The sequence below is a fragment of the Giraffa tippelskirchi genome, chromosome 13 (genome assembly GCF_054371585.1).
Source record: "Giraffa tippelskirchi isolate mGirTip1 chromosome 13, T2T-mGirTip1v1.2.pri, whole genome shotgun sequence".
NCBI lineage: Eukaryota > Metazoa > Chordata > Mammalia > Artiodactyla > Giraffidae > Giraffa > Giraffa tippelskirchi.
In genome coordinates, this window is record NC_137287.1 from 45,555,339 (window position 1) to 45,627,427 (window position 72,089).

A 72,089-nucleotide genomic window follows, 5' to 3' on the forward strand; every position below is an offset into this window, starting at 1 on the left:
CAAAAACAAGACCCATATATATGCTGTCTACAAGAGACCCACCTCAAAATTAGGGACACACACAGGCTGAAAGTGAAAGGATGGAAAAACATATTCCATGCAAACGGAGACCAAAAGAAAGCAGGAGTCGCAATACTCATTTCAGATAAAATAGACTTTAAAATAAAGGATGTGAAAAGGGACAAAGAAGGGCACTACATAAAGATCAAAGGATCAATTCAAGAAGAAGACGTAACAATCATAAATATATATGCACCCAACATAGGAGCACCACAATATATAAGGCAAATACTAACAAGTATGAAAGGGGAAATTAACAATAACACAATAATAGTGGGAGACTTTAATACTCCACTCACGCATATGGATAGATCAACTAAACAGAAAATTAACAAGGAAACACAAACTTTAAATGATACAATAGACAAATTAGATTTAATTGATATTTACAGGAGTTTCCACCCCAAAACAATCAATTTTACCTTTTTCTCAAGTGCACATGGAACTTTCTGCAGGATAGATCACATCCTGGGCCATAAATCTAGCCTTGGTAAATTCAAAAAAATTGAAATCATCCCAGCCATCTTCTCTGACCACAATGCAGTAAGATTAGACCTCAATTACAGGAAAAAAACTATTAAAAGTTCCAACATATGGAGGCTAAACAACACGCTTCTGAATAACCAACAAATCACAGAAGAAATCAAAAAAGAAATAAAATTATGCATAGAAACGAATGAAAATGAAAGCACAACAACCCAAAACCTATGGGACACTGTAAAAGCAATACTAAGGGGAAGGTTCATAGCAATACAGGCGTACCTCAAGAAACAAGAAAAAAATCAAATAAATCAACTAACTCTACACCTAAAGCAACTAGAGAAGGAAGAAATGAAAAACCCCAGGGTCAGTAGAAGGAAAGAAATCTTAAAAATTAGGGCAGAAATAAATGCAAAAGAAACAAAAGAGACCATAGCAAAAATCAACAAAACTAAAAGCTGGTTTTTCGAGAAGATAAACAAAATTGACAAGCCATTAGCCAGACTCATCAAGAAACAAAGGGAGAAGAATCAGATCAACAAAATTAGAAATGAAAATGGAGAGATCACAACAGACTCCACAGAAATACAAAGGATCATAAGAGACTACTACCAACAGCTATATGCCAATAAAATGGACAACTTGGAAGAAACGGACAAATTCTTAGAAAAGTATAACTTTCCAAAACTGAACCAGGAAGAAATAGAAGATCTTAACAGACCCATCACAAGCACGGAAATCGAAACTGTAATCAGAAATCTTCCAGCAAACAAAAGCCCAGGACCAGACGGCTTCACAGCGGAATTCTACCAAAAATTTAGAGAAGAGCTAACACCTATCCTACTCAAACTCTTCCAGAAAATTGCAGAAGATGGTAAACTTCCAAACTCATTCTATGAGGCCACCATCACCCTGATTCCAAAACCAGACAAAGATGTCACAAAAAAGGAAAACTACAGGCCAATATCACTGATGAACATGGATGGAAAAATCCTTAATAAAATTCTAGCAAACAGAATCCAACATCATATTAAAAAGATCATACATCATGACCAAGTGGGCTTTATCCCAGGAATGCAAGGTTTTTTTAACATCCGCAAATCAATCAATGTAATACACCACATTAACAAATTGAAAGAAAAAAACCATATGGTTATCTCAATAGATGCAGAAAAAGCCTTTGACAAAATTCAGCATCCATTTATGATAAAAACCCTCAAGAAAGCAGGAATAGAAGGAACATATTTCAACATAATAAAAGCTATATATGACAAACCCACAGCAAACATTATCCTCAATGGTGAAAAATTGAAAGCATTTCCCCTAAAGTCAGGAACAAGGCAAGGATGCCCACTTTCACCACTACTATTCAACATAGTTTTGGGAGTTTTGGCCACAGCAATCAGAGCTGAAAAAGAAATAAAAGGAATACAGATAGGAAAAGAAGAAGTAAAACTCTCACTGTTTGCAGATGACATGATCCTCTACATAGAAAACCCTAAAGACTCTACTAGAAAATTACTAGAGTTGATCAATGAATATAGTAAAGTTGCAGGATATAAAATTAACGCACAGAAATCCCTTGCATTCCTATACTCCAATATTGAGAAAACAGAAAGAGAAATTAAGGAAACAATACCATTCACCATTGCATCAAAAAGAATAAAATACTTAGGAATATATCTACCGAAAGAAACAAAAGACTTATATATAGAAAACTATAAAACACTGATGAAAGAAATCAAAGAGGACACAAACAGATGGAGAAATATACCGTGTTCATGGATTGGAAGAATTAATATAGTGAAAATGAGTATACTACCCAAAGCAATCTATAGATTCAATGCAATCCCTATCAAGCTACCAATGGTATTTTTCACAGAACTAGAACAAATCATCTCACAATTTGTATGGAAATATAAGAAACCTCGAATAGCCAAAGCAATCTTGAGGAAGAAGAATGGAACTGGAGGAATCAACCTGCCTGACTTTAGGCTCTACTACAAAGCCACAGTCATCAAGACAGTATGGTACTGGCACAAAGATAGAAATATAGATCAATGGAACAAAATAGAAAGCCCAGAGATAAACCCACGCACGTATGGACACCTTATCTTCGACAAAGGAGGCAAGAATATACAATGGAGAAAAGACAATCTCTTTAACAAGTGGTGCTGGGAAAACTGGTCAACCACTTGTAAAAGAATGAAACTAGAACACTTCCTAACACCGTACACAAAAATAAACTCAAAATGGATTAAAGATCTAAACGTAAGACCAGAAACAATAAAACTCCTAGAGGAAAACATAGGCAAAACACTCTCCGACATAAATCACAGCAGGATCCTCCATGACCCACCTCCCAGAATATTGGAAATAAAAGCAAAAATAAACAAATGGGGCCTAATTAAAATTAAAAGCTTTTGCACAACAAAGGAAACTATAAACAAGGTGAAAAGACAGCCTTCAGAATGGGAGAAAATAATAGCAAATGAAGCAACAGACAAACAATTAATCTCAAAAATATACAAGCAACTTCTGCAGCTAAATTCCAGAAAAATAAACGACCCAATCAAAAAATGGGCCAAAGAACTAAACAGACATTTCTCCAAAGAAGACATACAGATGGCTAACAAACACATGAAAAGATGCTCAACATCACTCATTATTAGAGAAATGCAAATCAAAACCACAATGAGGTATCATTTCACACCAGTCAGAATGGCTGCTATCCAAAAGTCTACAAGCAATAAATGCTGGAGAGGGTGTGGAGAAAAGGGAACCCTCTTACACTGTTGGTGGGAATGCAAACTAGTACAGCCACTATGGAGAACAGTGTGGAGATTCCTTAAAAAACTGGGAATAGAACTGCCATATGACCCAGCAATCCCACTGCTGGGCATATACACCGAGGAAACCAGAATTGAAAGAGACGCGTGTACCCCAATGTTCATCGCAGCACTGTTTACAATAGCCAGGACATGGAAGCAACCTAGATGTCCATCAGCAGACGAATGGATAAGGAAGCTGTGGTACATATACACAATGGAATATTACTCAGCCATTAAAAAAAAATACATTTGAATCGGTTCTACTGAGATGGATGAAACTGGAGCCCATTATACAGAGTGAAGTAAGCCAGAAAGAAAAACAACAATACAGTATACTAATGCATATATATGGAATTTGAAAGATGGTAACGATAACCCTATATGCGAGACAGAATAAGAGACACAGATGCATGGAACAATTTTATGGACTCTTGAGGGAGAAGGTGAGGGTGGGACGTTCAGGGAGAATAGCATTGAAACATGTATATTATCATATGTGAAACAGAACACCATTCCATGTTCGATGCATGTGACAAGGGCTCAGGGCCGGGGCAATGGGATGATCCAGAAGGATGGGATGGGGAGGGAGGTGGGTGGGGGGTCCAGGAAGGGGAACACATGTAAACCCATGGCTGATTCATGTCAATGTATGGCAAAAACTATTACAATATTGTAAAGTAAAAAAATAAAAATAAAAAAAAAATAAAGATGGCTAACCTAGTTTTGATTAAAAAGAAAAAAAAAATTGGTGAGTCCATTTAAAGAAACTGTTAAATTGGTGGTTTGATCACAATGATACAATCATTTTTGTAAATTGCCAAAGTTTGAGTAACACTAACCTAATGTGAAGCAGGTAGACACCTGCTCAATTGCCACGGTTAAGCAAGAAAGGGTGAGGTTAAGATGCCCTCCTTCCACGTTTTTGGAAAGTGCATGTGCGCTGCGGGCACCCCTCATCCTTCCCCTTATCGGGCTGGTGCACCCATTCTTCAACTGCTGCTCAGAGCTCACTGCTGCTCCTTCCCCTGCAAATTGCCACCCTTGCCCTTCTCCCATGCCAGGCCTACAAGATGAAATGATGTAAGAGCTCACATACGCATCCCTCTTGCTTCTGGTTAGGGCAGCCCCGGGGCTGATGCCCAATCCAGAGCTCCCTTGGGATCAGACAGAGGCTTATCCCAACTCTACAGGACCCAGACCTATGCCTGACTTCTCTCTCTGCTTCCTTTTGTCTCTTACAGATTCCACTGGAGACAACTCCCTCAAGAAATCTCAAGCAAACGAATCCCTGTTTCAAGTTCTCCTTCTAGGGAATTTGTTCTGAAACACAAAGCTTAAATAATTGCTTCTGGGAATACAGAGATACAAACCAGATACCTTCCTGGGTTTTTGTAAACTTCCTGATGTATTCCATTTTTATCCTTCCCTATCTGGTCATATGTGAGAGTCAGTGGATCCTTTAAAGCAGGGGTCCTCAACCCCTGCCTGAACCATGGCTCAGATTACCACCTGTACTATCCCCCCTCCCAGTCCATGGAAAAATTGTCTTTCATGAAACTGATCCCTGGTGCCAAAAGTTTGGGGACCATCACTTTAAACAGTAACTGTCCAGAATGAAGGACTGACTGTACCCTTTGTATCATACCTAACGTGTGTTCCTTTGCCTCCATTTCATCTTCCTCTAGTCCAGATTTTTTTCCTTTTGGTCATATCCTACAGCACTTAGGATTTTGGTTCCCTGACCAAGGATTGTACCTGTGCCCCCTCCTTGGGAGCACAGACTCAACCCCTGGATTGCCAGGGAAGTCTCTCTAGCCCAGTTCTGACAGGGTAAATGCTACTTGGTCTTTTATGGCATAAGCCACCCCCCTTAATTTTTCTGCTTCCTTCCTACCCTATAGACAGCACACTAGATTGCTATTCATGAATACTATTCCTGGATCATTAAATAATACGGAAAGAGGTTTCCCCCATGCAGGATGCTTTTAAAGTTAAATGAAAAGCTCCATTAAATACCCTCTTATCTTTGCAAGCTTGAGGCAGAAAGGTTTCTTTTTCACTCATTATAGCAATTATTTTCTTCCTTCCCTTAAATATATCTGGAGATTTCAAATCATGGAAGCAATTTAGCTATCAAAATTGCCATAATATAAAGATAATTTAAATTCAAACCAAATTGACTAAAAAACGATGGATAAAACAGCTTAGAAAGGTCTGTATCATGCTCTAGTCCAAGCAATCTTTATTTCCTTGAAAAGACTTATCTTCTACATCGTTAAATTTTTATTCCTATCACTCCTGAGTTGTTTGACCTACAGGAATCTTTCATTGCCTCATATTATACTTTTTAAGTTTTCAAAAATTGTATTGAAGTATAACGTGCATGCAATAAAATGCACAAATCTTAGATGTATCAGCTGATAAAATTCTCCATATGCGTACCCCAGTGCAATTATCACACATTTAAGATAAAGAATATTTCCAGCAATGTGAAAGCCTCTCTTATCCCCTCTCACTCAGTACCCTCAACAAAATACCCATTATTCTGGTAGCAATTACCCCAGATTCACCTGCTTTTCCTTCTGATTTATATAAATGGGTTGATAACATAGGTACATTTACACATCTGTCTTGTTTTCCTGAATGTTGTATCTGTGAGTGCTATACATATTGTGTGTTCTTTTCCATTGGTGTTTAATATAGTCTATTGGTGAATATATCATTATATAATTGTCCATGGTATTGTTGATGAGTGTTGGGGGTTTTGTCATTTGGGGCAGCTATAAATTGTTCTTAAATAAGCATTTTTTAACATATATTTTGTTGGATATATGTACTCATTTTTGTTTGGCATATACTTAAAAGTGCCATAAAGGAACAAATGCTAAGTGTTAAAGGACACTGTTAAACAGTTTTTCCATAGTGGTCGTACAGATATACACTCCCTACAAGCAAAGTATGAATTCCAGCAGTTTTAAAATTGTCTTAGTATTGTCATTTTTCCCCATTCTAGTAGTTGGATAGTGGTGTTTTCTTGCATTATAATTATCATTTCCATGATAACTAAATTACATACAGCAAAACTTCATATAGTTTTGTGAAATCCTCAATCAAAACTTTGACTCTTTAACAAGACAATAGAGTCATCTGTTTAAATATTTTGGATATGAGCCCTTGGTTGAATGTACATGCTGAATTATCTTCTCAATCTATAATGGGCTTGATTAATCATTCACTTAAGAGTGTATTTGAACAGAAATACTTTATTTTATTGGTTAACTTTATAATTTGTTTCATTTATGATTAGTGCTCGATTTTTCACTATTTTAAAAACATCACCACCTACCACAAGGTTATGAAAATATGCTCCTATGTTTTCTCCTAGAGAAGTGCTGATATGGTAGCCACTAGCCACATATGGTGATCGAGAACTAGAAATGTGGAAGTCTGAACTGTGCTATACATATAGAACATGGAATTTAAAGGTTAATTTAAAAAATAATATAGGGACTTCTATGGCTGTCCAGTGGTTAAGACTTAACCTTCCAGCCTTGCAGGGGGTGCAGGTTCCATCTTTGGTCTAGGAGCTAAGATCCTGCATGCCTCATGGCCAAAAAACATAAAAAAGAAATAGTATTCCAACAAATTAAACAAAGACTTTAAAAATGGACCATACCAAAAATACTTAAAAACATAAAATATCTCATTAAGAATTTATATTGGCTACATGCTAAAATGATAATATTTTAGATATGTTGGGTTAAAAATACATAGTTGAAATTAATTTCACTTGTTTCTTTTTAATATCTGTGCTATGCACAAATCTACAGTAATCAAGACAGTGTGGTACCATCATATGGATAGACATATAGATCAATTGTATAATACTGAGAGTCCAGAAATAAGCACTCAGTTTGTTTCCAACAGGATGCCATAGCAATTCAAAGGAGAAAATATAATTTTCTCAACAAATAGTGTTGGACAACTGCATATCAACATGCAAAATGATGAAATTGGACCCTTTGCTCATATTACATATAGAAATTAACTGAAAGTGAATCATAGACATAAATAGAAGAGCTAAAACCATAAAACCCTTAGCAGACTAGGTTTTCCTGAGGGCAGGTCATGCCAAGATCAGAGGGCTCTGGTATATTTTAAAATAACTCCTTTTTCTCTGCCCCTGCCAGAAGCACAAGGGCATTTTTCTCCAGTATTTACTTTGAGATCCTGGCAGAGCTCCCAGAGGTAAATCTCACAAAATTGCACTGCACCCCCTACCCACAAAACTCGGGCTTCCCTGGTGGCTCAGCTGGTAAAGAATCCTCCTGCAATGCGGGAGACCTGGGTTCAATCCCTGGGTTGGGAAGATGCCCTGGAGAAGGGAAAGGCAACCCACTCTAGTATTCTGGCCTGGAGAATTCTATGGACTGTATAGTCCACAGGGTCACAAAGAGTCCGACATGACTGAGTGAATTTCACTTTCACTTTTTCACCCCCAAGACTGGGTCACCCTGGAATGTTTAACTCTTGAAATTGCCCACACGGAGCCTCCAGTAATTACTGACTGACCATTCAGGTTTCCCCATCCAGACGCTCAATGCTATGGAGGTTTCTACTCAAGGATCATTGCTCAGTTTAGCCATGACTCCCTGTATTGGTCTGTCTCTTCAGTCTTAGGGACAGCAACCTGCCCAGAGTCTTCCCTTCTCTTATGGATCCAAAAAGAGCTGTTGATTATTCAATCTGTCCAACTTTTTACATGTTGTTAGGACAGAGTAGCAACTTCTATGCTCCTAATATGAGGAACTGGAAACCTCAAGCTGGCATTTGTTTTTTCATGTCTTTAGATATGGATAACCAAACTTGATGAAATAACATTTACACTGGACCAGCATCATTTCTAAGCCAATTCAGTGATGATTCAACATAATGAACATCTCATTTAAAACAGATACACAGTATTACTATAGAGGAAAGAAGTATGCAATATTGAAAAACATTCACTTTTCAGTAATATGAATACAAACCTTACCTCACAAACTTGTGAATTAGGTCATCTCTACTATGTTCCTAATCTCTCTAAGAGCAGCCATGTAAAATGTGAAGAGTCTCTACTTCCCTGTGTCATTATCAAGATAAAATGAGATCACATCTGTGAAGCCCTTAATGAAATTGGACATATAACATACAACGAAAGCTCAATAAATAGAAACAATTAATTATTGTAGACTCTAATATTACTTCTATGGTTAGATTTTTAGATTATTTCCTATATTTTCTAGAAATAACAGTGAACATACATCTATTTTCATAAGTGTGTGTTTACATTTTTTACCATGTTTACCAGCTCAATTGAGGTTCAGTACAGGCTCCTGAAGTCATAATAGATGATAAAGATTTTTAAAACCCAGACATATGTTGACAAATTGCATTCTAGATAAGTTATATTAAATTATACTTTTGAAAGTGTTGGTCACTCAATCGTGTCTGACTCTTTGTGACTCCATGGATGGTAGCCCTCCAGGCTCCTCTGTCCAAGGAATCCTCCAGTCAAGAATACTGGAGTGGGTTGCTATTTCCTTCTCCAGTGGATCTTCCAGACCCCTGGATTGAAACCCAGTCTCCTGCATTGCAGGCAAATTCTTTACCATCTGAGCTACTAACCAGGATATGAAAAGGCCTATCTCAATAATTCTTTTTTTTTTAATTTTTATTTATTTTTTAAATTAATTAATTTTTTTACTTTACAATATTGTATTGGTTTTGCCATACACTGACATGAATCTGCCATAGGTGTACATGTGTTCCCCATCCAGAACCTCCCTCCCACCTCCCTCTCCACCCCATCCCTCTGGGTCATCCCAGTGCACCAGCCCCAAGCACCCTGATGCATTGAACCTGGACTGGCGATTCGTTTCACATATGATAATATACACATTTCAATACCATTCTCCCAAACCATCCCACCCTCGCCCTCTCCCACAGAGTCCAAAAGACTGTTCTATACATCTGTGTCTCCTTTGCTGTCTCACATACAGGGTTATCATCATCAATAATTCTTTAAAAATGGATTTTTTTTAAAAAAAGCTGATTTGAATTTTAACTTAAATTTCTTTGATTACTAGATAATCTGCATTATTTATTTTTACTGTATTGGTCGATGACATTTCAGCTTTTGTTTTGGTCCTTTTTTCCCCCAGGTTTTTTAATTTATCTTTAATTGGAGGATAATTGCTTTATATTATTGGATTGGTTTCTGCCATATATCAACATGAATCAGTCATAGTTAGAAATATGTCCCCTCTCTCTTGAACCTCCCTCCCATCTTCCACCCCACCCCACCCCTCTAGGTTGTCACAGACACCAGATTTGAACTCCCTGCATCATACAGCAAATTTCCACTGGCCATTTAGTTTTACATATGGTAATGTATATGTTTCAATGCTACTCGCTCAATTCATCCCATCCTCTCCTTCCTCCTCTTGTCCACAAGTCTGTTCTCTATGTCTGCATCTTCCTTGCTGCCCTGCAGATAGGTTCATCAGTACCATCTTTCTAGATTCCATATATATGCATCAATATATGATATATGTTTTTCTCTCTCTGACTTACTTCACTCTGTGTAATGGAGTCTAGGTTCATCCACCTTAATAGAACTGAGTCAAATGTGTTCCTTTTTATGGCTTAATAATATTCCATTGTGTATACATAGTAAAACTTTGTCCATTCACCTGTCAAAGGACATTTAGGTTGCTTCTGTGTCCTAGCTATTGTATAGTACTGTGATAAACATTAGGATAAATGTGAATTTTTCAGTTATGGTTTCTTCAGGGTATATGTACAGTAGTGAAATTGTTGGGTCATCAGTTCAGTTCAGTCGCTCAGTCGTGTCCGACTCTTTGCGACCCCATGAACCGCAGCACGCCAGGCCTCCCTGTCAATCACCAACTCCCGGAGTCCACCCAAACCCATGTCCATTGTGTCGGTGATGCCATCCAACCATCTCATCCTCTGTCGTCCCCTTCTCCTCCTGCCCTCAATCTTTCCCAGCATCAGGGTCTTTTCAAATGAGTCAGCTCTCCGCATCAGGTGGCCAAATTATTGGAGTTTCAGCTTCAACATCAGTCCCTCCAATGAATATATTGGGTCATATGGAAGTTTTATTCTTAGTCTTTTAAGGAATCTCCATAGTGGCTGAATCAGTTTACTTTCCCACCAATAATGCAAGAGGGTTCCCTTTACTCCACATTCTCTTCAGATTTTTTGATGATGACCATTTGGACTCTTTGTGATCCCATGGACTATACAGTCCATAGAATTCTCCAGGCCAGAATACTAGAGTGGGTAGACTTTCCCTTCTCCAGGGGATCTTCCCAACCCAGGGATCAAACCCAGGTCTCCCGCATTGCAGGAGGATTCTTTACCAGCTGAGCCACCAGGGAAGCCCGAGTTTTGTGGGTAGGGGGTGCAGTGCAATTTTGTGAGATTTACCTCTGGGAGCTCTGCCAGAATCTCAACGTAAATATGGGAGAAAAATGCCCTTGTGCTTCTGGCAGGGGCAGAGAAAAAGGAGTTATTTTAAAATATACCAGAGCCCTCTGATCTTGGCAAGTGTGACATATTCTTAAATGTCCGTGACCATTGTGGTTTTCAGTTTGTATGTGCTAATCAAATGTCTTTTACTTTAATTCCATAAGTAATTTTTAGAAAGATGGTTTTATATATAATAAGTAAGGGATTATAATGGCATTGCTAAAAATTTAGATAATTAAAAAACACATAAATAAAATATTTTCAAAATTACTCCATATCATCCCACTCAGACATAATCATTGTCAGCATTTAGAAGCTATTATTTCATGCATGTCTATATAACAAAAATCTATCTAAATGACAAACAGTAAGCAGGTAAATAGATACAAATTATTTTAGAAAGATGACTATCACATAAGCTACAGTTACTTGGACTTTTAAATTAAATTAATAACATTTAAACAGAGTGTAGTATAAAAACTGCCCTGAAATTAAGGTCAGTGAGTCACCTCTTCACATCAAGTGGCCAAAGTACTGGAATTTCAGCTTCAGCATCAGTCCTTACGATGAATAGTTAGGGCTGATTTCCTTTAGGATTGACTGGTTTGATCTCCTTGCAGTCCAAAGGACTCTGAAGAGTCTTCTCCAGGACCACACTTTGAAAGCATCAATTCTTCGACACTCAGTCTTCTTTATGTTTCAACTCTCACATCTGTACATGACTACAGGAAAAATTATATTTTTGACTATATGGACATTTGTTGGCAAAATGATGTCTCTGTTTTTTAATATGCTGTCTAGGATGTCACAGCTTTCCTTCCAAGGAGCAAGAGTCTTCTAGTTTCATGACTGCTGCTGCTGCTGCTGCTGCTGCTGCTGCGTCGCTTCAGTCATGTCCGACTCTGTGCGACCCCATAGACGGAAGCCCACCAGGCTCCGCTGTCCCTGGGATTCTCCAGGCAAGAACACTGGAGTGGGTTGCCATTTCCTTCTCCAATGAGTTTATGACTACAGTCACCATATGAAGTGATTTTGGAGGCCAAGAAAATAAAGTCTATCACTGTTTCCATTTTTTCCCCATCTATTTGCCCTGAAGTCATGGGACCAGATGCCATGATCTTAGTTTTTTGAATGTTGAGATTTAAGCTAGCTCTTTCACTCTCCTCTTTTAACCTCATCAAGAGGCCCTTTAGTTCCTCTTTGCTTTCTGCTATTAGAGTGGTATCCTCTGTATATCTGAAGCTGTTGATTATTTCTCCTGGAAATCTTGATTCCTGGTTGTAAGTCATCCAGCCCAGCATTTTGTGTGATGTACTCTGCATAGAATTTAAATAAGTAGGTGACAATATACAGCCTTAATACACTCCTTTCCCAATTTTGAGCCAGTCTGTTGTTCCATGTCTGGTTCTACCTGTTGCTTCTTGATCTGCATACAGATTTCTCAGTAGACAGCTAAGGAGTTCTGGTATTCCCATCTCCTTAAGAACTTTCCATAGTTTGTTGTGATCCACACAGTTGAAGGGTTTAGTGTAGTCAATGAAGCAGAAGTTTTTCTGCAAGTCCCTTGCTTTCTCTATGACCCAAAGAATGTTGGCAATTTGATCTCTTGTTCCTCTGCCTTTTCAAAACCCAGCCTATACATCTGGAAGTTCTTGGTTCACATACTGCTGAAGCCTAGTTTGAAGGATTTTGAGTATTACCTTGCTAGCATGTGAAATAAGTGTAATTGTGTGGTAGTTTGAACATTCTTTGGCATTGCTCTTGTTTGGGATTGAAACGATAACTGATCTTTTTCAGTCGTGTGGCACTGTTGAGTTTCCAAATTTGCTGACATGTTGAGTGCCTCACTTTAACAGCATCATCTTTTAGGATTTGAAATAGCTCAGCTGGAATTACATCACTTCCAATAGCTTTGTTTCTAATACTGATTCCTAAGGTCCATTTGACTTCACACTCCAGAATGTCTGGCTCTAGGAGAGTGACAACACCATTTTGGTTATTTGGGTCATTAATATCTTTTTTGTAAAGTTCTTCTGTGTATTCTTGCCACCTCTTCTTAATATCTTCTGCTTCTGTTAAGTTCTTACTGTTTCTGTCCTATATCATGCCCATCCTTTCATTAAATATTCCATAGATATCTCCAATTTTCTTTAAAAGATCTCTAGTCTTTCCCATTCTATTGTTTTCTTCTATTTCTTTTCAGTGTTCACCTCCTTGCTATTTTCTGGAAGTCTGTATTCTGTTGGGTATATCTTTCTCTTTCTCCCTTGCCTTTTGCTTCTCTTCTTTTCTCACACCTATTTGTAAAGCTTTGTCAGACAAGATCCACTGGAGATGGAAGTGGCAGCCCACTCCAGTATTCTTTCCGAGAAAATCCCCTGGACAGAGGAGCCTGGCAGGCTTCAGCCTGTGGGTTTGCAAAGAGTCAGACATGACTGAGCACACACACACACACACACACACACACACACACACAAGGATATATTTAACATTTTTATATTTACTTTGTCAAAAAGTTTTATGATCAATATAACTGTTACTGTTTGATCTTGGTTTTAAAGTTTAGTGGATTCAATGCCTATAACTCTTTTTCGACAATTATTTTCCCTCCACTCCTGATTTTAAATTTAGTAGGGTAGAACTCTTGTTAAATGTTCATACGACAAGAAATAAAATTTTAAAAAAGTTTCATCCAAGTTTTTTTCTTGGCAAATCAATGCAATATTAAAATGAGTTTGTAATATTTATATTCATTCTACAAAATGAAATATAAATTGCCCACTAATTTATGGAAAGCTGTACAACTTCATTTACTTTTAAAAAAATGCAAATTAGGTAACCATGTTCTAAAATTAGTAATAGTTGAGGAGTGATAAAATTTAAATATTTGCTAATACATACTGTCTATGATCATGTGGAAAAACTCCATTTTTATGCACTACAGGATTCCAAAAGTGTTAAATTTGGCACTTAGTTAATTTGGCACGTAGTTAATCTTATCAATAGCTTTCAAAATTAGAAGCCATTTTTTAACCTAAAAATTCTACTTCTTAAATTTTTTCAAGATACTCTCTCATAAATGAAACCAAAGCAATTTGCAGAAGAATTTAATCCCCAGCACTGTCTGTGTGCTCAGTCGTGTCCAACTCTGTGACTCCACAGACAATAGCCCGCCAGGCTCCTCTGTCCATGAGATTCTCTGGGCAAGAATACTGGAATGGGTTGTCATTTCCTTCTCCAGGGGATCTTCCCAACCCAGGAATCAAACCTAGGTCTCCCGCATTGCAGGTGGGTTCTTTACCAGCTGAGCCACAAGGAAAGCACTATCTGTGGGAGCAGAAAATTTGGAAGTAGTAAAACTTAAGCATCTACAAGAGAAAAGATATAATAAATTATCTATCTAAATTATCCTCCTGTCTTCAGAGGGACTACTATGCCTTTTTTTTAATGAGCTAAAACTATTTGTGCTAATAGGGAAATATCTTCAAGATTCAGTTCTAGGTTAAAAAAAGCAAAGTGGAAGACAGTATATATAGTACATGTCCACTCAGAGAAATGATGTCTGGAAATATCTATACATATAGGCATATTTGGCACTCCTGTTTGGAGTAATAAGGATGAGGATGGTTGGATGGGAGACTCAAATTTCATTGTATAATGTTTTAATCTACTTTAACCTTGGTTCAAATAGAGTTTTGTTATAGGATTATACAGCTGCTAATGAGATGTTTTGGAGGGGGGGTAGGGGAAGTGGCATTAAGAAGCAAGCTTCTTGTTTCAGATGTTTACATCCATTTTTAAAACCAATTAATAGCACTGATTTGGCCTCTAAGTATCTATTATTACTTCTTTTGATTCATTTGGGTCATTTTGGTTCATTTAGCCAACATAAAATAGGGACCTCTAATATGTCAAGCATTGGGTAAGTTCTTACGGTGCCGCGTCTACCATCAAAGTGTTGATAATCTGGTAGATATCTCATAACCAAGTGGCTACAAACAAGGAATCTGGAGTCACACTACCTAGACTCTTAGCTAGCTACCTACACAATCTAGCTTCTGTTGTGTACTTCGGCCAAATTTCCTATGCTTTGAGTTCAGCAGTTTTTTCATCAATAAAAAAATAAATAACAATAGCACTTACATTCCTGAGTTGTCATTAGGATTAAATGAGCTAAAAATTATTTTGTATGTGAAACAGCAAATGATAATTAAAGAGGTTAGTATCTAAAATTGGAAGACTTTCTTTCTTTTCCTTAGAATAACAGGGTGTCCCAGGTGGCTCTCACCATAAAGAACCTGCCTGTCAATGCAAGAGACATAAAGCACCCAGTTTAACCCCTGAGTCAGGAAGAGCCCCTGGAGAAGAGCATGGCAACCACCTCCAGTTGCCTGTAGATTCCCATGGACAGAGGAGACTGGCAGGATCCAGTCCACAGTATCTCACAGAGTCAGACACAACTGAAGCAACTTAGCACAGAATAAAACCAGCCAGATTTCCAATCTAGATAAAGCAACTATGCCTCAGAAGGTGTCTATGAATGACTAATTAATAAATACTAGAAGTTGATTTTTACCTATGATAAGCCCACCCATCCCCCAGCTGCAGTGAGTGTTGATTGCTTACAGCTCACTACTGTCCTTGTTATCCTGAGAACTGCTCATAGTTGCCTCTCTGTGAAATGTGTGGGAGGTTGCACACAATTTCTGGGGACACTTGCAGCTGATGGATAAGAAGGCAGTAGTGGCTAGCTTCTTTGCCTCAAGGTGAAGGCTAGTCTCTGGTCCCCTGCATCTCACACAGTTCCCTGTGGCATCAGCTTCAGCTGAACCCACATCTTTGCATAGCTCCTTCCTCAGCCCACCCTGCTTTCCTCGCTCCCCTCCTCCTTAGAGCCCTCCTCAATTAATTAGATGCATTCAAATCCTCATCTCAGGCTTTGCTGCTAGGAAAACTAGCCTAATATAAGTATGAAATGTCATTTTTTGACCTTGCATCACCACCTTTTCAGGGAAGTTCAGAAGGCTTTAGCAAACCAAATTTGAATAATGGCAAGATAATAATACACTAATTATGGCAGTTACCAGGAGGGGAGATGATCTTTGCAAGACAACTTGTGAGAGGAACAGGGTACAATGTAAAAGCAAGGATACGACTCCCTTCTGCCCATCTGAACGTCAAGCTCTATTGCATAGGCACCTGTCTTCTCTATCACTCCAGTGGGATGGCTGAGCCTGTGGCTCTTGTTTTGTCTTAAACTGGCAGCCAGCTTCTTGTCAGGGGACCGTGATCTTGTGGGTGATACTTTTGCCCTTGCAGACTCTCCTGGGCAGGGTCTTTCCCATGTCAAAAATTGAATGACAGCAGGGTACCTGATCTTAGTTTCTGTGATGCAAGTCACTTCTCTCATTTATCAGCCATTTATAAGTAGCAGCTCTGGAAGGCAGATGATACTGAAAGACTCTCGGTGCCAGTTGCCTAGTTAGCTGTGATCTTGTCCAAACAGGACAGAGTGTCTCATTGAGGAAAGAGAGAGGTACATTTGGGGCTCCTCACACTGCTTTTCACTCCATTGTGCATTCATTAATCTGGAATCCTGTTAGCATTCAGATCTCTGAGCCTTACCCATTTCAATATTATAATGCAAACCTTGTTCAGGGTACAGAGAAGATAAACACAGTCTTACTGATACCCATAAATGGAGCCAATAACATCACTAAGGTCTGGAAAAATTAAAATGATCTTTTGCTTTGAATTAACTAACTTAACTAAAAAGTCTGTTCTCATAGGCTTGAATGTGTGTGTGTGTGTGTGTGTGTGTGTGTGTGTGTGTGTGTGTGTGTGTGTGTTAAGTTGCTTCAGTCGTGTCCAACTGCTTGCAACCCTATAGACTGTAGCCCACCAGGATCCTCTGTCCATGGGGATTCTCCAGGCAAGAATATTGGAGGGGGTTATCATGTGCTTCTTCAGGGGATCTTCTTGACGCAGGGATTGAATTCGCATCACTTATGTCTCCTGCATTGGCAGGCAGGTTCTTTACTACTAGCGCCACCTGGGAAGCCCAATAGGCTTGAGAAGAGCCCCAAACCCTGTCTTTCTAACAAGCTAAGCTCCCAAGTGAGGCTCAAAGTCTCAAATTAAAAAATCTCTTTGTCCAAGTTTGGTATTATGATTTCCTTGTGATTTCCTTTCTCATGGACTTTTCTTTATTATCAGTGAGAATACTGTGACTGATACACATAAAAAGTAGGAATGGGCCAATTTATTCATTTACTGATTAACTACTATGAACTAGGCACTGCTATAGACACTGATGATTTACTGAAGAATTAACACTCCAAGTGTCTTTTCTCAGGGATCTGACACCTTAATGGGGGATAAATAAAGAATCCGCCTGCAATGCAGGAGACCTGGGTTTGATCCCTGGGTTGGAAAGATCCCCTGGAGGAGGGCATGGCAATCCACTGCAGTATTCTTGGCTGGAGAATCTCTATGGACAGAGGAGCTTGGCAGGCTATATTCCATGGGGTCGCTAAGAGTCGGACATGGCTGAGCGACTAAGCACAAACAATAAACAGGTAAATAGGAAATGTATGAAAAGTGTGAAAGTGTTAGTTGCTCAGTTGTATCTGACTCTTTGTGATACTATGGACTGCAGCCCGCCAGGGTTCTCTGTCCATGGGATTCTCCAGGCAAGAATACTGGAGTGAGTATCCATTCTCTTCTCCAGGGGACCTTCCCAACCCAGGGATCGAAACTGGGTCTGCTGCATGGCAGGCAGATTCTTTACCACTGAGTCACTAGGGAAGGAAATGTATACCAGGTGGAAATAAGGCTACTGCAGTAAAATGAGACAGGGAAGGGGTGGAGATGTTGGGGTAGGGATTCAAATTTAGACAGGTTAATTGGAGAAGCTGGCTCTGATAAAGGAACATTTGAGCAGTGACTTATGTGACCTGAAGGGACAAAGCATGTTCCTGGAGGAAGAAATTTCAGGGAGTACAATCAATAAGTGCAACAGCCCTGAGGCAGGACCATGGTAAAGGAACAATTGGGAGATGAGCTGGGCTGCACTGGAATAAGTGATGAGGAAGGTGATAGGGGTTGAACCCGGGAAGATAACATGTGATGAGTTTCACAGGACCATAAGATTCTTTTCAAATTTTCTTTTTTCTTTTTTTTTTTTTTTTATAAATTTATTTATTTTAGTTGGGGGCTAATTACTTTACAATATTGTAATAGTTTTTGCCATACATTGAAATGAATCAGCCATGGGTTTACATGTGTTCCCCTTCCCGGACCCCCCACCCACCTCCCTCCCCATCCCATCCTTCTGGATCATCCCATTGCCCCGGCCCTGAGCCCTTGTCACATGCATCGAACATGGAATGGTGCTCTGTTTCACATATGACAATACACATGTCTCAATGCCATTCTCCCAGAACGTCCCACCCTCACCTTCTCCCTCAGAGTCCATAAAATTGTTCCATGCATCTGTGTCTCTTATTCTGTCTCGCTTATAGGGTTATCGTTACCATCTTTCAAATTCCATATATATGCATTAGTATACTGTATTGTTGTTTTTCTTTCTGGCTTACTTCACTCTGTATAATGGGCTCCAGTTTCATCCATCTCAGTAGAACCGATTCAAATGTATTTTTTTTAATGGCTGAGTAATATTCCATTGTGTATATGTACCACAGCTTCCTTATCCATTCGTCTGCTGATGGACATCTAGGTTGCTTCCATGTCCTGGCTATTGTAAACAGTGCTGCGATGAACATTGGGGTACACGCGTCTCTTTCAATTCTGGTTTCCTCGGTGTATATGCCCAGCAGTGGGATTGCTGGGTCATATGGCAGTTCTATTCCCAGTTTTTTAAGGAATCTCCACACTGTTCTCCATAGTGGCTGTACTAGTTTGCATTCCCACCAACAGTGTAAGAGGGTTCCCTTTTCTCCACACCCTCTCCAGCATTTACTGCTTGTAGACTTTTGGATAGCAGCCATTCTGACTGGTGTGAAATGATACCTCATTGTGGTTTTGATTTGCATTTCTCTAATAATGAGTGATGTTGAGCATCTTTTCATGTGTTTGTTAGCCATCTGTATGTCTTCTTTGGAGAAATGTCTGTTTAGTTCTTTGGCCCATTTTTTGATTGGGTCGTTTATTTTTCGGGAATACAGCTGCAGAAGTTGCTTGTATATTTTTGAGATTAATTGTTTGTCTGTTGCTTCATTTGCTATTATTTTCTCCCATTCTGAAGGCTGTCTTTTCACCTTGTTTATAGTTTCCTTTGTTGTGCAAAAGCTTTGAACTTTACTTAGGTCCCATTTGTTTATTTTTGCTTTTATTTCCAATATTCTGGGAGGTGGGTCATGGAGGATCCTGCTGTGATTTATGTCGGAGAGTGTTTTGCCTATGTTTTCCTCTAGGAGTTCTATTGTTTCCGGTCTTACGTTTAGATCTTTAATCCATTTTGAGTTTATTTTTGTGTACGGTGTTAGGAAGTGTTCTAGTTTCATTCTTTTACAAGTGGTTGACCAGTTTTCCCAGCACCACTTGTTAAAGAGATTGTCTTTTCTCCATTGTATATTCTTGCCTCCTTTGTCGAAGATAAGGTGTCCATATGTGCGTGGGTTTATCTCTGGGCTTTCTATTTTGTTCCATTGATCTATATTTCTATCTTTGTGCCAATACCATACTGTCTTGATGACTGTGGCTTTGTAGTAGAGCCTGAAGTCAGGCAGCTTGATTCCTCCAGTTCCATTCTTCTTCCTCAAGATTGCTTTGGCTATTCGAGGTTTCTTATATTTCCATACAAATTGTGAGATGATTTGTTCTAGTTCTGTGAAAAATACCATTGGTAGCTTGATAGGGATTGCATTGAATCTGTAGATTGCTTTGGGTAGAATACTCATTTTCACTATATTAATTCTTCCAATCCATGAACACGGTATATTTCTCCATCTGTTTGTGTCCTCTTTGATTTCTTTCATCAGTGTTTTATAGTTTTCTATATATAACTCTTTTGTTTCTTTAGGTAGATATATTCCTAAGTATTTTATTCTTTTTGATGCAGTGGTGAATGGTATTGTTTCCTTAATTTCTCTTTCTGTTTTCTCAATATTGGAGTATAGGAATGCAAGGGATTTCTGTGTGTTAATTTTATATCCTGCAACTTTACTATATTCATTGATCAACTCTAGTAATTTTCTAGTAGAGTCTTTAGGGTTTTCTATGTAGAGGATCATGTCATCTGCAAACAGTGAGAGTTTTACTTCTTCTTTTCCTATCTGTATTCCTTTTATTTCTTTTTCAGCTCTGATTGCTGTGGCCAAAACTTCCAAAACTATGTTGAATAGTAGTGGTGAAAGTGGGCACCCTTGCCTTGTTCCTGACTTTAGGGGAAATGCTTTCAATTTTTCACCATTGAGGATAATGTTTGCTGTGGGTTTGTCATATATAGCTTTTATTATGTTGAGATATGTTCCTTCTATTCCTGCTTTCTGGAGGGTTTTAATCATAAATGGATGCTGAATTTTGTCAAAGGCTTTTTCTGCATCTATTGAGATAACCATATGGTTTTTTTCTTTCAATTTGTTAATGTGGTGTATTACATTGATTGATTTGCGGATGTTAAAAAAACCTTGCATTCCTGGCATAAAGCCCACTTGGTCATGATGTATGATCTTTTTAATATGATGTTGGATTCTGTTTGCTAGAATTTTATTAAGGATTTTTCCATCCATGTTCATCAGTGATATTGGCCTGTAGTTTTCCTTTTTTGTGACATCTTTGTCTGGTTTTGGAATCAGGGTGATGGTGGCCTCATAGAATGAGTTTGGAAGTTTACCATCTTCTGCAATTTTCTGGAAGAGTTTGAGTAGGATAGGTGTTAGCTCTTCTCTAAATTTTTGGTAGAATTCCGCTGTGAAGCCGTCTGGTCCTGGGCTTTTGTTTGCTGGAAGATTTCTGATTACAGTTTCGATTTCCGTGCTTGTGATGGGTCTGTTAAGATCTTCTATTTCTTCCTGGTTCAGTTTTGGAAAGTTATACTTTTCTAAGAATTTGTCCGTTTCTTCCAAGTTGTCCATTTTATTGGCATATAGCTGTTGGTAGTAGTCTCTTATGATCCTTTGTATTTCTGTGGAGTCTGTTGTGATCTCTCCATTTTCATTTCTAATTTTGTTGATCTGATTCTTCTCCCTTTGTTTCTTGATGAGTCTGGCTAATGGCTTATCAATTTTGTTTATCTTCTCGAAAAACCAGCTTTTAGTTTTGTTGATTTTTGCTATGGTCTCTTTTGTTTCTTTTGCATTTATTTCTGCCCTAATTTTTAAGATTTCTTTCCTTCTACTGACCCTGGGGTTTTTCATTTCTTCCTTCTCTAGTTGCTTTAGGTGTAGAGTTAGTTGATTTATTTGATTTTTTTCTTGTTTCTTGAGGTACGCCTGTATTGCTATGAACCTTCCCCTTAGTATTGCTTTTACAGTGTCCCATAGGTTTTGGGTTGTTGTGCTTTCATTTTCATTCGTTTCTATGCATAATTTTATTTCTTTTTTGATTTCTTCTGTGATTTGTTGGTTATTCAGAAGCGTGTTGTTTAGCCTCCATATGTTGGAACTTTTAATAGTTTTTTTCCTGTAATTGAGGTCTAATCTTACTGCATTGTGGTCAGAGAAGATGGCTGGGATGATTTCAATTTTTTTGAATTTACCAAGGCTAGATTTATGGCCCAGGATGTGATCTATCCTGCAGAAAGTTCCATGTGCACTTGAGAAAAAGGTAAAATTGATTGTTTTGGGGTGGAAACTCCTGTAAATATCAATTAAATCTAATTTGTCTATTGTATCATTTAAAGTTTGTGTTTCCTTGTTAATTTTCTGTTTAGTTGATCTATCCATATGCGTGAGTGGAGTATTAAAGTCTCCCACTATTATTGTGTTATTGTTAATTTCCCCTTTCATACTTGTTAGTATTTGCCTTATATATTGTGGTGCTCCTATGTTGGGTGCATATATATTTATGATTGTTACGTCTTCTTCTTGAATTGATCCTTTGATCTTTATGTAGTGTCCTTCTTTGTCCCTTTTCACATCCTTTATTTTAAAGTCTATTTTATCTGAAATGAGTATTGCGACTCCTGCTTTCTTTTGGTCTCCGTTTGCATGGAATATATTTTTCCATCCTTTCACTTTCAGCCTGTGTGTGTCCCTAGTTTTGAGGTGGGTCTCTTGTAGACAGCATATATAGGGGTCTTGTTTTTGTATCCATTCAGCAAGCCTTTGTCTTTTGGTTGGGGCATTCAACCCATTTACATTTAAGGTAATTATTGATAAGTATGATCCCGTTGCCGTTTACTTTGTTGTTTTGAGTTCGTGTTGAAACATCCTTTCTGTGTTTCCTGTTTAGAGAAGATCCTTTAGCATTTGCTGGAGAGCTGGTTTGGTGGTGCTGAATTCCCTCAGCTCTTGCTTGTCTGTAAAGCTTTTGAATTCTCCTTCATATCTGAATGAGATCCTTGCTGGGTACAGTAATCTGGGTTGTAGATTATTCTCTTTCATTACTTTAAGTATGTCCTGCCATTCCCTTCTAGCCTGAAGGGTTTCTATTGAAAGATCAGCTGTTATCCTTATGGGGATCCCCTTGTGTGTTATTTGTTGTTTTTCCCTTGCTGCTTTTAATATTTGTTCTTTGTGTTTGATCTTTGTTAATTTGATTAATATGTGTCTTGGGGTGTTTCGCCTTGGGTTTATCCTGTTTGGAACTCTCTGGGTTTCTTGGACTTCTGTGACTATTTCTTTCCTCAATTTAGGGAAATTCTCAACTATTCTCTCCTCGAGTATTTTTTCATGGCCTTTCCTTTTATCTTCTTCTTCTGGGACTCCTATGATTCGAATGTTGGGGCGTTTCATATTGTCCCAGAGGTCCCGGAGGTTTTCCTCAGTTCTTTTGATTCTTTTTTCTTTTTTCCTCTCTGCTTCGTTTATTTCCATCATTCTATCTTCTACCTCACTTATCCTATCTTCTGCCTCCGTTATTCTACTGTTGGTTCCCTCCAGAGTGTCTTTTATCTCCTTTATTTCATTATTCATTCTATATTGATTCCTTTTTATTTCTTCTAAGTCCTTGATAAACATTTCTTGCATCTTCTCAATCTTTGTCTCCAGGCTATTTATCTGTAACTCCATTTTGCTTTCAAGGTTTTGGATCATTTTTATTATCCTTATTCTAAATTCTTTTTCAGATAGATTCCCTATCTCCTCCTCTTTTGTTTGGCTTTGTGGGCATTTCTCATTTTCCTTTACTTGCTGAGTATTTCTCTGCCTTTTCATCTTGTTTAGATTGCTGTGTTAGGCGTGGCCCTTCTGTATTCTGGTAGTATGAAGTTCCTCTTTGTTGTGGAGGTTCCTCACTGCGGTTGGGGTTGGACAGGTGGCTTGTCAAGGTTTCCTGGTTGGGGGAGCTTGTGTCGGTGTTCTGGTGGGTGGAGCTGGATTTCTGCTCTCTAGAGTGTAATGGAGTGACCAGTATTAATTTTTGAGATGTCTATGGATTTGGTGTGCCTCTGGGCAGCCTGTATATTGATGCTCAGGTCTATGTTCCTGCGTTGCTGGAGAATTTGTGTGGTATGTCTTGCTCTGGAACTTATTGTCTCTTGGGTGGAGCTTGGTTTCAGTGAATTTATGGAAGCTATTGGATGGTCTCTTATTAATTAATGTTTCCCCTGGCTTTCAGTCTTATTCTTGCAGTAGCCTCAAGACTTCTCCTTCCATACAGCCTCAATAATAAAACTTTTAGGTTAATGGTGAAAAGATTCTCCACAGTGAGGGATACCCAGAAAGGTTCACTGAGTTACATGGAGAGATGAGGTGGGGGGGGTGGGTTGAAGTGACCAGGAGGGGAAGAGGGGAATTCAAATGTGGAGAGAGCAATCTAGCCAGTAAGCACTTCCTTCTGTGCTTTCCACAGTTTGGAACCCTCAGAGTGATTCACAGAGATACATAGAGAGGGGGGCGGAAGGTAATAGAGGTGAGCATGAGTAGAAAGGGAGGAATTAAGAGGGGAGAGAGAGATCTGGGCAGTATCCTGTTCCTGAAGTGTTCTCCGGTACCCAGAACACCCTCAGAGATTCACAGAATTGGGTTGAGAAGAGAAGGAGGAGGGTGGGAGATAGAGGTTCCCTGGGGGAGAAGAAAGAGCATCAATAGGGGGAGAGAGTGATCAGGCCAGTGATCACACTCCTGACTAAAAATGGGTCCTAAAGATTGGGTTCTTAAATGTACAAAGTTGATATCAAATATGTAAAACAAAGATTAAAAATCTAGAGTAGAGGTTAGACTCTTATAAAACTTACAATCTAAAAAAAAAGAAAAAAGGAAACAGTGTAAAAAGAAAAAAAACAGTAAAACCGTAAAAAAAGAAACAGTAAAAAAATGTAGAACAGGAAAAAAAACATTAAAAAAAAGAAAACACAAAAGGTATAAGATATATGTATGTAGTTTGCTTCAAAAATAGGGGTTTTTTTTTTTTTGCAAGTTAATAGTGGGTTATGAAAATGAAAGTTAAAGGTGTAATAGAGGACTTGAAGAAAAAGGAAAGAAGAGAAAAAAATTTTTTTTTTAATTAAAAAAAAAATTAAAAAAAAAAAATTAAAAAAAAAAATAATAGTAAAAAAAATATATATCCCGGACTTTCTCTGGAGCTGTTGTGAGCAGTGTGGGATCTGCTCAGTTTTAGATAGATCCTTATTCCTGCTTATACTTTTCAAGATCTATAGGTCCTTTTTAATGCAGTCGGTATTAACTACAGGGATCTTAATCTGTTGGCCTGTCTCTTCCAAAGCGCTTCCCTCTGTTTATTTGGCTTCTGTTTGGAGATCTCTTCAGTATCTAATTTCCGCCCTGCAACAAAGCGGTGGAGGTGATCTCTTTAGGTTCGCTTGTTCAATCGTGCTGTGGGGAGGAAGGAACACTGCAATTCTGGCGTGTGTGTGGTAAGCTCGCAGTGTCTCGGCCGCACTGGGTTCGCCCCCGCTCACGGCGTGTGTCCTTTCCCCGTCTACCCTGCTCAGGCTTCAGGTTACTCGGCCGGGGAGCGGGCCCTGAGCTGCGTGCACTTCCCAGGTCTAAGCCGCTCAGGTTCAGGCTCCCGGTTACTCCACAAAGGCGCAGACTCGGTTTCGCCCGCGGCTTGTGCCGTTCCCGGTCGGCGCTGCCCAGGCGGCCAGAAGTTTGGCGAGGGCGCTGTCCCCTGTTGGGGCGATGCGGCTTATCACCACCCTGGTCCCCGCCTCGGTTTACGGGTGCGCCCGGCTCCGGTGTGCTTTGTGTCGGTTCTGGGGAGCTGGTCTCTGGCTGCGACCCTCCCGGCGGCTGTCGACCCTCCGGGATCTCAGGCAGTCTTTGCTTAGAAACTGGGAGCCTGTTTGCAGTTTGGTAGGGGGTGCCCTCTCTGGAGCCGAGTTTGCCCCTTTCCGGCTCTGGCGGGCCCCGCCTGCCCGCTTGTCCGGCGGGGGATGGGGCGGTCCGCAGCCGGCTAGCTCTCCTCTGGTATCGCTCAGTCCTTTGTTCTGTGAGCGGGCCGGCAGTGCCTTAGAGTTGGGCTTTTCGCGGGATAGTTCTCTCTCTCTCGCTGTCCCACAGTTTAGGTTACTATCTCACGTTAGCTCCCTTAGATCGCCCTCGGGGCACTCGGGCCCGGTCCTTACCCTAGGCAATGCCGCCCGCTCCTCTCCGTTCAGCCCCCACTTGCTGGTGGCGGATGATGCGAGCGTCTGGGGTTCTTTGCTGGGAGTTGCTTTAGGCACGTAATCTGTGGATTTTATTTATTTTTTCCCTCCCAGTTACGTTGCCCTCCGAGATAAAAAATCCTCCCCCACACCCGCCGGTGAGAGGGTTTCCTGGTGCTTGGAAATTCCTCCTCTTTTACGACTCCCTCCCCGGGACGGGTCTCCGTCCCTAACTCTTTTGTCTCTCTTTTTATCTTTTATAATTTCTCCTACCTCTTTTGAAGATAATGCGCGGTTTTTGTGAAAGCCTGACGTCCTCAGCCAGCCTTCAGAAGTAGTTTTGTGAAGTTTGGTCAGCGTTCAGATGTTCTTTCGATAAATTTGTAGAGGAGAGAGTGGTCTCTCCGTCCTATTCCTCCGCCATCTTGTATGTATATCTCTTTTCAAATTTTGTTTGTTTATTTATGGCAGCACTGAGTCTTCATTGCTCCGCACGGGCTTTTTCTAGTTGTGCTGCACGGGCTACTTATTGCAATGGCTTCTCTTGTTGCAGAGCACAGGCTCCAGAGAACAGGTTTCAGAAGTTGTGGTGCACAGGCTTAGTTGCCCCAAGGCATGTGGGATCTTTTTGCATCAGGGATCGAACCCATGTCTTCTGCATTGGCAAGAACATTCTTAACCACTGGACCGCTAGGGAAGTCCAGACCACAAGATTTTATTTCAATAAATTGAGATGTTAATGGAGGGTTTGAGAAAACATGGGACATGATAGGATTCACATCTTAAAAGAATCGTTCTAGCTTTGCTGGACAGACCGTAAGCAGTTGAGGTTGGCAAAGGAGAGAGTTACGGATCTATTGCTGTTGATGGTGCAGGCTCAGCTCATGACAGCAAAGGGCAAAAATGTTGAGCGTCTAGATAAATCCTCCTGCTAAGGCTACATGTTTTTCTGATGGATTCCATGTAAGGAGTCAGAAAAGTCAAGGGTAAGTCTGAGAATTTGACCCAAGCAAATGGAAACAGAGACTTGACACTTACTGATATGGACAAAACCACAAGAGAAGCAGATTCAGAAGGGAATTCAGTCATATAATTTTGGTTTGAGCTGCCTTTTCAGCTCTCAAAGTGGATACACTGAACAGATAGTTGGAAAACTGAGCTTAGGATGGGGGTAGGGGAATTTGGGACTGGGGATAGGATTGTGGAAAATGGTCACAAAGCAAAGGGATAGGAGGAGATTGAATAAGTAGGGAGGGCCTTTCCTGGTGGCTCTACTGATGGTAAAGAGCCTGCCTGCAATGTGGGAGACCCCAGTTCAATCCCTGGGTAGAGCACATCTTCTGGAGAAGGAAATGGCAACCCACTCCAGTATTCCTGCCTGGAGAATCCCATGGATGGAGAAGCCTGGCGGGCTACAGTCCACAGAGTCACCAAGTGTCGGAAAAGACAGTGGCAAAAAAATTAATAGCAAACATTCATGGGAGTGAGCCCTGGGAGACTGCTACATTCACAGGTCAGGGAGATGAGGCAACAGAGCAAAGGGGATTGACAAGGAGAATGCAGAGCTGGAGAAGGAGAGCTAACCAAAAGTGACACCCATAAACAAAGTGATGAGAAGGAGCTGGTAGGAAAAGTATATTAAAGTGACACAACATAATCAAACTTTACTTAGCAAAAAATCCACTCTCTGCACCAAAATTTGTTGTTCTCTATTTTAGAAAAATCTATCCTGAATAAGTCAGTAATAGAATAAACCTATATAAAGCATTTTGTACAAAAACAAAAGGAAATGCTATACCTGAGCAGGCATATACTTGCATCTTAAATATTGCACTTATTTTATTTATTTATGACCCTGGGATTATATAAGAATGACGTTCAGAAAGATTGATTCTGGGCCTCCATGTGTATATAAATGATCAAAGATTTCATTATTTGCCCAAAACAGAGTCATGCATTTTAGAAAAGATGTTAAATAATAAATGCTACCATTTTAAGAAGACTTCCAAAGCATTCTGCTTGCTGCAATGTGGTAGAATTGGGACAAGAACACAAGAGTGAATGAAAACCAGATGTTTCTGGAATTCTTGTCTCACTATTTTCTCCATTCATTTTCTAAAGTCAACATTTTCTTTTATCTCTCCAAGGTTAAAGGAAGAAAAGAAGATTCTGAGGTCTGTAATCCATATCACTAAAGAGAGACAAAAGGTTTTTCTCTTTTTTGAAATTAATTTTTATGGGCGTATAGTTGCTTTACAACCTTGTGTTAGAAAGCTTTTTCTATTACACACTTTCTCCACTCTCTTTGTCTAAAGGGTAGTGTGAGCTAGAAATTAGAGAGCCACCCACAGAGGCTGTGTGAGTCCTTCAGGAGAGAACTTGGACCAATACAAGGGCTGATGAAAACCACTGGAACAGCAGCCAACATCTCCAGGTATTTATTGAGACCCCACTGCTCTAGACTGAGCCCCTGGCTCCCCTCCGCACTGTGAGCTTCCTCTTCCCTCCTCAAGAGACAATGGTTTTGCACCTGGCCTGATCCCCTTTCCCTGTGGTCCAACCCAAGGCCCAGCTCGATCCTGGTCTCTGGACAACAGCCCAAGATGAAGCCTCCTCATAAGCTCACACAGCCCTGTTGTCACCACCTTCCTTCCATCTACTCCCTTCCCATGGTGTCTGGATCCGTTTCCACCAAGTGTCACTGCACACCCAGTGATCCTGTCTTGCCTTCAGCTCTCTTTGTCTTCATGAATAAGGAAGAAGATCAATACCCAAACCCAGAGAGCTTTGAAATTCTTGTGTTTCCTCCTTATCTGACCAAGGGGTCCTTGCTTCATTCCAGGAGGGCTTCTGGGGTTGTCACAAGGGAACACCCCTTTCTGGGCTATTTCAGATTGAAAAAGTCTGGTAGAGCTTTTGGAAGAGGAATTGAAATTCAGTGAAAAGCTGAGATAGAAAGGGAGGGGTGGCAGGAAAGGGAGAGTAACACTTGTGTCAGCATCTTTGAGATGAAATATTCAGGAACGTCATCTGTGGGTAATGTTTTTGTCTTCCAATGTGGTTATAGACTGAACAATCATGGCCCACCCCCCAAAATTCATATGTTGACCACTGAACCCCACATGTAATTGTACTTGAATATAGGGCCTCCAAATAAGGAATCAAGGTTAAATAAGATCATAAGTGTGGGACCCTGAACTTATAGAACTGATGTTGTTAAAAGATGAGGAAAAAACACCAGAGATCTCGCTCTCTCCACAGAGGAAAGGACATGTGAGAACACAGCTAGAAGAGAAAAAGGTTCTCTGCATGCCAGGAAGAGGGGTCTTGCCGGAAACCATCCTTGCTGACGCTTTGATCTTGGACTTCAAGTTTTCAGGATTGTGAGAAAATTAATTTCTGATATTTCAGCTAAAGCCATTCAGTCTTGGGCATTTTGTTACAGCAGCTTGAGTGGACCAAGACAGACTTGATTATATATAATAATTCTACCATAAAGATCTGCAGGCTGGGTCCCCATCTGTCCTTAGTTTATCTTATAACCAGAGGATAGAAGAGGACAGAGGTGAAGGAAGAATGTAGAGGGATAAGACACTCACCATCGTTAAGCATTCTGAGTGAGAAACATGAGCTTAAAGATTAAATACAAGCCATGAAGACCAATGCAAAGACAATGAATGAGTGGTAAGTTGTTTTGTACCTGATTCAGGTCAGCTTCAGGCAGCACTTTCCTGGAATCCATTTGCCCTTGTTATTTACAGAAGGATAACTGGTGTTTTAAAAATTTCAGAGCTATCAGAAGAACTCGAGAAACGAGTCCACATGGACAGGCATAGTGTCGTTAGGGACTAAAGTACACATCACAACACATTTGTTCACAGAAAGTGCCATTGTTTAAGCAGCAATAGATTTATTATCTGACCAGTTCTTGACACTTTTTTTTTTGCTCCCATTGCCATTCCTTGCCTTTGTTCTTTTTCTACAGTCAAATGTTTTTCTGATGCACCGTCATATCCGCCTATCCCTCTTATACCCAAGTGTATAAATTGCTGAAGCTGGATCTGCCTTAGGCAAGGGGATGAGATCCCATGGATGGTGAGACAGGAAGGTGGTAGGATGTAGCACCCAAGACTGCCATTTTCTAAGAACCTCAAAATAGCATGAACCCTTTGAATTCTGACTGTGATTGTCAAGGAAGAAGGAGCAAAACTCAAGCTTAGAACCTACCACACATCTCACGGTTAAGGATACACAGCCTGTCAGCAAACTATCTGACGTCTCATGGTCTTCTTCACTTCTGGAGCCTGCTCTCCTCTGTGCACCTTTGGTTTATATTCTTTCTCTCTCTGTTTCCCCCTATCTCCACTAAACCTCTTCCTCATTTGTAAAATGAAAACAACAATGCCAAACTTCCATGGTTCTTAGGGGGCTCAAGTGAATCGTTAAGTAAACATCTGCAAACTGCAAAATAATGTGCCGTGGCTGGTAGATGCTGTTATTGTTATTATTAGATGGTGAGGAAAAGCATGAAACAGGTTCAGAAATCATTTAGAAGGCAGAAGCAGAACTGAATCCCGGGAGCTGGCAAATAATAGCATCCTGAGTGAAACAGGAATCCCAGACAGATGCACACATTTTTCTGATGGTGCATGATGGAAATTCTCTAAGAGGAAGACAACCCAGGAGCCCTCTGCCTCTTATCCTAGAAATTTTATCATCCTTTAACAACACTCTTCCTCCCCCATTCACCCGCATTCACAGCTGGGATCTCTGTGTAGATTTCCACCAGGCTAAGTGGAAATTTGGCAGTTGTTTGCTTACTTTTCTCTATATCTCCAGCCAAAATGAATTGGTCCAAAAATAAAAATAACAAGGGCTGTATTATCTGATTCAGTTCTCCACATTGAGCAGCTTAACTATTCCAATGGAAGGTAAACACACTGTGTTGAAACAGGCCAAGAATGACTGTGAGGATTGTTTGGCTTTCTGATTATCTGTCCTACGGAACTTTTGGAGGTGGGTAGTGTCATTGACTCAACATTGTCAAAGCCAATTCAACCAAATGCCTCAGCCAAACCTGTCACTTTCTCACTGTGCCTTTGTTTTCATGCCCAGATGTAAGCTTCATTTCATGTATTAGAGCAGACTAAGATTTGCTTTCTACCCTATGTGTTGAAAAATGTGTTTCTTGCTTCATATGTTACCATATTGGTTTATTTGAAGATCCCTCTAAGATGAAACCGGTAAACCTATTCTGTAGACTAGAAAACTGATGTTTGTAGATTAGACTCAAGTGTGTGGTATGTGGCAGAGCTGGGGTTCCAATGTATTTCTTTAAACTCCAAAACTAGTGCCCCTTTAATCTACCTAAACAGCTGCCATGACTGTTCATCACTGTGAATGATATCTCTGTAAGTGTCATCTCTGCGTGACCCCTGATCCTTTTCACATCATGATTCTTCGACTAATTTGACCATGCAATCTCCATATATGTTCTATCTTAACTTTGATCTCTTTATTATACTTTTACACCTCCCCAATCTTTCATGTCCATCACTCTAGTGCTTTATTTTTTATCTGCACATTTCAGAAAGCTTTAATATCAGCCCCTCTCTACTTAGGATGGACACCATCAGACCCTCCATGTGTAGATTTGTGTGCATTTGTCCGCATCTCCAGTTGACTGTGCAGTTTTTAGAGGAAGAAACTATCTTATGCATTATCTATCACCACACTATTTAGCATAATATCATGTACATAATTTGCACTCAAAGTATATTTTAAAGGCAAAGTGACTGAATTAGTAAATTTTAAAAGATCATTTTGAATAAAATGTGGCAATAAGTGTGGCTTCATGTGGATAGCATGATAGCCTTCTACTACAAACCTTTAGTTGATCACGACGGAAAAAAAATGTCTCATGTTCTGTGACTTCAAATGCTTTGTCTCTATTTTTCATCAGTCATTGGTACAGCACTAATTTTCCATTTCAATCTTTCCAAAATGAAGTATGTGTGATATTACACCTTGGGAAAGTATGAATGTTATATCTTATTTCCACAAGGAGACATGAATGATTATTGTAATTCTCTTTCAGGCACGGGCAGAAATTGGGGCTATGTCTGAGTAGAATCAGGTAAGGTGGAAATTTTTACCATTTGATTTGTGTAGACTCTCAGGGACAGCCTTCTTGAGGCTGGATTGCCTCAACTGTTTGCCATTCATCCATTTTCCTCAGCCAGGCTACAAATAATGAGTTTTAACAACACGGCAGGTTCTGTGCCAATAGTGGGGAGATAGCACTGACCAGGCAGATAAAGCCTCAGTTTCATGGCACTAATATAGTAGAGATCAGACCTCCAGAGAGGATCTAGGGACCACCCTCCTGCTAATGTCCTGTTGTGAGCAGCAAAGCCTCAGAACAGGTAATTTTAGGGATTTTCAGCAACATTCTGTCTTCAGAGTTGCTGCCTACAGCTATAAAGATCAGCACCTTAACGTCAAAGCTTTTATTTCCCCTAGATTTTGTCTTTGAAATGCTTCACTGGATGGAGATATTTAGCATATGAAGTATAGCCTTGATGATGATGGTGATGTGTGCGTGTTAGGAGGAGGTTAAATTACTTTCCCAAGGTTACAAACCTGGTTAGGGGCAGAGCTGAAATTAAAATCAAGCCCCAGTTCCACTGCCTTTCCATATCCTGCATTATGCCGGACTCATATATATGTATATATGAATGATTATACACATAATCACTCAGTTATGTATACTTTGAATCTAAATATTGATTTTAGATGCTGGTATAGACCACTGTCAATTACTAAAGGCTTTATATGAATATTTACCATCTATATTTCACCTGTTATTTTTAAAACCCAAGATATGTCTTCTACTTTGAGATATGATATGTCTTCTACTTCTACTTTGAGAACTTGATGCCATTTTATAGATTTTCTGTCACCAATAGTTGTTAGATTTCTAAGTCAGTTCTTGAAGTTCCACTAACCTTTAAAAAATAGAATAAATCTAATTCAGTTTATGCCAGGAGGCCAACCATTTTGCTATTTCTAAAAACCTAACATTTATTTTCTTCCTTCAGTCTCCATACTCTTCCAACTTTATAGGCAGGAGACACAAGAAAAATAAGAAAAGGAAACTGTTGATTGAGCATTACTATGTTCCAGATGCCATGTTCTTGCTCAGTCACTAAGTTGTGTCTGACTCTTTTCAACTTCATGGACTGTAGCCTGCCAGGCTCCTCTGTCCGTGGGATTTCCCAGGCAAGAATACCGGAGTAGGTTGCCATTTCCTTCTCCAGAGGATCTTCCCAGATCAGGGATTAAACCCATGTCTCCTGCATTGGCAGGTGGATTCTTTACCACTGAGCCACCAGAGAAGCTATCTAGATGCTGTATTGACTCCTTTTAGACATGCTTACCTGTCATCCTTCCTAGAACTCTGTGAGCTAAATATCACTGGCATTGCTATTTTTAGATAAGGAAACAGAGAACCTGAAGTATTTACCCAGAACTTATCTGACCTCCATGCCCATCTCCCCTTATCTTGCCCCACCTTTCCATAAAAACTTAAATATTTATATATAAATACTTACCAATACTTAAATACTTAGCAACCTGCCAGAGCCAGGCCCAGAATGGAGCTGTGAATCAGTTAGGGTGTGATTGAATTTCCAGCCAGATCTGAAAGATGTCCATATCTTCTGAAGCTTTAATTTACCCAGTGTGTATGACTAACCTTGTAAACCAGAAAGAAATTATATTGGATGAGACCAAGCGGGCCTCTCATTTGATGCCTTGTGCTCCTTGCAAAACACACCCAACCACTTTCAGGATTTGGTTGACACACCTCGTTTCTCTCCTACTCCCAGAGGTGTTGAGTGACCCTGTTCAGAGTTCCCAAGGGTGCCTGCCTTTCAGGTCACATTGACTTTAGACTCTAAGAAAAGCAACCATTTAAAAACTGTCAGAGGGTCTTACTGGGGCCAGGAAGGCTTGGATGTAATGTGCAATTTTCTTAGTCTCTCTGCCCAAACAATACAGTGTAACTGAGACTAGAATCTCCCAGAACAAGATGAAGATGAAAATTGCACAGTGCAGTAGCACTTTATGACAGTGTTACTCAAGGTTGTGTCCAAAGACCTGCAACATCAACATTATATGGGAACTCATTAAAAATACAGTACTGTGGGAATTCTCTGGTGGTTCAGTGGTTAGGACTCTGCAATTTCACTGTTGAGGGCATGGGTTTAATTCTTGCTTGGGAACCTAAGATTCCATAAGCTGCACAGCACAGTCAATTTTTTTTTAATGTTTTTAAATGCAAAATCATAAGCATCATCCTAGACGTACCATATCACCTTCTATAGGAGGGGAACCCAGGAATCAGTTTCAACAAGCTTTTGGGGGGATTCTGATGTTTGAAAATCCTGCTCTAAAATTTCAACGATCCATGAAATATAACACTAGGTTGTACTGAAAAGGTATGATCCCTGCTACCATATGGCTAGGCTGGGAGAAGAATGTATGGCTTCAGGGTTCACTTCTCTTTTTACAGCACCAAATTATACAAGTGGAAATAAAAACAGATTTATATCTCAAACACAAAATAGAAAGGACACAGCAGTTTTCAAATGTTGTGTTTTGAAAGTCTGCCTGGGTGTAAGCTATTACATATAGAATGAATAAACAAAAAGGTCCTACTGTAGAGCATTTCCGACTCTTTGCAACCCCATGGACTGTAGCCCACCAGGCTCCTCCATCCATGGAATTTTCCAGACAAGAGTACTGGAGTGGCTTGCCATTTCCTTCTCCAGAGGATCTTCCTGACCCAGGAATTGAACCTGGGTCTCCCACATTGTGGGCAGACACCTTACTGTCTGAGCCACTGTAGAGGGAAGCCCCACTGTAGAGCACAGGAAACTATATTCAATATCCTGTGATTGAGGGAGGGATGAATTGGAAGGCTAAGACTGACACACATACAGTACTATATATAAAGCAGGTAGCTAATAAGGACCTATTGTATAGCATGGGAAACACTGTTTAGTACTCTATAGTGGCCTATATGGGAATAGAATATAAAAAAGAGTGGATATATGTATATGTGCAACAGATTCACTTTGCTGTACACCTGAAATTGACACAGCATAGTAAACCAACTATACTCCACTAAAAATTGAAAACAAAAAGTCCTGTGACAAACCACAATGGAAAAGAATATAAAAAAAGAATGTATATATCTATATGTATATATGTGTATATATATATATGTATATATGCATACATATGTATATATGAAATTGAAGTATTAGTTACTCAGTCATATCTGACTGTTTTTGACTCCATGGACTATAGCCTGCCAGGCTCCTCCATCCATGTTTCTCTAGGTAAGAAACCCTGGAGTGAGTAGCCATTCCCTTCTCCAGGGGATCTTCCCAGGTCTCCTGCATTGCAGGCAGAATCTTTATGGTCTGAGCCACCAGGGAAGCCTCCATATATATGTGTGTATATATAAAGATAAATATAAATGACTTTGTAGTACAGCAGAAATTAGCACACTGTAAACCAACTATACTTCAATAATAATTAAAAAAATCCTGCATATAAATTTGCTGTTTGCAAATCCACACATTTTTTTTGCAGACAGCCATTCACTAGACTGGATTTCTAAGTAAACCATAATTTCCCTGGGGTACTAACCACATCAGTGAGCTGAGCTCTTTGTCTTCCCTCTCCAATCATTGTGATTAAATTATCTAGTGTTTTAGCTTCAAGTTCTTCTCTGCCCCATGACAGACCTAGGGACACTCCAAGTTGTCTGCATGACTGCGATGACTTGTCACAATGCAGAAGGAACAGCTGAGAGCAAGAAAGGGCATTGGGTCCAGAGCAGTGGCTGGGCTTTGCTCAGGCTGGTTGGGTTCTAGTTGTTGTTTCTCTCCTTCTGAAGATCATGATTTGCCTACCTCCCCGTCCATAGTCACCACCCATTTTTCTGATCAGTTATGCCTTTTTATGAATCAATAGAAAATTTCCAGATTTTCCTTGAAATGCTTGTCCCCCTGAGCTCAACCTCAGTTTTCTTATGTCAACAACAGAAGTGATAATGGTGAAGGCAAAAGAAGGCTACCAAAGAGGAAGGTTTTCAGCATGCTGCCTCCCAGGGGGAGCTGGTTCTGCCATTCAGCTTTGCTTCTATGTGAAGTGATGGGTATACTTTCCGACACAAAGTGCTCACAAAACTCTAAAACTAGCAGTATTGATATAAGCAAATGCAATCGCATTATTAATGGTATTCTTTACTAGTAGTGTGGGCCTCACTGGTGGCTCAGATGGTAAAGAATCCACCTGCAGTGCAGGAGACCTGGGTTAAATCTCTGGACTGGGAAGAACCCCTGGAGAAGGGAATGGCTACCAACTCCAGTATTCTGCTTGGAGAATTCCATGGACAGAACCTGGAGGGCTACAGTTCATGGGGTCCAAAGAGTCAGGCACAACTGAGGAGCTAACACTTCCACTGTTATTGCAGTAATTGAAACAAATGGCAATTTCTAATGTGTAAAACCGTTAGTTTTTCCCACTGGAAATATAAACAGGGAGTGATGAGTCTCTCCCATTTCCCCACTACCATTCTTTCATTTTATTCCCCTTAAGGGCTACTAATGCTAAAGAAGCTGAAGTTGAATGGTTTTATGATGATCTATAAGACCTTCTAGATCAGACACCAAAAAAAGCTGTCCTTTTCATCATGGGGACTGGAATGCAAAAGTATGAAGTCAAGAGATACCTGGAGTAACAGGCAAGTTTGGCCTTGGAGTACAGAAAGAAGCAGGGCAAAGTTCAACAGAGTTTTGCTGAGAGAATGCACTGGTCATAGCAAATACCCTCTTCCAACAACACAAAGACGACTCTACACATGGACATCACCAGATGGTCAACACTGAAATCAGATTAATTACATTCTTTGCAACTGAAGATAAAGAAGATATATACAGTCAGCAAAAACAAGACCAGGAGTTGACTGTGACTCAGATTATGAACTCCTTATTGCCAATTCAGACTTAAATTGAAGAAAGAAGGGAAACACTAGGCCATTTAGGTATGACCCAAATCAAATTCCTTGTGACTATATAGTGGAAATGACAAACAGATTCAAGGGATTAGATCTGATAGACAGAGTGCCCGAAGAACACAAACGGAGGTTCATGATGTTGTACAGGAGCAGTGATCAAAACCATCCCCAAGAAAAAGAAATGCAAAAAGGCAAAATGGTTCTCTGAAGAGGCCTTACAAATAGCTGAGAAAAGAAGAGAAGTAAAAGGCAAAGGAGAAAAGGAAAGATTTACCCATTTGAATGCAGAGTTCCAAAGAATAGCAAGGAGAGATAAGAAGGCCTTCCTTGGTGGTCACTGCAAAGAAATAGAGGAAAACAATAGAATAGGAAAGACTAGAGATCTCTTCAAGAAAATTAGAGATACCAAGGGAACATTTCATGCAAAAATGGTCACAATAAAGGACAGAAATGATATGGACCTAACAGAAGCAGAAGATATTAAGAAGAGGTGCCAAGAATACACAGAAGAACTATACAAAAAAGATCTTCATGACCCAGATAAACACAAAGGTGTGATTACTCACCTAGAGCCAGACATCCTGGAATGTGAAGTCAAGTGGGCCTTAGGAAGCATCACTATGAACAATGCTAGTGGAGGTGATGGAATTCCAGTTGAGCTATTTCAGATCCTAAAAGAGATGCTGTTAAGGTGCTGCACTCAATACAGCAGCAAATTTGGAAAACTCAGCAGTGGCCATAGGACTGGAAAAGGTCAGTTTTCATTCCAATCCCAAAGTAAGGCAATGCCAAGAATGCTCAAACTACTGTACAATTGCACTCATCTCACATGCTAGCAAAGTAATGCTCAAAATTCTCCAAGCTAGGTTTCAACTGAGAACTTCCAGATGTTCATGCTGGATTTAGAAAAGGCAGAGGAACCAGAGATCAAATTGCCAACATCCATTGGATCATTAAAAAAAGAAAGAGCATTCCAGAATAACATTTACTGCTGCTTTATTGACAATGCAAAAGACTTTGACTGTGTGGATCACAACAAACTGTGGAAAATTCTGAAAGAGATGGGAATACCAGACCACCTTACCTGCCTCCTGAGAAATCTGTATGCAAGTCAAGAAGCAACAGTTAGAACTGGACATGTAACAATGGACTAGTTCCAAATTGGGAAAGAAGTACGTCAAGGCTGTATATTGCCACCCTGATAATTTAACTTATAAGCAGAGTACATCATGCGAAATTCTAGGCTGGATGAAACACAAGCTGGAATCAAGATTTGCTGGGAGAAATATCAATAACACCATATATGCAGATGACACCGCCCTTATGGCAAAAAGTGAAGAAGAACTAAAGAGCCTCTTGATGAAAGTGAAAGAGGAGAGTTAAACAGCTGACTTCAAATTCAACACTAAAAAACAAAGATCATGCCATCTGGTCCCATCACTTCATGGCAAATAAATGTGGAAACAATGGAAACAGTGACAGACTTTATATTCTTGGGCTCCAAAATCACTGCAGATGGTGACTGCAGCCATGAACTTAAAAGATGCTTGCTCCTTGTAAGAAAAGCTATGACCAAACTAGACAGCATATTAAAAAGCAGAGACATTACTTTGGCTACAGAGGTCCATCTAGTCAAAGCTATGGTTTTTCCAGTAGTCATGTACAGATGTGAGTTTTGGACCATAAAGAAAGCTGAGCACCAAAGAATTGATGCTTTTGAGCTGTGGTGTTGAAGAAGACTCTTGAGAGTCCCTTGGACTGTAAGGAGTTAAGAAAAATCTACCCTAAAGAAAATCAGTCCTGAATATTCATTGGAAAGTCTGATGTTGCATCTGAAACTCCAATACTTTGGCCACCCATTGTGAAGAAATGACTCATTTGAAAAGACCCTGATGCTGGGAAAGACTGAAGGCAGGAGGATAAGTGGGTGACAGGGGATGCGATGGTTGGTTGGCATCACCAACTCAATGGACTTGAGTTTGAACAAGCTCCAGGAGTTGGTGACGGACAGGGAGGCCTGGCATGTTGCAGTCCATGGGGTTGCAAAAATTAGACATGACTGAGTTACTGAACTGAACTGAACTGAATTGAAGGGCTCCTGAGAAAACAGATCATGAGAGAGATGAAAATGGTAAGGTTATACGTAATGAAAAGGTGACACATTTTCTGAGCTAAGCAGGAAACTTGGTGTTATTTCTTAAATCCAGTCCTAGGATTGAAGGCAGGAATGACAGCTGGCAGGAGAAGCAAAAAAGGAAAAAAGTGGAGGTCCATTAAGTGTACTCACTAAGACAAATACTGACTGCTCTGAGTTCTCGTAGTTCTCATCTCCTTTGGAGTTATAGAGAGGAAGGCATTTTATTCTCAGATTCTTAAGAAACATAATTCCTATGACACCCCTGTTGATTAAGCCAGTAGCCGCAGGTCACACTGGCAGTAAGCCTAGTGCTACAATTTGAACCAATTCTGTGCACTAGTCTATGCACATGCTTCTCACCATAACCTCCTCTCCTGCCCCTCTCCCTTGCAGACCTCACCAGGGCTGAAATTCTAAATTCCTAATGGAGCCACTTGAGAAACAGGAACTTAAATTAAAGGGATATTACATATGCAAAATGGATCCATGCACCCAAGAGGAGGAAAAGCCTAACTAAAGAAAGAGAAAGAATATGGTAGACACAAGTGTTAGACCATAAGCGGGTAATGAAGTTTCCTTTGGCATTTACCTAGGCAATTCTATATACATTGTCCTTATCAGAAAATAGGAACATGGAATTACGGCACTGCCCACACAGCAAGAGCAGAAACTCTTTGCTGAAGGAAGAGGCACAAAGTACCATCACACGTACGTCCTACTACAAGATCCTATGCAAAGCCATGAACGTTCATTCTTCCAAGACTTCAGAGAATCATGGTCATATTCGTGCTGATACAGCCACCTGCCCCTCCATTGTGAATCAATCTTTGTTGAAGGGTAGTATCATGAGTGTCATGTATGTCTCACAGAGGAACCTGCCTCCAGACAAGATCTCTGGGCAATCCAACCTAACATGTCTCCAGGAGTGCCTGGTACTTCCTGATTACCCACAGCCCTGGGGACCTTGCAAAAACTGAAGCAATGAACTTTGCAATCCTGCTTGATTCGACCTAGAAATGAAAGAGAGACATTAACCAGAAGGGGTTGAAGTCAGACTCATATATTCAAGGACTCACATATTCATCTTTCTCCTTCAGTAGATATGAGAGTGGGTGTACATGTTACGGTTCTTTTGTAACACTCAAAACCAATACATTTCCAACTACCTTCAATTTGCAGAGTTGCAATAGATACAGAGGATTACTTTGCCCTTTATGTTGACCTTGACCTCTACAAGACGATGTCAAAACAGGAGAAAATTGAGAGAAAAAAATGAGTCAGATTCCTGCACCTGGAATAAATGAACAAATAGCTTTCCAAACACCACTGAAAAATGTTTTCGAACTTTCTCAAAACATTCGAACTTTTACTTTAAATGGAAGTTCTAAGGATCATTTAAATCCAAAATTATTTTCTTTCTTTAAGAGCTAAAAATGCTTAGGATGCAATAAATGTACAGTAGTTACCTGTTTCCAAAAGTTTTCTTGATCCAGTATGTATGTTTGAAGTCACCAAAGAACCACTTTCTGATTGAAGCCATAATTACAATGTATGTATAAAGCAGAAGGTATTTCCCCCTGGAGGCATATATACTAATATGTTGTCATCCCTCCTGAGCTTAATTTCCAGATAATTGATCCTGGAGCTCAGTGTTTCTAAATAATGTTTTAGTAAATTCCTATTTATTTAAAATATCTATACCAGGGCTTCCCTGGTGATCCAGGGGTTAAGAATCCACATTGCATTGCAGGGGACACAGGTTCGACCCCTGTTCTGGGAGAATACCATATGCCATGAAGCAACTAAGCTCATTTGCTGCAACTACTGAAGCCCTCTCAACTAGTGTCTGTGCTCCACAACAAGAGAAGCCACCACAATGAGAGGCCTGCACTCCACGGTGAAGAGCAGCCCCGCTCACTGCAACTAGAGAAAGCCTACACAGCAATGAAGATCCACCACAGCCAAATAATAAAAATATATAAATCTTTTAAAAAATCTACACCATTATGTATCTTATTGAACCAGTTGAAATTCAATCTTCTATGCATGATTTTCTCTTACATGTTGCTAAATGTCCATTTATTTTCCTCAGCTTTAGTTAAATTAATTAATATTTAGCATGTTTTTCAGCACAGCATACAATCTGGAACTATATTACTAACAAAGAATGACTTTCACATTGTCAAAAATCATGATAAGGATCATTCTTCAGGGCTCAACTATTTTTTCCATAAGAAATCATGAGTCTGTCATCAGTTTTGCTGTGGACAGCACCACCAATCCTACTTTCAAGTTTGCTCCTCTTGTTTCTACAGCAACAGTTTATTACCAGCTACTCTGAGATGTGAAGGTTTTCTTCCAGTGGAGGAGAGTGAGCATGGCTGCTTTTGCAAATTGTAAATGGTGACAGTTTTGGGATGACTTGGTGGCCTTAAACAACAGGTGTTCACCATGTGAGACTGCAGAGTCTCATAGCCTGGAGACAGAAAGCCTGACAGATGCCACTTTGTCCACATTGAGCTTCATGCAGCTTTCTGGGGTGGAAGGGAGGAAAAGAGAGATTGTATAATCAGCTAAAAATGTGTTCCAGACTGTGTTCTCCTCATTAAGTAAAACATCTTTTTTTTTTTATTAGCTATCCCCCCACCCTACTAATCAAACATAGCAATAGGACCATGTACATAAATTCCTCTGTCTTACCACTGCCCATAAATTTGACTCTAAAAAGCTGGATACCAACATCACTGAGAGCCGAAGGCCTCCTGCAGAATTCCGGTTCTGTGGGGACAGTTAAGAAAGGATGCAAAGTGATGAAGTACTCTTTTCATTTTCAGAAGAAATTAACACATATAGTCATGATTCTCAACCCTTCATCTGTTCTTGATAAGCCTTCATAATAGATCAAAACAGTACATATTTTCCCCATAAAATTAGAGGATGCAGGGTTGAAATTTGTAAGCAAATATGTTAATTCAATTTAAGGTAGCTGCCACATTCAAATAGTATGCACTGCCCTAAAGAAAAGCTGAAAAGCAAGTTCAGATCAGTTCAGTTCAGTTCAGTCGCTCAGTCGTGCCTGACTCTCTGCGACCCCATGAATTGCAGCACGCCAGGCCTCTCTGTCCATCACCAACTCCCAGAGTCTACCCAAACCCATGTCCATCAAGTCGGTGATGCCATCCAACCATCTCATCCCGTGTCGTCCCCTTCTCCTCCTGCCCCCAATCCTACCCAGCATTAGGGTCTTTTCCAATGAGTCAACTCTTCGCAAGAGGTGGCCAAATTATTGGAGTTTCAGCTTCAACATCAGTCCTTCCAATGAACACCCAGAATTGATCTCCTTTAGGATGGACTGATTGGATCTCCTCGCAGTCCAAGGGACTCTCAAGAGTCTTCTCCAACACCACAGCTCAAAAGCATCAATTCTGCGGCTCTCAGCTTTCTTCACCATCCAATTCTCACATCGATACATGATCACTGGAAAAACCATAGCCTTGACTAGATGGACTTTTGTTGGCAAAGTAATGTCTCTGCTTTTAAATATGCTATCTAGGTTGGCCATAACCTTCCTTCCAAGGAGTAAGCGTCTCTTAACTTCATAGCTGCAATCACCATCAGCAGTGATCTTGGAGCCCCAAAAAATAAAGTCTGACACTGTTTCCACTGTTTCCCCATTTATTTCCCATGGAGTGATGGGACCAGATGCCATGATCTTAGTTTTCTGAACGTTGAGCTTTAAGCCAACTCTTTCACTCTCCTCTTTCACTTTCATCAAGAGGCTCTTTAGTTCTTCTTCACTTTCTGCCATATGGGTGGTGTCATCCGCATATCTGAGGTTCTTGAGATTTCTCCCGGCAATCTTGATTCCAGCTTGTGTTTCTTCCAGCCCAGCGTTTCTCATGATGTACTCTGCATATAAGTTAAATAAACAGGGTGACAGTATACAGCCTTGACGTACTCCTTTTCCTATTTGGAACCAGTCTGTTGTTCCATGTCCAGTTCTAACTGTTGCTTCCTGACCTGCATACAGGAAAAGCAAGTTAGCTCACATCAAATAAGATATCCTCTCAGGGAAAAGTGGTGCGAGACCTTCTCTGATCATCTTTAAAATACTCATCTCTTGGACTTTCCTGGTGGTCCAGAGGCTAAGATTCTGTGCTCCTAATGCAGGGGGTCTGGGTTCCATCCCTGGTCAGGGAACCAGATCCCACATGCAGCAAATAAGCATTCGTGCTGCAACTAGGGAAGTTCAAGCCCCCAACAAAGACCCAGCACAGCCAAAACAAACAAACAAATAAATAGATAATACAAAAACAAAAATAAAATACTTATCTTAAACACCCATGTTTGTTTTCACTTCTGTGTCCATGATTTAATTCTAAAATGAAATGAAAAAGAGGTGACATTCATCTCAGCTGAGTCTATTTGCACCTGAATCAGGTGCAGCTTTGATCAAAACTAGCATAAGGAATAGTATTAATACTGATAGTAATAACAGCCATAATAAGCACTACCATTTTTTGAGTGTTCTGTGTTACAGATACATCAGACATCACAAGAAATAGCTTGTACTCTTCCCTAAAGTAACTCACTCATCAACCCTGAAAAGAAAGGGTTTCTTTTGGACAATATTCTCATTTTAGAGATAAGGAAACTGAGGTTCAGTCACACAGTGATTAGAACAAAGAAAGAATCTTGGCACATATCTTATAAACCATAGAGTCTCTCTAAGAATGCTCAGGGGCTCATGTGCTCTCCAACTCCATTTCACAAAGAAAATGCAGTTAACTCCTTCAGCAGGTATTTGCTCTTCGTTTTTCAGCATAATTAAGAAATTATATGCCACTGATAATTCTGGTAATGTAATGTGTAATCTCTCACATTCTTCCTTGATTGCCATGCAAAGGATTTGAAAAGAGATATTTTAGAGTAATTACCCATCAGTAATCATCCGCACACAACACAAATCACATTTGATTCCCCATTAAGACTGAGCACGAGAATGAGAGGTTTTCACTCCAGAATGCTTTCTGCTGCAATCAGGTAATTCTATGTATCCATTCCATTGGCCTTCTGAATTTAAACATGGGAACACAGAACAAACTCTATATAGAGGATAATAATATCCTGAATCATAGGTCTTGATCCACTAGTGAAAAAAATACTTAACTCCTGAGTTTCCAAATAGAATACCTTCCCACTCAGAAGCGTCAGCTTCCAGAAAGAATTAATTTAGCAAATAGGGATGGGCATTTTATTACTGCAAGACAGCTCTTTACCTTGGTGCGCTCCAGAGTGCAGATCTGCAAAATCACAGCCTGTCACATAAAATAATTCATACAGAAGAACAAAAAGACAAATGTCAAGCCACTGCAGTTAACTAATATCATTTTGTAATACCAGTTAGCATCCTCTGATCCAGGTTTGATTTATAAATATAGTAACCTTTACAGGTGATAAATACATCAATAATACATCAATAATTCTTGTGTGAAATGTGCCAAGATTTCACTTCCTATCATTTTTTTATTAAATACTATGAGATGTAGATCTAGAGAACAGACATGTAGACACAAGAAGACAGGATGAGGGTGGGATAAATTGGGAGACTTGAATTGATATATGTAAACTACCATGTGTAAAATAGATAGTTGGTGGGAAGTTGCTGTTTAACACAGAGAGTCAGCTTGGTGCTCTGTGATGACCTGGAAGAGTGGGGTTGGAGGGTAGAGGGAGAGAAGCCCCAAAGGGAGGTGATATATGTATGTATACAGTTGATTCACTTCACCCTACAGCAGAAACCAGCACAACATTTTAAAGCAATTTTATTCCAATAATTTTTTAAAAGTAGTACTATAGCTGTATCTGGGCATAATAGTGTTAAATCTGGGATATCTATGACTTTGCACTGTAATCAACGGACCTACCAACAATGCCCTCATCCAGCATCACCTCCCCTCCCCTCGAATTTGACTTCTATTCTTTTTTTTCCATATGGATGTTAGAGTTGGACGATAAAGAAGGTTGAGAGCCAAAGACTCAATGATTTCAAACTGTGGTGCTGGAGAAGACTCTTGAGGGTCCCTTGGACGGCAAGGAGATATTACCAGTCCATCCTCAAGGAAGTCAACCTTGAATATTCATTGGAGGGACTGATGCTGAAGCTGAAGCTCCAAGACTTTGGCCATGGCCATCTTATGAAAATAACTGACTCACTGGGAAAGACCCTGATGCTAGGAAAGATGGAGGGCAGGAGGAGAAGGGGGCAACAGAGGATGAGATGGTTGGATGGCATCACCAACTCAATGGACATGAGTTTGAGCAGACTTCAGGAGATGGTGAAGGACAGGGAAATCTGGCGTGCTGCAGTCCATGGGATCGCAAAGAATTGGACACGATTTAGTGACTGAACAACAGCAATAAACTCCTTTTTCCACTATGAGGAGAGAGCAGCTATCCCGCTGAGTGGGAGACAGATCTTTCCCTGTGTCATGTGAACTGAGTAGTGAAACAGAGCAAGACTCTATGGGCCTTCCAAGAACAGAAACCACCTCCTGCAATGTCCTCTGCCTTTCTTTTGTCAGTAGAAAAACTTTAACCAAGGAATAAATTTAATCAAAGAAGAGAGAAACTGCAGAAGCAAAGGAAAGCAATCAGACAAAACCAAATAATAATAGCTTCACTATTAAACAAAGTCAAGAACCTTTAGTTCCTCTTCCAAGGGCTACAGATAATATCCCAACCATGTCTTGTGAGCTGTCTTGTAGATACTGAAACCCCCACCAAGTGGAAGAAGAATTGTGTGATGATCAGACTGTAGACATTCCATAAATAGCCATGATCATAAGAACCGTCCTCAAAGAAATGGGAACAAACCAATCCTGGAACTGAAGATTAAGTGTGCATAAAACAAGATGATGCTCACTCTTCAGACCACTGATGACCAATTTCCAGATGACAGAGCTGACTGTACTGTCTCTGCATATAGCCCACCTTCCACCTATTCCCCTCGACACCCCCTTTGAAAGCTTTTGCCCACTGATGGGCAGCGGGGAGTTGAATTTTGGAAATGAGTCCGCTTTCCCCCAGTTGCCAACATCCAGAACAAAAAAACTTTCCTGTTCACCAAACTTGTCTCTTGAGAATTGGCTTTCAAGTGGTGATGTTATGGAAAATCCCAAAGGAGCTTTTCAGCCAGCCCAATATCATATGCATTGACACAGAAATTTAAGGCATGTTTTTGCTTTACCAAGGTGTATTTTAATTTGGATTATTTTTTCTTTTTAGCTTGGTGGTAGCATAAGTGGCTTAGCGGTTACACAAGTATTTGGCTTATATTTTCTTTAAAATGTGCAAGCACTTTTCTGTTTATTTCATTACTTTTATACACATATATTTCATACAGTTGGTTCATAAAGCATACAGAAAAGTGTCTGTAAAAATCTAAGGAATAATAGCAATTAAACATTTGTGTTCAGTTCAGTTCAGTTCAGTTGCTCAGTCTTGTTCGACTCTTTGCGACCCCATGAATTGTAGCACGCCAGGCCTCCCTGTCGATCACCAACTCCTGGAGTTTACCCAAACTCATGTCCATAGAGTCGGTGATGCCATCCAGTCATCTCATCCTCTGTCGTCCCCTTTTCCTCATGCCCCCAATCCTTCCCAGCATCAGGGTCTTTTCCAATGAGTCAACTCTTCACATGAGGTGGCTGAAGTGTTGGAGTTTCAGCTTCAAAATCAGTCCTTCCAATGAACATACAGGAGTGATCTTCTTTAGGATGGACTGGTTGGATCTCCTTAGAGTCCAGGGAACTCTCAAGAGTCTTCTCCAACACCACAGTTCAAAAGCATCAATTCTTCGGTGCTCAGCTTTCTTCACAGACCAACTCTCACATCCATACATGACTACTGGAAAAACCATAGCCTTGACTAGACAGACCTTTGTTAGCAAAGTAGTCTCTGCTTTTTAATACGATATCTAGGTTGGTCATAATTTTCCTTCCAAGGAGTAAGCATCTTTTAATTTCATGGTTGCAATCACCATCAGCAGTGATTTTGGAGCCCCCAAAAATAAAGTCTGACATTGTTTCCACTGTTTCCCCATCTATTTCCCATGAAGTGATGAGACCAGAAGCCATGATCTTAGTTTTCTAAATGTTGAGCTTTAAGCCAACTTTGTCATTCTCTTCTTCACTTTCATCAAGAGGATTTTTAGTTTCTCTTCACTTTCTGCCATAAGGGTGGTGTCATCTGCATATCTGAGGTTATTGATATTTCTCCCAGCAATCTTGATTCCAGTTTGTGCTTAGGATTTGAAATAGCTCAACTGGAATTCCAACACCTCCACTAGCTTTGTTCATACTGATGCTTCCTAAGGCCCACATGACTTCACATTCCAGGATGTCTGGCTCTAGGTGAGTGATCACACCATCGTGATTATCTGGGTCATGAAGATCTCTTTTGTACAGTTCTGTGTATTCTTGCCACCTCTTCTTAATATCTTCTGCTTCTGTTAGGTCCATACCATTTCTGTCCTTTATTGAGCCCATCTTTGCATGAAATGTTCCCTTGTTATCTCTAATTTTCTTGAAGAGATCTCTAGTCTTTCCCATTTTGTTGTTTTCCTCTATTTCTTTGCATTGATCGCTGAGGAAGGCTTTCTTATCTCTCCTCGTTATTCTTTGGAACTCTGCATTCAAATGGGAATATTTTTCTTTTTCTCCTTTGCTTTTCGCTTCTCTTCTTTTCACAGCTATGTGTACCTCCTGCACAATTGAAGAAATAAAATGTTACTGATACTTCAAAACTCCCTTGTGTGCCCTTTGCCCAAGGGAATTCTCTCCTCCATTTAAAGGTAACACCTACCCTAAATTTTGTGATAATCATTTCCTCTAAACCTTATCTTTCACTGTAAAATGAAAGTCCTTGTCCCATGTTAAGTAATTTTAAGCACTCAAATCAGGTAGAAGTTTTATACATTCAAGCTCATTTCACCAGATAGTTATGGTACATAGAGTACATGCCAGACTTAAAACCAGGAACTAGTGGAATGAAAATTAATAAGACATAGTTTCTACCCAAGAAAACTCTAGAGTATTGGGAGACCTCACTGGAATTCATGAAAGCATAAGAGGAAGAAGTTTGGTCAAAAATAACTATAATAACCTAGGGTTATTGGAACCACAGAGAAACAAAATATGGCAAGATTCTCATTGCTTAGTCTCTCCAAGTCAACACATAGACTGGCCACTATTTAACTGGTGGAGGGCTATGCTCAAGTTTTTCTTTTTTGGAAAATGAAGTGTGTGGGGCAGAATGGGAACAGCCTTCTATATGAATCTGAAACTGAGTGTGTTCTTTCTCTCTGGCACCATGAAGAGGGTGTTTCCAGCTGATTGCTGAGACAAGGTTCACATGTGCTTAATCTTCTAAGGACTTAGCATGTATTCTATTTTCCCCTCTCTAATTTGGAAAATAAAGATAATGGACCACTGAGAAAATTCACTGGGATGGTGTTTTGGGGGGATTTGGCACAACACTTGGCACCCAGAAGAGCTTAATAAACATTAGCTCAGCCTTTAAGAGTGATGAGCTCCATTGGCCAGTATATTCCTTTATCAAACAAAGAAGAAGAAGAAAGAAGTGGGACTAAAGAGGTCAACTGCCAGGTTTAGTACAGGACATGGCACTAAAACGGGTAGACACTGTTGCTTGTCTATGTAACTATTTGTTGAAAGAACAATTACAATTTAATTCATGACCAAAAAATCACATTGCCTGAAAGTTATAGTGCGAAAAGTGCTGAATAGTAAGTTACGAATTCAGTTAAACAGAGGAACTCCTCTCAATACCCTCATGGTAGAATCTGCTCAAAGGATGTTTGCTCATTAGTTGCTATGGACCCAATGCCAAGATGTATGCCAACCCTGTCTTCAGCCCCAGTGGGCTGCTGCTGTCTATTCCAAAACGGCCTAATTGAAAGAGTGGGCTATAAGGACGGTGTAATAACACACAGATGAAGGAAGTGAGAGAGGGGCTTAGCAACAATGCTTGTCTTTCCAGTGATCACGAGGCACCACCATGCTGGTTACTCAATAAATAGGTCTGGTGGACAAAATGGCTGCCCCTGACTTTGACAAAAATGATTGAGGAAACTCATTTCCTATAAGGAAGTGCTCCAGTGAAAGGCAAAGACTAATCCTAGTATTGTTTAGATGACAGAGTTCTTTGTGTCAATTAAAGATACTTCATACAGATCCATCTGCATACTTCTCCAGTAATGTGATCTGTTAACACAGGGAGCATGATTCCTAAACCTAAATATTGTGGTCAGAGAGACCATGGTAGGGGGGCTGGCTGAACGGGTGCTAGTGTTGACAATGCTATGAAAACTCAAAGGAACACATTACCTGTTTGAAGATGTTGTGCTTTTGCTAGGAAATTCTCATTTACAACAAAAGGGGTTTACACAGTAGTGTCACTTTGGGGAAAGGCTTTGGCTGTCACACAAGTCAAATCACTAACCTGAAAATCATGGGTTTGAAGTGCTTTAGAGTTTGCGCAATAATTGGGTGCAATCTCAAAAATGACAGAATCATCTCTGTTCATTTCCAAGACAAACCATTCAATATCACAGTAATCCAAGTATATGCCCCGACCAGTAAGGCTGAAGAAGCTGAGTTGAATGGTTCTATGAAGACCTACAAGACTTTCTAGAACTAACACCCCAAAAAGATGTACTCTTCATTATAGGGGATTGGAATGCAAAAGTAGGAAGTCAAGAAACACCTGGAGTAACAGGCAAATTTGGCCTTGGAGTACAGAATGAGGCAGGGCAAAGACTAATAGAATTCTACCAAGAGAACACACTGGTCATAGCAACACCTTCTTCTAACAACACAAGAAAAGACTCTACACATGGACATCACCAGATGGTCTGCACTGAAATCAGATTGATTATATTCTTTGCAGCTAAAGGTGGAGAAGCTCTATACACTCAGCAAAAACAAGACCAGGAACTGACTGCGACTCAGACCATGAACTCCGTATTGCCAAATTCAGAATTAAATTTAAGAAAGTAAACTACTAGAGCATTCAGGTATGACCTAAATCAAATCCCTTATGATTATACAGTGAAAGTGACAAATAGATTCAAGGCATTAGATCTGATAGACAGAGTGCCTGAAGAACTATGGACAGAGGTTTGTGACATTGTACAGAAGGCAGGGATCAAGAACATCACCAAGAAAAAGAAATGGAAAAAGGCAAAATGGTTGTCTGAAGAGGCCTTACAAAGAGCTGAGAAAAGAAGAGAAGCAAAAGGCAAAGGAGAAAAGGAAAGATATACCCATTTGAATGCAGAGTTCCAAAGAATAGCAAGGAGAGAAAAAAAATAAGTCTTCCTCAGTGATCAGTGTAAAGAAATAGAAGAAAACAATAGAATGGAAAAGACTAGAGATCTCTTCAAGAAAATTAGAGATACCAAGTGAACATTCCATGCAAAGATGGGCTCAATAAAGGACAGAAATGGTATGGACCTAACAGAAACAGAAGATATAAGAAGCGGTGGCAAGAATACACAGAAGAACAATAAAAAAAAGATCTTCATGACCCAGATAATCACGATGGTGTGATCACTTACCTAGAGCCAGACATCCTGGAATGAGAAGTCATGTGGGTCTTAGGAAGCATCACTAGGAACAAAGCTAGTGGAGGTGATGGAATTCCAGTTGAGCTATTTCAAATCCTAAAAGATGATGCTGTGAAATTACTGCACTCAATATGCCAGCAAATTTGGAAAACTCAGCAGTGGCCACAGGACTGGAAAATGTCTGTTTTCATTCCAGTCCCAAAGAAAGGCAATGCCAAAGAATGCTCAAACTACCACACAGTTGAACTCATCTCACAAGGTAGAAAAGTAATGCTCAAAATTCTCCAAGCCAGGCTTCAACAGTACATGACCCATGAAATTTCAGATGTTCAATCTGGTTTTAGAAAAGGCAGAGGAACCAAAGATCAAATTGCCAACATCAAAGCAAGAGAGTTCCAGAAAATCATCTATTTCTTCTTTATTGACTATGCCAAAGCCTTTGACTGTGTGGATCACCACAAATTGTGGAAAATTCTTAAAGAGATAGGAATACCAAACCATCTGACCTGCCTCTTGAGAAATCTGTAAGCAGGTCAGGAAGCAACAGGTAGAAATGGACATGGAACAACAGACTTGTTCAAAATAAGAAAAGGAGTACGTCAAGGCTGTGTATTGTCACCGTGCTTATTTAACCTATATGCAGAGACCATCATGAGAAATGATGGGATGGATGAAACACAAGCTGGAATCAAGACTGCCAGGAGAAATATCAATAACTTCAGATATGCAGATGACACCACCTTTATGGCAGAAAGTGAAGAAGAACTAAAGAGCCTCTTGATGAAAGTGAAAGAGGAGAGTGAAAAAGTTGACTTAAAACTCAACATCCATCCAGAAAACTAAGATCATGGCATCTGGTCCCATCACTTCATGGCAAATAGATGGGAAAACAATGGAAACAGTGAGGGACTTTATTTTTTGAGGCTCCAAAATCACTGCAGATGGTGATTGCAGCCATGAAATTAAAAGACGCTTGCTCCTTGGGAGAAAAGTTATGACCAACCTAGACAGCATATTAAAAAGCAGAGATGTTACTTTGCCACAAAGGTCCATCTAGTCAAAGCTATGGTTTTTCCAGTAGTCATGTATGGATGTGAAATTTGGACTATAAAGAAAGCTGAGAACTGAAGAATTGATGCTTTTAAACTGTGGTGTTGGAGAAGACTCTTGAGAGTCCCTTGGACTTCAAGGAGATCCAACCAGTCCATCCTTAAGGAAATCAGTCCTAAATATTCATTGGAAGGACTGATGTTGAAGCTGAAACTCCAATACTTTGGCCACCTGATGCAAAGAACTGACTCACTGGGAAAACCCTGATGCTGGGAAAGATTGAAGGCAGGAGGAGAAGGGGACTACAGAGGATGAGATGGTTGGATGGCATCACCAACTCAATGGACATGAGTTTGAGTAAACTCTGAGAGTTGATGATGGGCAGTGAGGCCTGGTGTGCTGCAGTCCATGGGGTCACAAAGGTCAGATGTGACTGAGCGACTCAACTGAAATGAAAGTTTGTGATCTGATCACCTTGGAACCAGTGGTTGGTGATGCCCATTGGGTGCGTGCGTGCATGCTAAGTTGCTTCAGTTGTGTCATACTCTTTCCAACCCAATGGACTGTAGCCCACTAGGCCTCTCTGTCCATGGGAATGCTCTAGGCAAGAATACTGGTGTTATGTTAGTTTCCCCTTAATCTGGAGCTGACTTTTGATTAAATTGATCCAGTTAGAAATCCATTTCATTGTCTTCTGGGTTTCCCTGGTGGCTTAAGTGGTAAAGATTTTGCCTGTGATACAGGAGACCTGGGCTCCATCCCTGAGCTGGGAAGATTCCCTGGAGAAGGGAATGACAACCCGTTCCAATATTCTTGCCTGGAAAATCCTATGGATCGAGGAGCCCAGCGGGCTACAGTCCATGCGGTTACAGAGTCGGACACGACTTATTGGCTATCATCATTCATTGATTGTATTCTAATCATGAACTTTTTCGGATACAGCTTCAGGCACACAGTAGGCACTCAATAAATGTTTATTGAAAGACCAGGCCACATATGGGTATTGTACTCTGAAAATTAAAATTTTCAAGTTGTTAAAGGTTGGCAGTTCACCAAAATCTGTGTCTACTTCTCCAAGAGAACTATGCTTTGTATGGTAAACTTCTGGTGTTTGTCACTTCAGTTGTTAGTCATGCTTTGTCTATAAAACCTTTCCTGTGATTCAAGAAAGTCTTAATTTCTCACACTGAAGGCAGGCTCCACCAGAGAATGAAAAATAAAATGCGAGACTCTAGAATTGCATAGAGGTAAACTAGGGAGCCCTAATGGCAAAAGGAGAAGCTTCTAATATTATTCAATGTTCAATATGAGAACAGAAATACTTTCACATATAACATATCTATCTCATTTATTTTGGCCTTTCTAATAAAATATAAATAACAACGGTTTATCCCTACTTTTACAGAAACAGAAATAAGGCTCAATGAAGTCAAAACTCTCAGGTTATAAAAAGAAGTGGTTGACCTAGGTCTTCTGTTGTACAACAATGTGAATCAGCTATGCATATACATATACCCCCTCCCTCTTGAGCCTCCCTCCCACTCCCAATGCCAGCCCTCTATGTCATCACAGAGCACCTAGGTGAGCTCCCTGTGCTATACAGTAAATTTCCACTAGCTATTTTACACATGCATGCATGCATGCGGAGTCGCTTCAGTCATGTCTGACTCTTTGCAACCCTAAAAGGACTGTAGCCCTCCAGGCTCCTCTGTTCATGAGGATTCTCCAGGCAAGAATACTGGAGGTGGTTGCTGTGACCTCCTCCAGGGGATCTTCCCAACCCAAGGATTGAACTCACATCTCTTACATCTGCCTGCATTGACAGGTGAATTCTTTACCACTTGTGTCACCTGGAAAGCCCATTTTGCACATGATAGTGTGTATATGAAAGTGAAAGAGGAGAGTGAAAAAGTTGGCTTAAAGCTCAACATTCAGAAAACTAAGATCATGGTATCTGGTCCCATCACTTCATGGGAAATAGATGGGGAAACAGTGCAAACAGTGTCAGACTTGATTTTGGGGGGCTCCAAAATCACTGATGATGGTGATTGCAGCCATGAAATTAATAGATGCTTACTCCTTGGAAGGAAGGTTATGACCAACCTAGATAGCATATTTAAAAGCAGAGATATTTCTTTACCAACAAAGGTCCGTCTAGTCAAGGCTATGGTTTTTCCAGTGGTCATATATGGATGTGAGATTTGGACGGTGAAGAAAGCTGAGCACTGAAGAATTGATGCTTTTGAACTGTGGTGTTGGAGAAGACTCTTGAGAGTCCCTTGGACTGCAAGGAGATCCAACCAGTCCATCCTAAAGGAAATCAGTCCTGAATATTCATTGGAAGGACTGATGTTGAAGCTGAAACTCCAATACTTTGCCCACCTGATGCAAAGAACTGACTCATTGGGAAAACCCTGATGCTGGGAAAGATTGAAGGCAGAAGGGGACTACAGAGGATGAGATGGTTGGATGGCATCACCGACTCGATGGACATGGGTTTGGGTAAACTCTGGGAGTTGGTGATGGACAGGGAGGCCTGGCGTGCTACAATTCATGGGGTCACAAAGAGTCGGACATGACTGAGCAACTGAACTGAACTGAACTGAGTGTGTATATGTAAGTGCTACTTTCTCAGTTCATCCCACCCTCCCTTCCTCTGTTATATCCACAGGTACATTCATTTACATCTTTACATTATGACTTTTCACTGTATGAGCAGCTAGAGATATGACAAGATCCCCACCCCCCAGCTCTTGGACCGAAAGCAGAGGGCTTTTTTCATTTCCTGTTTCAAAGGGTTTCAGTTTTTCAGGCGAAGGACATAAATGAAATCTGGTATCTTGGAAAAATATTAACATAATTTAAAATGAGGGGTACTTCTCTTTGGAAAGGTTATCCTGATTTCAAAGTTTCAAAAGTATTGAAGAGCGCAGATTTGCTTGGCGTCTCATTGGTTGTCTTTGATTCTACTTTTTGTCATCCTGTGTCTGGAAGACAGATGAGGCAGGACATTCCTGATGGATTAACTCTTGGGGAGACTTAGACTAAGTAGAAATTGCTGTTCTATTTGCATGGAAGTAAGGTCAGACAGAGTCTGTTTTTAAGTAACATCAAAACATACAGTGACAAGGGAAAACACATTAGCTTTATTATTGGGCTCAGACAGACCAAAAATGCAGGTCTTTTGATAGAATTCACTTTTATTTTCTATTTGAACACCAATTTCAATTAAAATAAAGTGTGTGTTGTTGCTGTTTTCCATAAGGGCTCATAATTGGAAGCTCTCGGTATAATACCCGTTTATTTATCAAATCGCAAATAACAATCCTCTGTGAGACACATCATTTGCCCTTGTCTGTTTAACCAATGGTAGATTTCCCTCTCAATTCTGATTACTCTGAACATAGATAATGAATTCTCTTTCCAATTTTTTATTTCCTCCTTGTTCTATAGAAAACTATTGATTTTCATTTTCGTGTTCAGTTACTAGTTGATTTTTACCCACCATATGACTTTACTCAAAGCAAAATATTTTCTTTTTGAATTATGGTTTTCTCTGGGTATATGCCCAGGAGTGGGATTACAAGATCATATGGTAACTATATTTTTAGTGTTTTAAGGAACCTCAATACTTTTCTCCATAGTGGCTGCACCAATTTACATTCCCACCAACAATGTAGGAGAGTTCCCTTTTATCCACCCCTCTTCAGTACTTGTTGTTTGTAGATTTTTTATGATAGACATTCTGATTGATGAGAGGTGATCCTTCACTGTAATTTTGATTTGCACTTTTCCAACAATGAGTAAATATTCCCTGGTGGCTCAGCAGTAAAGAATTTGCCTGCCACTGCAGGAGATTCAGTTTCAGTCCCTGAGTAGGGAAGATCCTCTGGAGAAGGAAATGGCCACCCACTCCAGTATTTTTGCCTGGAATTCCCATGGACAGAGGAATCTAGCTGCCTGCAGTCCGTGGGGTCAAAGAGTCAGGCATGACTTAGCAGGTAAACAACAGCAATAGTTAGTGTTGTTGAGCATCTTTTCATGTGATCTTTGACTATCTCAATTTTTTCTTTGGAAAAATGTTTATTTAGATCTTCCACCCTTTTTTTGATTAGGTTATTTGCTTTTTTTTTTCTTTTTATATTGAGCTGCATGTGCTGTTGGTATATTTTCGAGATTAACCCCTTATCTGTTGCTTCATTTGCAAATATTTTCTCTCATTCTGAAGACTTTTTGTTTTGTTTATGATTTCCTTTGCTGTGCAAAAGCTTTTAAGTTTAATTAGATCTCATTTGTTTATTTTAATTTTCATTACTCTGGGAGGTGGACCAAAAGAGATCTTTCTGTGATTTATGTCAAAGTGCCCTGTTTATGTTTTCCTTATAGTATTCAGCCTTACATGTAGGTCTTTAATCCATTTTGAGTTTATTTTTGCATATAGTTTTAGGGAGTGTTTTAATTTCATTCTTTTGCATACAGCGTCCAGTTTTCCCAGCACCGCTTAATGAAGAGACTATCTTTTCTCCACTGTATAATCTTGCCTCCTTTACCATGGATTAAGTGACCATAGATGCATGGATTTATCTCTGATCATTTTATCCTGTTCCATTGATCTATATTTCTGTTTTTGTGCCCGGTGTTCAGTGCAGCACTATTTACAATATCCAGGACATAGTTTCCAGGTTGTTCACTGGGTAAAGAACCCATCTGCAATGTAGGAGACTCAGAAAACTAGGTTTTGTCCCTGGGTCAGGAAGATCCCCTGGAGGAGGGCGTGGCAACTCACTCCAGTATTCTTTCCTGGAGAATCCCATAGACAGAGGAGTTTGGTGGGCTACAGTCCATGGGGGTGCAGAGTCGATTACAATGGAAGCAACTTAGCAGACAGGCACAGAAACAACCTGAACATCCATCAACAGAGGAATGGATAAAGAAGAAGTGGCACACACACACTATGGAATATTACTTAGCCTTAAAAAGAACACTAGACCATTCAGGTATGACCTAGATCAAATCCCTTATGAGTATACAGTGGAAGTGACAAATAGATTTAAGGGACTAGACCTGATAGACAGAATGCCTGACGAACTATGCACAGAGGTTCGTGACATTGTACAGGAGACAGGGATCAAGAAAATCCCCATGGAAAAGAAATGCAAAAAAGCAAAATGGCTGTCTGAGGAGGGCTTACAGATAGCTGGAAAGAGAAGAGAAGCAAAAAGCAAAGGAGAAAAGGAAAGATATTCCCATCTCAATGCAGAGTTCCAAAGAATAGCAAGGAGAGATAGGAAAGCCTTCCTCAGCGATCAGTGCAAACAAATAGAGGAAAACAACAGATTGGGAAAGACTAGAGATCTCTTCAAGAAAATTAGAGATACCAAAGGAACATTTCATGCAAAGATAGGCTCGATAAAGGACAGAAATGGTATGGACCTAACAGAAGCAGAAGATATTAAGAAGAGATGGCAAGAATACACAGAAGAACTGTACAAAAAAGATCTTCACGACCCAGATCATCACGATGGCATGATCACTCACCTAGAGCCAGACATCCTGGAATGTGAAGTCAAGTGGGCCTTGGAAAGCATCACTACGAACAAAGCTAGTGGAGGTGATGGAATTCCAGTTGAGCTATTTCAAATCCTCAAAGGTGATGCTGTGAAAGTGCTGCACTCGATATGCCAGCAAATTTGGAAAACTCAGCAGTGGCCACAGGACTGGAAAAGGTCAGTTTTTGTTCCAATCCCGAAGAAAGGTAATGCCAAAGAATACTCAAACTACCACACAATTGCACTCATCTCACACGCTAGTAAAGTAATGCTCAAAATTCTCCAAGCCAGGCTTCAGCAATACGTGAACCGTGAACTTCCAGATGTTCAAGCTGGTTTTAGAAAAGGCAGAGGAACCAGAGATCAAATTGCCAATATCTGCTGGATCATCGAAAAAGCAAGCGAGTTCCAGAAAAACATCTATTTCTGCTTTATTGACTATGCCAAAGCCTTTGACTGTGTGGATCACAATAAACTATGGAAAATTCTGAAAGAGATGGGAATACCAGACCATCTGACCTGTCTCTTGAGAAACCTGTATGCATATCAGGAAGCAACAGTTAGAACTGGACATGGAACAACAGACTGGTTCCAAATAGGAAGAGGAGTACGTCAAGGCTGTATATTGTCACCCTGCTTATTTAACTTATATACAGAGTACATCATGAGAAACGCTGGGCTGGAAGAAACACAAGCTGGAATCAAGATTGCCGGGAGAAATATCAATAACCTCAGATATGCGGATGACACCACCCTTATGGCAGAAAGTGAAGAAGACTAAAGAGCCTCTTGATGAAGGTGAAGGAGAAGAGTGAAAAAGTTGGCTTAAAGCTCAACGTTCAGAAAACTAAGATCATGGCATCTGGTCCCATCACACCATGGGAAATAGATGGGGAAACAGTGGAAAGAGTGTCAGACTTTATTTTTTTGGGCTCCAGAATCACTGCTGATCGTGACTGCAGCCATGAAATTAAAAGACGCTTACTCCTTGGAAGGAAGGTTATGGCCAACCTAGATAGCATATTTAAAAGCAGAGACATTACTTTGCCAACAAAAGTCCGACTAGTCAAGGCTATGGTTTTTCCAGTGGTCACGTATGGATGTGAGAGTTGGATGGTGAAGAAAGCTGAGCGCCGCAGAATTGATGCTTTTGAGCTGTGGTGTTGGATAAGACTCTTGAGAGTCCCTTGGACTGCAAGGAGATCCAATCAATCCATCCTAAAAGAGATCAATCCTGGGTGTTCATTGGAAGGTCTGAGTTTGAAGCTGAAACTCCAATACTTTGGCCACCTCATCTGAAGGGTTGACTCATTGGAAAAGACCCTAATGCTGGGTAGGATTGGGGGCGGGAGGAGAAGGGGACGACAGAGGATGAGATGGTTGGATGGCATCACCGACTCGATGAACATGGGTTTGGGTAGACTCCGGGAGCTGGTGATGGACAGAGAGGCCTGGCGTGCTGCAATTCATGAGGTCGCAAAGAGTCGGACACGACTGAGCGACTGAACTGAACTGAAAAAGAACAAAATAATGGCATTTGCAGTAAAACAGTTGGACCTAAAGATTGTCATACTGAGTGAAGTAAGTTGGACAGAGAAGGAGAAATAATCACATAATATTGCTGCTTATATGTTGAATCTAAAAAATAGGGTACAAATGAAATTATTTACAAAAGAGAAGTAGAATCGTGGGTGTAGAAAATAAACTTATGTTCATCAGAGGATGGGGGGAGAGGGATAAATTGGAAGATTGGGATTGAAATATACACACTCAGTTCAGTTCAGTTCAGTCACTCAGTTGTGTCCGACTCTTTGCCACCCCATGAATTGCAGCACGCCAGGCCTCCCTGTCCATCACCAACTCCCGGAGTCTACCCAAACCCATGTCCATCGAGTCGATGATGCCATCCAGCCATCTCATCCTCTTTCGTCCCCTTCTCCTCCTGCCCTCAATCCTTCCCAGCATTAGGGTCTTTTCCAATGAGTCAACTCTTCACATGAGGTGGCCAAAGTATTGGAGTTTCAGCTTCAACATCAGTCCTTCCAATGAACACCCAGGACTGATCTCCTTTAGGATGGACCGATTGGATCTTCTTGAAGTCGAAGGGACCCTCAAGAGTCTTCTCCAACATCACAGTTCAAAAGCATCAATTCTTCGGTGCTCAGCTTTCTTCACAGTCCAACTCTCACATCCATATATGACTATATGGAAAAACCGTAGCCTTGACTAGACGGACCTTTGTTAGCAGAGTAATGTCTCTGCTTTTCAATATGCTATCTAGGTTGGTCATAACTTTCCTTCCAAGGAGTAAGTGTCTTTTAATTTCATGGCGGCAATCACTATCTGCAGTGATTTTGTGGCCCCCCAAAATAAAGTCTGACACTGTTTCCCATGAAGTGATGGGACTAGATGCCATGACCTTAGTTTTCTGAACGTTGAGCTTTAAGCCAACTTTTTCACTCTCCTCTTTCATTTTCATCAAGAGGCTCTTTAGTTCTTCTTCACTTTCTGCCATAAGGGTGGTGTCATCTGCATATCTGAGGTTCTTGATATTTCTCCCGGCAATCTTGATTCCAGCTTGTGTTTATTCCAGCCCAGCATTTCTCATGATGTACTCTGCATGTAAGTTAAAAAAGCAGGGTGGCAATATACAGCCTTGATGTACTCCTTTTCCTATTTGGAACCAGTCTGTTCCATGTGCAGTTGCTTCCTGACCTGCATACAGGTTTCCCAAGAGACAAGTCAGATGGTCTGGTATTCCCATCTCTTCCAGAATTTTCCACAGTTTATTGTGATCCACACAGTCAAAGGCTTTGGCATAGTCAATAAAGAAGCAATAGATGATTTTCTGGAACTCTCTTGCTTTTTCGATGATCCAGCAGATGTTGGCAATTTGATCTCTGGTTCCTCTGCCTTTTCTAAAATCAGCTTGAATATCTGGAAGTCCACGGTTCACGTATTGCTGAAGCCTGGCTTGGAGAATTTTGAGCATTACTTTACCAACGTGTGAGATGAGCGCAATTGTGCGGTAGTTGGAGCATTCTTTGGCATTGCCTTTCTTTGGGATTGAAATGAAAACTGACCTTTTCTAGTCCTGTAGCCACTGCTGAGTTTTCCAGATTTGCTGGCATATTGAGTACAACACTTTCACAACATCATCTTTGAGGATTTGAAATAGCTCAACTGGAATTCCATCACCTCCACTAGCTTTGTTTGTTGTGATGCTTTCTAAGGCCCGCTTGACTTCACATTCCAGGATGTCTGGCTCTAGGTGAGTGATCACACCATCGTGGTTATCTGGGTCATGAAGATCTCTTTTGTACAGTTCTTCTGTGTTTTCCTGCCACCTCTTCTTAATCTTCTGCTTCTGTTAGGTCCATATCATTTCTGTCCTTTATCGAGCCCATCTTTACATGAAATGTTCCCTTGGTATCTCTAATTTTCTTGAAGAGATCTCTAGTCTTTCCCATTCTGTTGTTTTCTTCTAATTCTTTGCACTGATTGTTGAGGAAGGCTTTCTTATCTCTCCTTGCTACTCTTTGGAACTCTGCATTGAGATAGGAATATCTTTCCTTTTTTCCTTTGCTTTTTGCTTCTCTTCTTTTCACATCTATTTGTAAGGCCTCCTCAGAAAGCCATTTTGCTTTTTTGCATTTCTTTTCCATGGGGATGGTCTTGATCCCTGTCTCCTCTACAATGTCATGAACCTCTGTCCATAGTTCATCAGGCGCTCTGTCTATCAGATCTACTACAGATAAAATAGACAACTATTAAGAACCTGCTATATAGCACTGAAAACTCTACTCAGTACTCTGTAGTGGCCTATATGGGAAAAGAATCTTAAAAAGTAAAATAAATATAGGTATCAATATAACTAATTCACTTTGTTGTATACCTGAAATTACCTCAACATTGTAAATCAAGTATATGACAATATTTTTTTTAAAGCAAAACTTTTTCTGAATGTAACACAACAAAATCCTAGGGAAGAAAGGGAGACTGAGCCACTTAAATGTATGTTTTGGTGAAAACTCAGTGATCCTCTCTCTGGAGTTATCTTTGGTGAATAGAATAGTGAAATAGTGAACTTGTCACTCCCTGACTTTCAACCCAGCCCTCATCCTTACACATATGGGAACCATCTGTGTTATAATCAATGTAGAATTTAACTAATGGTGAGAAAATCAAGTTTGCTTCCACAAAATAAAATAAACCTAAAAACACAAAGCACACACCGTACACAGTTGCATATACATACATACAATATATTCTCCAATGAGATGTATGATAAATAGGATTATTTTTATTCCATGAGAATCTTTGCATGAAGAAAGATGATATGGGATGGGAAAATGCCCATCTCCTCAAGGATTACATGTAGCAAGGCAGGTGTGACTGCAGTATGGAGGGAGGTGCCCAGGTGATCATCAGGCCCTTGGGTATCTTGTGTCCACAGCCTTTTGAAATGTGACTGAGCCACTGAGGAGGGTCTTTTTTCTACAGGTGAAGTCTATTTTCCTATCCTTTCAACCTGGTCTTTACTCAGGACTTGCTTGACCAACAGTATGAGGTAGAATTGATGCACAATGCCAAGGGTAGGAATTTGGAGGCTTATAGCTTAAGCCTTTGGCAACTTGAAAGTGTTTCCTGAGACCTCGATACTAAGCAGCAGCCTTGGATGAAATGACCCATGATGAGAAATTCTCAGTGGTCCCCTTCTCCAGATGAGCTAGCATCCAGCCAAGCCACCAGATCAATGCCACCACATCTGTGAGCCCAGGTGAGACAGAGGAATCACCCAGGACAGCAACCAAAGGGTGAAACGCAATGCATCACTTCATGTCTTTAACTTTTAATTTTGAATTAAGTTTATATTTGTACAAAAGTTGCCAAAATAGTAAAGAAAGTGTCGATAGACTCCTTACTGAGCTTCCCTTAATCTTATCATTGTATGTCACCATGCTGCAGTGAGCAGAGCCAGCAAGTTGACACTATCAGCTGGAGACCTACCAAATTCCACCCATTTTTTTCACTCATGTCTTTTTTTTTATGTTTCAGTATCCAGTCCAATGTTCCATGTTGCATTTGGTTTATGTGTTCTCACTCTTCTCTAATCTATAGCAATTCCTCAGTCATTCCTTTTCTTTCATGACTTGGACACTTCTGAAGAGGACTGATCAGTTATTTTGTAAAAAGTCCCTCAGTTTGAGTTTGGCTGAGATTTTGCACTCTATGAATGATGTGAAGCCCTTTTCCCTTCAATATATCAGAAAGTGCAACATTTGAAGTTGGCTGCTCACCCTAGTCTACTGATCAACATGGTTTCTTTCTGATTGCTCCATTTTAAAGTTACTATTTTTTCTTTATAGCTAATAAATATCTTGGGACAGATATTTGGACTAGCAAATGACTGTTTTAAAGTACTAAGTGGTTTGTAACTAATAGATAATGGATAGATGGAAGGATGATAGATGGATGGATGGATAGACAGATTTTCATGGTTATTCAGTTGCACTCATTTCACATGCTAATAAGGTTATCCTCAAAATCCTTTAAGCTAGGCTTCAACAGTACATGAACCGCAAACTTGCAGATGTACAAGCTGGGTTTAAAAAGGCAGAGGAACCAGAGACCAAATTGCCAACATTTGTTGGATCATAGAGAAAGCAAAGAAATTCCAGGAAACATTCATTTCTGCTTCTTTGATTATGCTAAAGCATTTGACTGTGAGGATCACAAGCTGTGGAAAATTCTTAAAGAGATGGGAATACCAGACCACCTTAGCTGACTCCTGAGAAATCTGTATGCAGATCAAGAAACAATAGTTAGAACTGGGCATGGAACAACGGGACTGTTTCAAAATTGGGAAAGGAGTACATCAGGGCTATATATTGTCACCCTGCTTATTTAACATTGATGCAGAGTACATCATGTGAAATGCCAGGCAGGATGAATCATAAGCTGGAATCAAGATTGTGGGGAGAAATATCAATAACCTCAGATGTAACCTTTAGATGTACCACTCTAAAGGCAGAAAGCAAAGAGGAACTAAACAGCCTCTTGATGAAGGTGAAAGAGGAGAGTGAAAAAGCTGACTTCAAAGTCAACATTCAAAAAACAAAGATCGTGGCATCTGGTCTCATCACTTCATAACAAATAGAAGGGGAAAAGTGGAAGCAGTGACAGATTTTATTTCCTTGGCTTCAAAATCACTGTAGATGGTAACTGCAGCCCTGAAATTAAAAGATGCTTGCTTCTTGGAAGGAAAACTATGGCAGCATATTAAAAAGCAGGGATATCACTTTGCAGACAAAGGTCTGTATAGTCAAAGCTATGGTTTTTCCAGTAGTCATGTTCAGATAGATGATAGAGAGATAGGTAAGTAGGTAGGTAGATAGATAAAATAAGTAATTGATAGGTGTAAGTCAGGCTGATATTCTACTTGGGAGGTGAGTCAGCATGATTCAGAGAATGGAAGAAAAAGAAGCTTCCATGTAACTTGAGTGTCTGTGGAGTTTTGTGGGTAAAGAATTTAGAGGCATTTTGGTGAAGCAATATAATTTTAAAAACTAGAGAAGAAAGAAAAGACATTTTTTGTTCTAAAATAGGATCTTAAAGTGGGTTTTGACTTGACACTTGAGTAAGAAATCAAAATATTTTAAAATTATTTTTGGGCAATTTAAGTACAATACTGTAGGAGACTGGGGCACAGTAGATAGCCAGGATTTTAGATCTGAGGGGTCTTTTCTCCCCTTAATTGGTAACTGTAGGTAACTTAATTGGTAACTGCTAAGGCAGTGAACAGAACCAGACATTCTTTCAGCAATGTAACAAAGCTCCTGTTTTCATCACTCTATTTGCATAAGGTGAATGGGAGACTGCTTATTGAACAGAGCCCCAACATCCATGATAAAAAGCAAGGCAGGAAAGTGTGTGTGTCAGAATTTCCTTTTCTCTGAGGGAAGGAGGCTGAACTCCCCATGTCTTTGAAATGGGATCTCTACAAGAAGGACCTGGCATGACATGGAGCATGAATAACTCGCACTGTGGCCAATGAGAGAACAAACAGACAGGCATCTAGGAAGTTGTGAAGTAGGATCAGAGGTTTTCTATATATGACTAATAGCCATTGAATGGTCTGGCCCTGAGGATACAGCAGAAAGGCATACACATTCTCTTCATTGGTGGGGTTTCTATTCTACTGCAAGAGAGTTTCGACAAACAAGTGCATCATCTAATATATATTTTAGAGAGTTCAACACAGTTGTAAAGACAAGTAAAGTTGGGCAGAAGGAAAGAGAGTGATCGGATGGGGGAAGTTGCTATTTAGATAGAGGAGTCAGGGAAGACTTGCTGAGGATATGACATCTGATTCCATAAGTAGTAGAAGGCCATCAAGAGAGGACCGCGGGGACCACGCTGTGACAGTGACCCAACAGGTAGATGAAGCCCTGGGAATAATAGCCCAAAGGCATGAAACATGGCATCACATAGAATTACTGGGCAGGTAACATGTACTAAGGAAGATTCTTGGCAGATCACAAACAGCTATGGACCTAAGACAGTGGGCTCAGTCTGGAATCTGTGAATCACCTAGATCTGCAGATAGACTCGATGGTGTCCATGAATTTGGATAGGAAAAGGCTTAAAGCAAATTGGATGTTAATTTACTATAGTATGGAAGAAATCAGTAGCTTCTAAACATTTCATCAGGAACACTTTTGCCTTTTGTTAAAAACAAAACTTTTACATGAATATTACTATGTTAGAATAAAAATACAGCACTTTTTTGGTTGAAGTAACTCCCCAGGTCTAAGATGTGCTCACACATGGTCTCTACTTGAAAGACCAGTTCTTTATGGAACGCAATTTGAAATCTTCTGTATCAGCCCTTTCCCCATTCCCCTACTGGAGAAGGAAATGGCAACCCACTTCAGTATTCTTACCTGGAGAACTCCCTTGAGTCTGGTGGGCTACAGTCGATGGGGTTGCAAAGAGTCAGTCAGGACTTAGCGACTGAATGGCAGTAGCCATTCCCCCCAGGCAAATAATGCCCTGTCCACAAGTCTCTAAGTGAAAACACCAAGAGGTCTGGCTATGGCAGATGGGTGATGCACATTAAGGAGGTGGGCAGGTCATGCAAATTGGTGTCCTCCTTGGAGTATGTGAAGGGTAAAATGATGATTCTGCTTGTCCCTCCCCAGATTTCCTTCTGATTAGCTTCACTGTGGCCACTCTTGACGATGACCCAGAGTGGCTAGATATTGGTCAAGTCCAGATTGCCCCAACCTATCTTTAGCTAAGCAGTTTTTAAAAGTGGGTGTGACTTAGAAATCCAGATACAGAATTTTATGCTATATATATGTTACCACAGTAAAAGAAAAAAGAAATGCAGACACTATTGATCAAAGGTATAATTCAAGTTACCTAGCTTGAGAAAAGCAATTTACTTACCATCCCATAAGCCCACATCATTATTCACTGACATAAAAAACACTTCCCAAACTCTCTGTGCTGTGTGTCTTTGGAAAGAGGTGACGTGAGAAAAAGTAAGTGGAGACATGGGACAGATTTTCTCTGTCACTGACTGTAGTTTGCTCACTTAATTTATGATGAACTCAATTTTTTAAAATGGCTGTCACTAGAATTTAGATATTTGGTGATAAATCCCATCACTAAACATTTCCTTAGATTTTTGTTAAAAGTGTTTTGTTGTCAAATTGAGGCCTTTAAGGAATCATCCGTATTTTTTAAAAATATATGAGAATGAATGGTTGAAATTTCCCATCCTCTTTAAGTTTCTCAAGTGAAGAATTATTGCAATTGTGTTTCCAGAAAGTGCACACAAAAAGCACAAATTAGATTTTTTCACAAGACTGTCATGAGCTTTTCAGAGGTTAATGTAAAAAGGAGATGGAATTTAGCTGAAAGCAGAGAGAACTTTGTGATAAATTTGTCTAAGGAGGAAAATAACAAAAAATGATCTTAGAAAGTTTTATGTTACTAGAGATGATTTAAGTATAAATATTTTTTAATGCAAGAGATATGTTAGATTCTACAATGTAAACTATATTAAAAACTCCCCAAAGTAGTGCATTGAGTTTCCTTTTCAGCCCCTTTTGCCAACTATCTTTTCCCCAAAAGATGATTAGAAGAACTTACCAATCAGAGGAAGCTAAGATTACTAGATGTATTACAGGAAAGTAGAATACCAGCTTTACAGGACTTAGTAGTGTCTCAGTTGGGAAAAAGAAAGGGAAGATATGAACGGGGTCTTAGGGTTCAGTGGGTCAGTTTTTTTTTTTTCTTAGTGGGTCAGTTTTAAAGTGGGTTTTAGAAGATGTGGGCTTCCCAGGTGGCTCAGACGGTAAAGATCTGCCTGCAATGCAAGAAACCTGGGTTCGATCCCTGGGTTGGGAAGATCCCCTGGAGAAGGGAATGGCTACCCACTCCAGTATTCTGGCCTGGAGAATTCCATAGACTGTATAATCCATGGGGTTACAAAGAGTTGGACACGATTGAGCAACTTTCACTTTCACTAGGAAGATCCAGAACTGATTGGGTCTGGACAGAGTTTATGACCTAATAGCTTTGGATGGCTGAGCAAAACTGGTGAGGGTCCGGAGGAGACACTTCACAAGCACTTTGTTGGTCAGGACATTTAAGTAACTTCTGTTGCTTACACGCTTATCTTCCTGGAAGAAGTCTTTCTGGAACAAAGAGCTAAGTTACATTGCTTATTTTCAGTACTTCTTAAGGTAGAGAGAAAAATACCCCATCTCAATACTGCTTTACAGGGAGACAGGAAATTATGTTGATCTAAGTTTTCATTTCCCAACTCAGCCATTGGGTATTTCTTTTCTTTGCCACAGCAACATTAACACAAAAGTGGTAATAATGATCATTCTCACTTTTGACTTTCAAAATCATCTGTTCAACAAGCAAAATACAAAACCAATTAATATACAGAACCAAAAGTTTTCACCCTCACCTTGTATATGATTTGAGGCATTGTGCAGTCACTAAAGACATTTGTTCATTTAGTAAGTATATTTTGAGAACACATTTTTGAAAGTTGAACAGTTAAAGAGAACAACCAAAAGCAATTTTGTGTCCAAGATACAAAAAGGAAAATAAATTTATTGTAAGATATAGAACTGTTCTAAAATACAATGCTTATTTTTCAAAAACCACAATCTCTAAGAATAATTTTAGGTCAAGCATAGAGTGAATCACTGGGAGAGATACAGAGTAGTAACATAAAAGATGTCTGCTACATCCAAGAAGAATGAGCACATTTCCATGTATGGTTGTATGGCTCTTCTCCAAGACTAGTGACTGTCTGGATGAGGCATAAAGATGGAACCAATATTTGATTCTCATATCTGCACACTTTCTCTACACATATGGAAAGATGGGGCCACTTGGTCACAGAGAAAATCCTCACAATTTTTCAGTCCTGAGCCTTCAGGTGAAAGATGGGGATGGGCTTCACATAATCTTGAAATAGCACTGCTTGGCTCATTTAGAGGGACTGTCTATTAACACTGACATTTTCTGTTGAAAGCCTATTGTATAGCTTTGGGCAAGAGGCTGTGGGGGGAAAAAAAAACAGGGGAAAAAAAGGCAGCTTGAGATTTGTGACCTTATTGTGACTATGAAATTACAAAAAGGAGCCAGCTTGTCCACACTGGCCACAGACAAGTGTAGCTATAACTATAATTTACAGGATGCGTAAAAAGAATCACATCAGTGGAGTGCTGTAAATCCCAGTTACCCAGTCACCCCAGCAAATTCCTCATGGATCATCATGCTGTCAAGTGTAAATGGTTTTTCTTAAGAAGTAACAGTACCCGACAGATTAGATACATAAGCAAACAGCAAAATCATTTCACTTCACGAATTTAGAAAGGGTGGTATGGGAGGAATAACCCACAAAGGGGAATTGAATAGATGCCCACAGGAAACTTTCATTCAAGGTCCTACAAGATTTCACATCTTGAACAAGACAGTATGGATACTGGAATAGAAAAACACAACCTTGGCATCAAAAAGGGCACTTTGATAAACAGAGAGAATCTGCCAATTCATGGCAGCGCAATGAAGCAACTCCTCCGAAAGGTAAGCCTGGTGTGGAATGAACCGAGCAGGAGTCATAGGCTGTCTTTAGATGTTTGGATTTTATGTTGAGGGGATGGGAGGCTACTGAAGAATTATAAATGATATCATCATTTAAAAAAAATTCTAGAAACATTATCATGGTTGCAGTGAGGAATTAAGTTTTAAGACTGTTGCAGTTATCCAGATAACAGATGGAAAGCTTTTACTAGGGCAAGAGTTATAAGGATGGAAAGAAGGAATCAGTGCAATGGTGACATCTTAGTATGTGGCCTGAAATGGAGGGAAGAGTCAAAAGTCACTCCCAGTTGCCCAGTTTAAGCAGTTGAATGGATACTGATGGACTGAGTACTGCAGGGAAGGATGAGGGAGCAGCAGAGTCATAGGTTGGGCTCCCTGGACACAGGCTCTGAACTGGGAAGTTCTCTGGGGAGATAGGCCTGTGGGGGAGAGGATAGCAGTACTGGGAGGAGGGGAAGTCTGATCCACAACATGGCCGCAGTTGAGTCCTCAGCTGGTCCTACGAGAGCCAGAAGGAGCCCCTCAGAGTCGTTCTAGATTGAGATGAGGGACTGGACTTCTGTATCTGTTTGTCATCTTGTCATTGGCCACAGGCCACTTCCTGGAGGTCTCATCATTGGCCACAGGCCACTTCCTGGGAGGGGGGACACCTTTGAGGAAATCAGCCTCCTACTACAGCCTAGGACAATTTCCAATAATGTGTGCAGCTACAAATATCCCCAGCAGCAGGGGCATAGCTGCATTGGCCCTGAAGAGAAAGTTTCCTCCAACCTTATCTAAGGCTGCTGTTGTTGTGATGTTGTTGTTGCTGTTTTGAAAGGACTCGGAGGGAGTTAAGAAACTCATTTATTGTTTTCAAATGAAAGGTTCCTTGGCTCTGAATTCAAGGAGAGAAGAAACTATTCTTTTTTTCCCCACAGCAACAAATAATCACCTGAACTAGTTTGAAATTGGTCCCGACTGATATCAGCACGTAGGTTAGCCCTAGACAGCCTAGATACTGGCTAGGCTCACCCCCTGCACCAGCCTCACTGGGGTGTCTGTACTTCTGCATCTTGAGTTAGGCTCCCTGTGAGACACCCGGATGTGGATGCCCACTGGGCAACAGAAGAGCTGCTCAAATGAAAATGAGCTGGGAAGAGAGCTGGAAAGAGGCTGCTGTAGTCCTCAGTTCCTGGACAGTAGCAGGTGTTCTGAGAAAGACACAAGTCCTGAGGGTGTAGAAACCAAGAAATAGAAACAGGTTTGGAAACCAAGGAAACTGCCAACACTTGCAGTATTTATCAAATTTTAATGTCCATATGAATCACCCAAGGGTCTTTGAAAATTGCAAATTCTGGGATCCAGTGATACAGAGAGTCTTCATTTCTAGAAGACTTCCAAGTGTCACATATGTTACTGGTCACTGGATCATACTGAGAGTGACAGTGAGTTGAAAGTGGGAAGATGAGGAGTTTCAAAAGATAAAGGAGGAAAACATAAGGAGTTCAAAGAACAATGTGATGGTGATGTTCCAAAATCTGAGACAAATAAGCCTCAAGAAGATAGGAGTACTTGTGGCATCTACATCTGCTCAGATTTTCACATGATTTGAGAAATAATGGAAAGACCCCAAGTTCCTAGAGTTCAGTTCAGTTCAGTTGCTCAGTCGCGTCCAACCCTTTGTGACCCCATGGACTGCAGCATGACAGGCCTCCCTGTCCATCACCAACTCCCGGAGGTTGCTCAAACTCATGTCCATGGAGTCGGTGATGCCATCCAACCCTCTCATCCTCTGTCGTCCCCTTCTCCTCCCACCTTCAATCTTTCTCAGCATAAGGGTCTATTCTAGTGAGTCAGTAGTTCTTCACATCAGGTGACCAAAGTACTGAAACCACACACTTCTAGCCTTAGAATAACATAAAAAGAAGTGAGCCCTTCTGACAGGAATCCATCGACCATATTAGTTCATAAAGATTGTGTTAATAACAGACAGTGTGAAAGTGTTAGCTGCTCAGTTGTATCCGACTTTTTGTGACCCCATGGGCAGTAGCCTGCTAGGCTCCTCAGTCCATGGAATTTTCCATTCAAGAATACTGGATTGGGAAGCCATTCTCTTCTCCAGGAGATCTTTCCAACTCAGGGACCAAACCTAGGTCTTCTGCATTGCAGGCAGATTCTCTACTATCTGAGCACGTTCACTTTCACGAAGAAACAGAACACTGGGAAGAAGATAAAGTAGAGGGGGGTAATTTATGTTGATATTGGGGAGAAGGGGGAGGCAGAGAAATAGATGAGAACTGGAGAGAAGGCTGAGGAGGGGACTGTGAGAACCCAAGAAAAGGACATTAGGGAGAAAGGAAGAAGTGCTTTAAATGTAGAAAAGGAAAAAGAAGATCAACATTGCTCTTTTGATATCATTGCCAAAAAACAGTCCTAAACCCATGAGTTGATCACCAAGGAAGGCTTTCTTATCTCTCCTTGGGATTCTTTGGAATTTTGCATTCAAATGGATATATCCTTCCTTTTCTCCTTTGCCTTTTGCTTCTCTTCTTTTCACAGCTATTTGTAAGGCCTCTTCAGGCAGCCATTTTGCCTTTTTGCATTTCTTTTCCTTGGGGATGGTCTTGATCCCTGCCTCCTGTACAATGGCAGGAACCTCCGTCTATAGTTCTTCAGGCACTCTGTCTATCAGATCTAATCCCTTGAATGTATTTGTCACTTTCATTGTATAATCGTAAGGGATTTGATTTAGGTCATACCGGAATGGTCTAGTGGTTTTCCCTACTTTCTTCAATGTAAGTCTGAATTTGGCAATAAGGAGTTCATGGTCTGAGCCACAGTCAGCTCCCGGTCTTGCTTTGGCTGCAAAGAATACAATCAATCTGACTTCGGTATTGACCATGTGTTAATGTCCATGTGTACAGTCTTCTCTTGTGTTGTTGGAAGAGGGTGTTTGCTCTGACCAGTGCGTTCTCTTGGCAAAACTCTGTTGGCTTTTGCCCTGCTTCATTCTGTACTCCAAGGACAAATTTTCCTGTTACTCCAGGTATTTTTTGATTTCCTACTTTTGCATTCCACTCCCCTGTAATGAAAAGGTTATCTTGTTTGGGTGTTAGTTCTAGAAGGTCTTGTAGGTCTTCATAGAACTGTTCAACTTCAGTTTCTTCAACATTACTGGTCGGGGCATAGACTTAGATTACAGTGATATTGAATGGGTTTCCTTGGAAATGAACAGAGATCATTCTGTCGTTTTTCAGATTGCATATAAGTACTGCATTTTGGACGCTTCTGTTGACTATGAGGGCTGCTCCATTTCTTCTAAGGGATTCTTGCCCACAGTAGTAGATATAATGGTCATCTGAGTTAAGTTCACCCATTCCAGTCCATTTTACTTCGCTGATTCCTAAAATGTTAATGTTCATTCTTGCCGTCTCCTGTTTGACCACTTCCTATTTACCCTGATTCATGGACCGAACATTCCAGGTTCCTATGCAATATTGCTCTTTACAGTGTTGGACTTTACTTCCATCACCAGTCCCATCCACAACTGGGTGTTCTTTTTGCTTTGGGTCTGTCTCTTCATTCTCTCTGGAGTTATTTCTCCACTGATCTCCAGTAACATATGGGGCACCTACACACCTGGGGAGTTCATCTTTCAGTGTTTTATCTTTTAGCCTTTTCATACTGTTCAAGGCAAGAATACTGAAGTGGCTTGCCGTTCCCTTCTCCAGTGGACCACGTTTTGTCAGAACTCTCCAACATGATGCATCCATCCTGGGTGGCCCTACATGGCATGGCTCATAGTTTCACTGAGTTAGACAAGGCTGTGATCCATGTGATCAGATTGGT